This window comes from Anguilla anguilla, chromosome 10 (genome assembly GCF_013347855.1).
Source record: "Anguilla anguilla isolate fAngAng1 chromosome 10, fAngAng1.pri, whole genome shotgun sequence".
Lineage (NCBI taxonomy): Eukaryota > Metazoa > Chordata > Actinopteri > Anguilliformes > Anguillidae > Anguilla > Anguilla anguilla.
In genome coordinates, this window is record NC_049210.1 from 11,661,801 (window position 1) to 11,731,563 (window position 69,763).

A 69,763-nucleotide genomic window follows, 5' to 3' on the forward strand; every position below is an offset into this window, starting at 1 on the left:
GTTTGCTAAGCATTCCTTTGATCCCGAGAGACGGGGTCTTTCGATTTGAGTGACCTGGCAATATAGAGGTCTGTCATTGGCTGGGTCCCGGTTCCCACAAGCTGCCACTGGCCGGTGGACATGTACGAGTGGGCTGCTGTGAGCAATCGTGATGACATAACGGAGCACAGACATTTCCCATTTCACAGTGGCCATTTGCCTTCCACTCTGCCCCCTCACATTGTCTCCTCCAGAAAAAACAGACTGCCATATCTCCCGAAATGTTGATAATGCTGAAAGAATGACCAGAGAATTATTTGTTCAGCTATTATGAAATGATTTCACCAGCAAAGGCTCTGTTCAGACGCTATCTCACTGGCACTGGGTACATGAGTGGGAAAGCAGAACAGTCCCTCCCACCACTTGTCACAGTAATGACTGAGCAAACTCATTCTCTTGTCTTATCAATCATCCCCACATCATTACTCACAATTGCATTGTGGATTATAATTCCTAAAATCTGTTACAATTCACCGCTCTTTTTATGCCTTTTAATCTGAAATGCATTTCTGCCTCGGTGTCTGCCTGTTAAACTTGTCACCCAATTATACAAGCACCTACTTTGATCCACTTTCTAATCCACTACGCATTCATCTGTAATCTTTACCTCTCTGCTTTGAAGGCATGGAAACCTTGTTACCTTAAACATGCATGCACCTCTGTGTGGTTACTTTGGAGAGGTGAGGTGCAGGTAAAAACCCATCAAGAATAAATACCCAGGGATCAGATCATCTGATGCTGTTCAGACAGATTTAGAGGAGGCCTCAGACACACCATTATGCAAGCAGTGCTGGTGGCCACGCCCCCAAAGTTCTATGGAGAGGCCGTGGGGAGGATTTAAATATACCACAGGGGGGAACTGTGTCACTGCGGTAACCATGTCTACCACGTCCCTTGGCATTCCACAGAGAAGCAGCTGCACACTACAGTGAACAAATCCTGTCACCTCAGTAGAAGGGCCACTATCCAGGATGACTATCCCTGTATCATGCTATCTGTGCCCTGGCCACTAAATAAAGACTTGTGCTATGCAGCCCACACAGTCGGTTTCCTTTCATGCCCTTTTTAAAAGGCCCTTCTTTCCTTTTTTTTTTATTTTCCTCCCCATTTAGAACAACCAATAACATCTGTGGTCTCAGCCACATCACAGCTACGTCCTCTATCAATTCGAGACAGCGCAGACTGGTGATATTGAATATAACTGAGTCATTCTCTGAGGTCGGAGAGCTCTACCAGTATAATGGGTACAGGCAGAAGTAAATGATCATTGGTGCTAATCGTAATATAACGAGTATGTTTCTCAGGCACAGAAGCAGCAAATTTATGACAGAGCAGATTGGCACAGGAGGGGATCTGAGATGGCAGTTTGTAGCTCCCGCCGACAGCGCGGGGGAAGTATACTGCACGTAGAGACGAGCATGATTTCCCAGTGACTCCGCCCGACCCCCAGCTTCATGACAACCTGCTACCTGCTCTCTGAACAGCTGCTTCCTCGGGTCCGACGTATATTAAACGAACAACACCGCCCTGGTTTAATTACGATAGCAGACTGTCTTCAGTGATCACAAAGACAGGAGGTTATGGCTTGGTCAGCCGTGAGATGGCCATCTGGACACAAACCTGGCTGCGGCAGACTGTTTTATGCATAAGGAGCATATGCCACCCCATCCGTTCCCCATAGCTGTAAAGAACTGGAAATTTCCTCCGACATACCTTTTTGCAGAGTGGCAGAAAGACCTACTGTGGTCTGGAAACTCAATTACACAGCTGCACCTGTGGCTTTGCATAGCGTGTGGTATGCTCGCGAAGCAGAACTTGCCATGGTCAATCACAGCGAACACAAACTTCAGAAAGTAATGAGAACAATACAGAAAAATGGCTGGGATTTGTACACGTTCACTGTCAATGCAGTTTTACAGCTCGATGAAGACAGAAAACAGCTGAAATGACAATCCATTTCCCTCAGTTGGGTTCCCTGAGGTAGGCAAATAAAGCTCTGTTCATTATCACAGGGCATGCATAGCCACAGAAACGATGTGAAAATTTCTGCTTGCAAATCCAGGCTGTGCAAAATGCAATGTGTTCCTTTATGTCTGATTCGGCTTCTGTTATCTAAATGGAGGAGAAAATATAGATGTTCTTTACTTGGAATAAGACATAAACATTAAACTGTAAATGTACCGTACGCAACAGCAATTGTATAATTGGAAGAACCTGCCCTATATGTTATGGCTGTGTCTAAAGCATTAATGTCTAAAACATAAATCCACAAATATATACATGTATTTATTTTATGCAGACTTTTATAAATATAAATATCTAGTGTTGACAACGCAAAACAAAACCATTAACATGCCGCGTCACCCATGATGTGGTCATAAAGGGTGGGTTACATAAGAAGAATGCCATATACGTGACTGCACAGGCTTCATCTACATCAGGATCACCTGTGTCATACCTGCATAAAAATCTGAAACATTTCCAAGCCAACGGATGATTCCATCCCCAGAGATCAAGCTGAAGCCATTGCCTGTCTGAACAACCTGGGACAGGCATCTCAAATTTCCCACATGAAGGATGGACCATTTGGGTCCAATTTTGGGGATGAACCTTGGACTGTCACAGGCTCCTGTCACACTGTCCCATTTCAGGCAGGCCAAGCCAGTACATTGCAAATATCATACGAACACGAGGATCTGAAGATTCAGAAATGCTATCTCACTGGCACTGGGTACATGAGTGGGAAAGCAGAACAGTCCCTCCCACCACTTGTCACAATAATGACTGAGCAAACTCATTCTCTCGTCTTATCAATCATCCCCACATCGTTACTCACAATAGCATTGTGGATTATAATTCCTAAAATCTGTCACAATTCACCGCTCTTTTCATGCATTTCTGCCTCAGCATCTGCCTGTTAACCTTGTCACCTCGTTATACTAGCACCTATATTGCCCCACTTTCTAATCCACTATCCATTATCTAATTCATCTGTAATCTTTGCTTCTCTGCTTTCAAGGCATGGAAGGCTTGTTACCTTAAACATGCGCGCACCTCACTGTGGTTGCTGTGGGTTGAGGTGTAGGTAAAATCCCATCAGGAATGTGTGCCCAGGGACCAGATCATCTGATGCTGTTCAGACAGATTTAGAGGAGGCCTCAGACATACCATTATGCAGGCAATGCTCGTGGTCATGCCCCCAAATTTCAATGGAGAGGCCGTGGGGAGCATGACTTCCACAACATATTCAGGCTGACTAAGCTGAGAGTAGCACCACCTGATGGTTAGAATGCAGTAACTGCAAAGGATCAACCCGGAAGATTGGATCTACGGGCTACAGAAAATAATTGCTCAATAGCTTGTATAGAAGAGGGCAAAGGGGGGAGCTGCACCCCTAGAGTTACTGAGTGACTGCGGCGTGTGTCACAGGCTGGAAATGCTGTTCCAGATAAAGGAGGAATCTGCACGCAGATCCAGGCGATAAGGAAGCCAATTAAAGGACACTCAGAGGGGCACTGCAGACTGATAACAAATAGCCGAGCCAGGCACCAAAATAGCAAGTCCAACACAATCTTTTAACCACAGAGAAAAGAAAATAAAGAAACCGGCCAAAAGAAACCCACAATAAACATTGTATATTTTAGAGTTCAGCGCTCCTTCTCCGTGGCTGTAAATTGCCTCAAGGCTCCATCTGTGAGGAAAAAAGAAGAACTAAGAAGTGAAATTGAGGAGAATAATTCATTTGATTGACAAAGACTTCCCACAAGAGTAGCTCAAGCTGTGTTTTTGATAGGTTGCAGCACTGTGTATGCCAGGAAGTGCACTTAAGAGCAGGATAAAACATTCAGGTCCACGCTCTCCAGTGCTTTATCACTATGAGGGGCATGCAATGTGAGAAAGGTTTGGAACTTGTCTAAGCACCCCCACTAAGCCCTTCTAACTGAACTGAAGCCAAAGCCAGTCACACAGAAGACATCTGTCAACACCCAACGCAACACCAAAACATTGTTGGCAGGCATCCCCTTGTATATTTTGTTTTTCATGAGAAGTTCTTGCAGGTCCGGTCATAGGAGCAGATAGCAGAGAGAAAGAAACTAAAATAGAATGTTCCAATCAGTATCAGCCGAAATCTTTTATGCCGCTTAAAATCTATGCTTGTGAAATAGACTGGAGAGCCTGTCTGTACATGGCTTTGTCAACAATGTTTCATAAGAGCACTCATTAACAACACTACCAAACCTTCATAACCCTGAGGTGTGGGGCCCTTTTACAAATTTTTAATTACTGAGCATGTCATGCAACCACAACATGAATTGTCCCCAAAGGTTCAAGAGGCCTGCTATTCAGTGTAATGCTATCATTACATGTGAGAAAAGACTAAATCTATATTATTGGCTTCATCACTGAAAAGGACATGGTTCAACTACAAATTAGGAGAAAATTCAAATTAAGTGCTGTTGTATTAATAAACGTTGCATACGCATGATATATGAGCAGAAGAGGACTCAAGTGGCTCATTATAATAAGTTTGCCAATCTTTTTACTGAAAGATGGATAGCCATGTATAATGGCTCCAAATGTCTTTTCCATGAGAGATTTTGGCAAACCCTAATGTCCAAGAAATCTGGGCAAGACCAGCGATGTCTGAATAGGTCCTCATCACCTCCACAGAGTGCAGTCACCCAATCTTCAAGCCATTTCTACTCAAATACAGACTTAAATCAAACCATCAGACCATGATTTAGCATAAAGAGAGAATTCCACTCTACAATATAAAATGTAAAAACCAATTTTCATCCATTTCCCAACATTTTCAGGAAGATTGTATGAAACATTATTTAGATTGCAACATTCGGAATACCAAAAGAACTTGGGAAATTCTCTGAGGTAGCAATTCTCTAATAATGCTAATATGGCTTTCTTGGTTGCCTTGTCCAGGGGTACAGAGTTGAGACTGTACCGAGTTACACTGCACTGAGAGTTATATAGTGCTCGGTGCATACTGATTTTCACATCAGTTCTCTGCTGATTTTAAGGTCACACTGGCTCCGTGCTCAGAGTGGGCGTTTTGACCGCATCACCTCATTGGAACAAAGTGGCTCCAAACAAAAGTGTGGGATAATCAAATAATCTCAATTCAATCTGTGGTTTCTCTTACTCTAGGTGGGTGTGCAGAGCCTCCAGGACATATAATGAGAGACTGATTAAAATTGGGTCCGACATTACCCCCCTCCACCCCAAAATCCACATCCTCCCTCCCCAACCAATTCCCCCCATCTCAGATACTCCATCCGTTGGCGGATAGTTTTCAGTGTCCTGTCCAGCCGAGCATGGAAAAAGAAGATGGCCGGCAGACAAATATTTGTTTTTACTTTGCGTTCAGTGCCTCCCCCCCAGATTCCCAATACTCCAATAAAGCCCTCATTATAAAAGCAGGCTACCGGAGACCACTTGCGTGCACAGAAACTACGGACGCGCAGGTATCCTGATGTCAGCCAGCCCGTGGGGCCTGGACAGCCTGTGGGTTGTGGGTGTAGGCCTCGGATAGTACGCTAGATGACAGATGAACATTAATGAACTACCTTCGCCTCCTTGGTGAGGATGTCTGGCCAGACTGGGAAGAAGGAGACTCAGTTTATGGCTGAAAACAGCACAGAACCTCCTCCCAATTTTTCTTATTCTGGTTAATGGCTATTTTTCCAAGGAAGGGTTTGTGATTTAGCTCTAGACATATTTAGTTTCAGACTGACAGGACAGAGAACAGCAGAGCCAATGAAAGGTGAACTAGTGTGGCTGACTCGGGAAAGTGTTGAACTCACTCTCATGTTTCGGGGAACAAGGCTTCAGCGGCACCGACATTCTGGCCTTTTTGCAGCTTTCAATAGAGGTAATCGGCCAAACGTGCTGCCAGTCCTGTGCCACCACGCAAGGCAGCACAGAACCAAATTGCTCCCATTAAAAACATGCGACACAAACAAAAACAACCTCGCTGAATCAGGGAGGGGAGAACTTGGCACAAATGCCACGCCACAAGAACGGGAAATTACAAATGACTTCGGTACATCACTCAATATGCCAAATTTTCGTTTTAGAGTTAGCAGAACAAACAAAGCCCCCTTTGTCCACTCTCTCACATTATACATGGTCTCATATGGGCAAGTTGGAGGCACACTGGGGCAGACTTATGACTTTTACCCTGAAGGCAATTGCCCTCATATCTCAATGAACAACTTCCCCTTGGCTCCAAAACACACATTCAGTTGCGCTGTGCCATTTGGTGTCATTAAGTTATATAAAGGGACTGGTTTCCTCCTGGCCTCTGTGGTAATCTTTCATCTACTATGATAATACTGTAGCAATGGAAAATGGAGATGGTGTGAATGGTGACTCAAATAACAATACCTTATCAGAGTCATAGCCAAAGGCAGCAGAATACTCAGACTATAATACTTCTGGTAGTTGATTTATAAAACCAGCATAGCCAATAAAGCTGTTAGATATTTTTACAATTCCTAAAACAATAGTAGTTTAAAGCCTTCATATGCACTACATAGCCATTTCCAGTGGTAAATAAAAAATAAATATATGCCAACTGGATATTTTGAATGCTGTGGTCTACTGACATGTAGAATGTGGACAGTGCCATGGCACGCATAACTCTACCCCGATTGGCAGAGCTGCTGTTCTTATAAATATGCTACACATTGCTCATTAGTGCATTATGTAGGTTTAATGCTTTGCTGAGTGTTACTGATAGTTTTGAAGGGGGTCAGATGGAAAGTGAGTTAAGTTACAGAGCGGCACAGCACTGTCTGGTTTCATGCTGAAACAGTGTCGATCAGTTCCCCTTCTTCCACTCGGCCCTGAAACCAGCTGTGCATTAGCATCCCCGCTGCTGTCATAAACGTGACCCTGTGGGACAAAATACGCTGTTACACGGCCCTTATCATCAGGTGTATTATTACAACCTGAGCCTCATCTCAGACTGCAGACAAAACAAATCAAGAGACGCGCTGTATCAAATTTGTATAATTAGTCATTACCGTGAAACAGGAGATGGGCACAGAGAGCGGGGGCGCAAGCTTCGCCCCTCAAAATGACTGCTGAGCTCACACTGCAGACAATTCTGTGGTTCTGAGGATTAGGCCTGGGTTATGGTTAAGACAGCAGCAACTGCAGCAGCAGTATTCTAGTTCCCATAACTACATGGTGGATGCCCACATGTCTGTTGTGGGTTTTCTCATGAGGAAGGATACATCAGCAATAATTTCAGACAGTAAATTATACCCATCTGGCTTTGTCATTAGCCCTTTGCTGATAAGCCAGCAATTACCTAATAGTTGCCACTTTAGCAATAAAGGGCACAGCGGTACATTATTATATTAGTGCTTATCTTCTGTAGGTGCACCTCACCAAGCATGAATGCTGGGTAATCCTATCTCCCAGCACGAGCCTGAATCAGTGTCCCTGGGTGGTAGAGGTCCGCAGATGACATCACGTTTGTACCATGCTATGAGCCACAAGCGCCACTGACTTATGATTCCCCCTTCTGATTGGACCGCTCACACTTGAGCGTCATTGATGAGAAAAAGAGGTGAGGGATCATGCAATCTATGAAGCCAGCCACAATGAAATGTGAAACTGGCAATACTTAGTGAACGCATTAACTCAGAGGTGTAGATGACCTTGGATTACTCCACTTCTAGCTCCTCTTGTTATGTTACAAATTATTGGAGCTAACGGGGAATTGGTTACATGACTGACAGGTTGACCCATGCTGACTAGCCTATTAGATTATCACACTGCAAGACAGGTGTTGCATTATAGTATTTCCTACTAATGACAAAAACAGGAGGAGGCATGTACCACATTGTACTGCATTATTCTGTTATCTGATTAATGGACAGGTATGTCAACACAATGCTGTTGCTATATATTAATGAGCATCTGATTCTCTGGTCCACTGTGTTTGGTAGGCTGTAGGCTGTAGTTATTTATAAAGTCAGAGGAACAGGTCCGTGCTTGCAGTCTGCCTACATATACCATCAGAAATTTCAACAATTTGCCAGGGCCAAGGGTAACAGGCCACAGAGATTATATCACGATCGTCTGTCTCTCTGTTTCTCTCTCCCACTCTTTCTCTTGCTCTCTCTCTCACACTCACACACACACCCACATACACACACACACGCTCTTTTCTTTCTCTCTCTCTGCTCTATTTTTTCCCTTTCTGGCAAACGTCTCCTCCCAACCCATCCTTTTCCTTTTCAGCCTAGCAGTCTCCCCAGTTCCAATCAAGCATTAACTAGCAGGACGAGATTCCTCTGTACCTGCAGGTACACTGCACGCAACCAAATGCTTTGAGCTGAGCAGCCCGGTGCTCATCCTTATCTGCTGGATGTGCAACGCACAGACTGAACCGTACGAATGCAGATTCACTCAAGTGCAGTCAAAATTTTCAAATGTAACTGCCGAACACCCTCGACCACCTTGATTCAATCAAATGCATGATTTCCCACCGATTTCCCCAATAAAGTGTTCTTTCTCCTCTCCTCCATTTGGTCCACATTACAGAGTAATTACAGGGAATGGTCTTTTTTGAAAAAAAATGTTACAAATATTTTACACTACAATGGCCGTGTAATCCCTTGTTTTAAATAACATTTTTCTGAAACCAGTAATGCAACAAAATGAGCAAAACAATAAAACTTATCTTTAAATGGCCCGACGTGTTATTCTCAGTCCACTGTTCTCAGTGCCCAGCTCTGTTTCTCTGTGTGCTCTGTGTAAATCTACAAACTTCAGTTCTTCAGCTGTGGTTGTATGGGACCACAAATGGCCATAGCTCCAAGGCCATAGGATATTCATAGGGAGAAAAATTAGCAAAGACGTCCTCAGTCTCAGTGCACTATAAACATGAATCTTTCCTTTGTTTGCACCACTGAATTTAGGAATTCTGGAAGCAAGGGGTGGAGGTGTGGGGAGGCGGTTTACCATTAAGTAGATACTCAGACTTTACTACTCAAGAACAAAGGGATTTCATGTGGCTTCCAGGTGCCTGTGTTGCCTAAATTTTACTCTCTGTGAAAGCTTTTGTTCAAGTGCAGCTTTCCTATCAGTTGCTCATTTCAGACGGCAAACAGACTTTCAAAATTCTCTGAAAGAAAATTTGTATTCTCACAATGGCATGTGATAAGATAAGATGTGAAAAAACCAAAGGAGCCATGTTCTATTCTTCTTCTGTTACCACATACTATGTGGCAGGTCAAGGCAGAAATGAGGAAACACTTCATATCCTTTCCCTCTTCCAAGTTCTTTTCCTCTTTCCTTCATATCCTGAGTTCTCCTGTTTCTCCTCCCGCCCTGAAACATGGAGCCTTAGCACAGCTGAGGCTCGTTACAGCCTTTGAGGCTCAGTGCCAATGCAGACCATGAGCGCAGTCTGAGCAGGGGCAGTCACACTACTGCAAGCAGGGGAAGCTGGGAACGTACACAAAATGTACACAAAATGTACAGGAGCACAGCCTGCATTCCAGACCCGTCAGGGCCACGTCCGCAGCTCCTCGTGTGCGCTGAAGCTTCAGGAACGGGGGACGCTAGAGAGCCTCAGAGGTCATCACCTCCGCTCTCAAGGGCAGCTTACGATGTAAGCCCCTGAACACGGAAAGCTGGGATGCCTTCGCGATTGATATCCTAAATATAAAGTCGCCACACTGTCAACATCAGGGTCCAACTGGAGACTTGACACTATCGCGCAAGTTAAAGGAGCGACAGGCATTCTGGACGAGCTGCAGTCTCGGCATGCTGAGGCAGTAGATGAGGCTTGCAGAGGCGTGTGGCTTAAACGTTTGAGGCACCAAATGTCAGAATGCTTGATGCTTGGCACGGATCCCATTAAGCCCTGTGTTTCCGCATTATCCATACATTAGGATAGGTCCTGAATTGCTTTCCCAGGGCACAAAATAATTGTTTTTTGGAATAATACAATCATTCAAATAAATTAACCATGGTTCATTTCCCGTGTTCCATTCTGCAAAAAAATGAGATTTTTAGAGGAACGGCTGAAAATACAAATTAATAAAAGGCCTATTAAACTGGCCTGTGGAACTTATTGATGGCCTCACTTAAAGTTGGCAAAAATAAACAGTATCTTGCTGGACATATAAGGTATCAGATAAACTAATGCATGCAAAATAGCAATAGCAAATACATTGTTGACAAAACAGAAAATTTAAGAAAGAAGAAAACTTTCAGGGCATGTGTATTCACATTAAATTACATTACATTACAGGCATTTAGCAGACGCTCTTATCCAGAGCGATGTACAACAAGTGCATTGGTTCATGATGTAGAGGTGCAAAAGAAACACTAGAGTGAAGTAAGGATCGTAGTGCCAGAAGTGACCACATCGATCAGGACTCCAACCCTGTAGAGTAAGCTGTTCAGCAAGCAAGAATCCTACCAAGTACAAACTAGCACTGGAATCACATCTAATCACACCTAGTCAGACAAAAACAATCCTGCCAGATACACTAACATAATCATATTATCCTAACTAGGTACAGTGAGCTAAACTATAGGCTAGGGAGGGGTGGGGAGAGGTGCAGCCTGAAGAGATGAGTCTTCAGTCTGCGTTTGAAGGTGGTGAGATTCTCTGCTGTTCTGACCGCCACGGGGAGGTCATTCCACCAGCGAGGGGCCAGGACAGACAGCAGACGGGAGCGGGAAGTACAGACGCGAAGAGGGGGGCAATCCCCAAGGTTCTACACAGGGGCATTTTTACTTAATTTGCCACCTCTTATGCTTTAAATAACTTCTATGAACAGGGGGGTCCTTGCTGTGGAGCAGAGAGTAGATGCTAACTTGGGTTGTTTTGAGGGGGGTTCACAATGCAATTAGACTGAGACTAATGTTTTGATGGACCTGCGATAGGGCTGGGGCAGGGAAAGGGAAAGCTGAGTAAATACCAACCATAAAAGGGCATTTCTACTGCGTCTGAAAACAAATCAGGGAAGTAAGTAAAGTAAGGGTTGGCAAAGGGAAGCTTAGTGGCAGCGGGAAGACCAACATTACGATGAAACAAAAAAAAATACAAGAAAGAGACTCCACTTCTAAAGCGCCTCCCGACTCCCTGAATTACGTAAAATGTCCCTCCACCATGCGCCTCCTGACCCTTCTCCGTCAGATCTACCCTGGTTCATGCCAAAGAACATAAATTGACGTTGCCACCCATCTACGAGAAAAGCCAACCTGGAAACTATCTGATGCGATGGCTCACGAGTGCGTTTGAGGAATTGCCTGATTGCAATCATAACTCTAATTCGGCAAACAGCCTTAAAAAAATGAGATCGAGGAGGTGACCCGATGAGATCTCACAGCAGCAGCAACAGACTGTGTTTTGGGTTAAAAGGTCCCAAACGTGCCTCCTCGGCCAAGATCGCACCGAGGCGTCTGGGGGCGTTGATACACTGTGAAGGCTAGTGTTGTAACATACACCCAGCTAATCACCCTCGCACAGTGCAGCAGCTCAGCTCAGCGCGAGATAAGGGTGCACCAGAGGCCCTCTGCATAGCTAAGGCTCCCCTGATGCAGGATACCGCTCCATTCATTGCTATTTCAAACTTTCAGATCCCCCACGAGCTAGCTCCGCCACAGCAGGGAACGGAAGGAAATGCTGTTATTATAGCGCTTGTTAAATTATTATACAGCAGTTACACTTATGTGAACTGCCTTCTGAAGAATTTTATAATAGTAAGCACTGTCTTTAGAGATCTTACCATCTGAGTTCTGAGACTACATACAGGGCACACACATTCACGCATATACAGACACAAAATCATACACACACACACACACACATACATATCCATTTGCATGCACAGATAGACAGACAGACACACAGGCACATACCTATTTGGATTCACACATGCTCACAGACAGACAGTCAGACACACACACACACACATACATATCCGGAGTGGGACGGAGTGTAGGACACAATGGGTAAGGAACTGGGCTTGTAACCGAAAGGTTGCAGGTTCGATTCCCGGGTAGGACACTTCCATTGTACCCTTGAGTAAGGTACTTAACCGAAATTGCTTCAGTATATATCCAGCTGTATAAATGGATACAATGTAAAATGCTATGTAAAAGTTGTGTAAGTCGCTCTGGATAAGAGCGTCTTCTAAATGCCTGTAATGTAATATCCATTTGCATGCACAGACAGACACACAGGCACATACCCATTTGGATTCACACACGCTGACAGACAGACAGACAGTCAGACACACACACACACACACACACACGGCTCAGAGCTCGTTTTGTGAAGAAAAACAAATGGGGAAATTGCTGCACCTTATGACACAGCGATTACCTATCCCTGGAGAGGAATGAGGCCCAGCTGCAGACAGATGGTTCAGGAAGGCGCTGCTCTGCAGATGGAGCGGGAGATAGGAGCAGGTGGGCGGAGGAGGCTACCTGAGGACAACAGCGGCAGGGGAAATATGACGGAAACTGGGAGAAAGACTTGTTGACTATAGAACTCCGGGCAGCCAGAGGCTTAGGAGTCTTAGAGTCACCCTAATGCGCCCAGACCACATGCTGCCACCGGTGAAAACCCTCCACATTCAAACAGCGGTCGTCTGGGGAGCCCGACAACCTCTTCAGCACGAGTTCCCACTGTGGGGTTTGTAACCTGAACTTAACTGGGGCATGCAGATTATTTATAGCATTTAGTTAAAATTACCTTTATAAATAAGCACATTAAAAACAATCTTAGCCCTTAATTGCCGGGCCATTTAATGAGGTAGTAGTAGTAGTGGTGGTGGTGGGGTTTGGGGCGTGGGGGGTAACAGGCCTAAACACAGTGAGCGCTGAGGTAAACTGTGACAAGCTGCCCTGCCTCAGGATCTCCTGTGAGCACACCGTGACACTGCGCCCCTTTACCGAGCGCATAATGAGTGCGGACCCAGCCAAGTCTGTGGAAACATTTAGCCGCTGCACTTTCGGACAGGCCACGTGGGACCCCGGCACTGTCAAAGGGGTCTCTGTGATTCAGCGGGGCTGGATAAAGACACTGTTTGTTGATTTTACCGGTGCACTTCTTTTCAGAAAACAAATTATACTCGAGGCTTAGCGCATACTAATGGACTCGCGGGACAGGGAGGTCAGCGACTCCTCAGCGCAGCGGGCGAAAGGGGGAGGCAGGCGGGCGGTGACGGGGATGGCGTAATGACACCCCGTTGGCAGGGGAGACAGAGGTGTCAGGCGAGCCAGTAGCGATGAGCCCTCCGGGGGCTGGAACAAGAGTGGCTCTCTGCGGGGGGAAACGGGGTCGAGCCTCCAGGGAGCCGCTAGGTAACGTCTGTACGACGTCGGGTCCCCGGGAAGGGCGGCGCTGGAGCTTGGTGTTTTGGTCTTGTCAAAGTGTAATTTATGCTAAGGTTTGCCCAGTACAAGAGTAGGAGGAAGTGGGTTTGAACAGGAATGGAGGGGGGTGGGGCAGAGGGGCACTATGCAGTCACCAGACTTGATGCAATGGTCAACATATGGATGCTAAATGGGGAGGGGGGGGACTGATGCACAAACATTGCAGTTTTATCTGAGTGTACTGCACATTTTAAACTCTTAATTTGTGTGCTAGGCAGTGATTCACTGTGCTGGTTCCCAGGAGGTTTTAAAGTGCATTATATACTTAAGCGAAACCAATGCAGTCACTTTGACTTGCAGCAGGCTTTTTTTCTTGCTGACCAGGAACTAAGCTTAATCTGAATGTTTTATTAATTCTATTTCTTTCAAAATCCTTGGAATATTTAAAATAAATTCCTTGTGGTCTCTTTATATTTTCCTCAGACTGAAGCCAGCACACCCACCTCTGTGCTGTCAACCCCTACTGTGGCTCCTGTGCTGTTATTAATCCCAATTGTTTTCATTACAAATCCAGGAGTGGACCATCCTCCTGGGCCCTGAAAGAGACTATTTGTCTCAGACCAAAAATCCATATTGCATAGTTCAGTTCAAATTCAGTCCAGTGTTCTATCAAGGAAGATAAATTATTAAATCTGAAATCAGAGACCCCTTCCTAGAAAGAAAATGGTGTAGATTTTCACATTATTTCATATTTTAGATTTAAAGCTCCTGATAGCATTTGTCACTTCAGTGAAGATTCATGCAGCATATTCACTCTCTCAGCTTCCACACCAATGGGCAAGTTTTTTCAAGTTGTTTGATTGTATGTTTGATTTTTAGCACCAATCTAGTCATCATCAAACTGATATCTGACTCCCTAGAACATAATCAAACAGATTGTTTGGGTTTCTGTCTCATAGCCTGGTAACTTCTACCATCTTGTGGTAATCTCATGGACAAACTCTTTGACCTACTCGTAAATGTGACTGGTTTTGGCAATGCAGAAATTCAAACTAATATACACAGCTAAGTTCTGAATTGGGGAGCCATATAAGAAATCATCAGAGGCAGCAAATTGGCATGTCACAGAGAGACATGGGCATATGGGCCACTTAATTGTTTCGTCTTCACATTCCCCAGAAAACACTGTTTTGTGTCAACTGTGTTTATATGGTCCTTGGTGGACCATGGTGGACTGCTTCTCAGAGCAACACATACCATCGTTACATAACAATCCACCAGCATCATTTAGATCATTATTGTGCCTCCATTCATTTTTCTCCACCCCATTTGATTGCCTCGCCTTGCTTTCTCTGAATGCGCACATCTACGTCACAATCCTCGTGGACTGCAGAGAGGCTCTGTTCCCGAGCTCTGCCAGCACATTCAGGCTTGTCAGCTCTGTATTGCATTTTCCTGCTCCTTTGATGTGAAGTTATCACGACATTGCTCTCACCTTGACTCAGTGCCCTGCAATATTTCAGTTAGCTCACAAGTCCTGATAAGCAATTATTCCCTTGTGATGGATGCACACAAACGTTTTAAAAAGTTTAAAAGTGTTCTGAAAGAAAAGGCTGTCAACTGAATCAGAAAGAGAACACAGAGATGGATGGACCTGTCAGTATTGTGACCCCTCAAGACTCTCCTCTTCCCTACCCCCTTTCCCCTCACTCTCTCTCTCTCGCTCTCTTTCTGTCCCTGTCTCTCTCTGTCTCACTCTCACATGCACACTACCACACACGCACACGCACACGCGCACACGCACACACGCACACACGCACACCTTGCAGGCACCAGCCCAGCAGGGCTCCAGTCTCCTGCCCTTGCATTTATGCCGTGACACATTCACTAAACAGTAAGCATAGGGAACGTCACCCACTCTTACTGCACAGTGACCCCTGACCAAAGTCTTAGCCTATGATTCAATGGTATCCTATGCACTGACTTCACATAGCAAAACTCCGACTGACTATAATGTCAGTCTTGTGCCAGACTTGGAAGAAGGAGTTAAGGCAAAAGCACTTGCTGTCAGCGGTTGATTTACAATAAACTAACAGACTGGTCGAGGTGGCCTCTTAAGACTACAGCAGCTGCATGCACAGTGGCTTCTGTGGTAAATTTGAGATAAATATTTATCATGGATGAAAGCAGTGCACAAACACGGGTCACGCACTATGAGGGACGATCAAAGAAGTCGAAGTACATCACAGGTTGATTCGGCTCTTGTTTCTCAAATAAACCCCCGGTGACTGCATGGGGGTTGGAAACAACCTCGAGCAGCGCTTGAAATACTTCGAAACCAGTAGTGCATCATTCTCAGGTTTCAGCCCTGAGCCTGGCAGAATATCTCTGGGTTACTATCGATGCTATGGGCAGGGCACTGCTAATGTCTCTCATTGTGATCGCTCTCAGTTACATCCTAAGAGCTGCTGGCCCTGTACGCCACCCCTGCAGGCTAATGCAATCACTCCCGACCAAATACAATATTAATCACACGCCCTCATATATATAAAAATATAAATCACGGTTATAATGCCAGAGAGTAGAATTGCAGATGGTGAGTGGCTCATTTGAAGACAGAATTCATGAGAATTTCTCAGCTCATTTCCTCTTTGGCCGGATAAACAGACACATACACATGTGCACAGGTGAATTTCTTTCTCACACATGTTCTGCCCTGCCAGAAGAATAAAAACTAGACCACAGTACCTTCCTTAAAAGAAAGACCCATTGTATGAGTTATTCCCCATTACCCTCATACTGGGTGTAGTAAGCTCACACAGGGTGGGCAAAAAGAAAGTCTAAAGTACACATCTGCTTGACATGCTGAAAGAAGCCATGATGTTTCAAGCAGCCAAAATAATCTGAAAGCATTTTGTGGCCATCAGAGTAAAAAAAAGCTGTACGCAGCCAAATGTCTCTATATTTCACAGTGGACCTCTCTCACAGCTGTGCTTTCACGGGCTGAGAGGTAATCCTGGGACGGCCCGGGGATCTTGGTGGACCCAGCACCGTCTCCATGGAACCTAGCATGTGGTTCCATTCACAGGCGTCATGAGCAGAATCTTCCAGCATCCTGAGAGTTGTGAAACACCACACAGTCCCTCTGTCTCAGGGACTACATCATGGTTTCAATAAGCTGGAGGGGCTGTGTTTTGCCTTAGCCCTTTCAGTGAACATACAACTCAAGCCAACAGGTATCAACCTCTCCCAATATCGTTGTAGTGGCACACAGACAGAGATGAAGTCAGTTGTCCCTGAATGTTTAAAAACAAGCAGAGACAAGTATAATGAGGCAGAGTACATGGGAAGAAAAGCATGAATATCTAGCCAATGGCATGAAAAAGTCCAGACTACTTAGTGGATTGCTCTTGAGCAAGGCGTAAACTTTTGACTAATTAACGACGATGTGGTCACATTGACTTCCAGTACAGGGCAGCCATCATTTGAAGCGTCCTTTCTGAAGAGGGGTGGGAAACTAGCTCTGTTTTGTACTTGCAGTTTCCTCTTTCCCTCTGTCCTCTTGATTAGGCCTTCCAGCTAATGGAGAATTTCCTGTGTTAAGAAAAAATTCGTTAAAACAAACTGTGACAGAGCACTGGTAAACTACAGATAAGTGCAAAGTCATGGTAAGTAAAGAGATGCCGCAGAAGGTAGGCAAAAAAGTGTGTATGCCACAAAGAACATAAGTTGGGCAGAGTGTAACTCGGGTGTAGACCAAAACAATATAAAATGTATATTTTCCTTGGTGTCCTGGAAACCGTTGCAGTTTTTAGATGCAATTTTCTTTGCATCTAAAATTTCTTTGCATCAATTTTCTTTTGCACCCTTTGATACAATTTTTCTGCCAAAGTGCCTCATCTTAACTTTGACAGGTGAATAAAGTGCATTCATAGAAGTCAAGTGGATACAATGAAAACAACTGTCAATATATCCCACCGACAGATCCCAGTCTTCCTGTGTGCCAGGCAGCAGTACAAATCTTCATTTGATCCTGCTGTTTGTCTAACTCAACTTGAGTAGTTGTTTTGATTCCACCTTAGCGCTGTCTACGTAATTCAAGTACAGTCAACTGAAGTCCCCCGTTCAGGACAGGACCTGCAGTTCAGGACACTTGGACCCCTTCACAAACATCTGCAGACTGCATGGTGTTTTGGGAGGGGGGGCGGATATTTATGTTTTCTCGGTGCATATTTATTTTAATTTGCCTGCTTGTACAACATAAAAATATTACTCTCAGACATTCTTTGCTCTGCCCCAAAACACAGAAGACAATTCTGACAGGGAGAGGGCTCATTAGGGAAGGTAAATTGCATACTTAAAGTAGCACCAGGGGACAGGCAGACTCTAATACATGGAACGATTCCACTTTTTTCATACCACTCTGTAAATCCCTGTTTAACAACAAGCAACAAATCCCGATTTCCCGTGCCAGGGTGTTAAACCACATTTCTGGTCCCGTTTGATTTCTCTTGTGCCAAGGTGCACACTCGTTTGCCGCCCAGGAACCGGAATGTCCATTGTATGAGGGAAACGACCTGCTAATTATATCTGAACGTTCCAATGGTTTCCATGGCTATCAGAGAAACATTCCCAAGGAAAGCTGGCAGAATTTGTATGATAAACAGGCTCTTTAATGCTCCCTGGCCACCCAGCTCCCCAGCTGCCATAATTCACTGCACTGCGGATTGAATCAAACACCTCCTGAAGGGCTCAGGACTTCATAAACCATTTCCTGCTTTGAAGAATGTATTCCCTTTTAAAGTCCCCAGGGCTCCTCTTTAAAACCTTGCCTAGCAGTCCTGAGAAAAATTCATGCTAATAATATGGAAGGGGTCACCATAAAGATTAATCTTTATGAGGTATGAACTCTGTGGTGTCTGAAAAGCTCATTATTGTCGGCCTGACGTGCATCCAAAGATGCCCTGATATCCACCATACTGAGAAATACATGATTCTTTGCCCTGATCAGATAAACTTGATAAAATACTCTTGTTCTCCTCTTTCATTCAGAATGTATAAATGTAAGCAAAATCCACTTAAGTCAACTAAGGTGGTTTTATAACAAGGGATATTAAAGGAAAGAGCATTGCTAGACATACCAGCATTCTTATATTGGGATTTTTCTACTTTTGGATCTTCCAAATTAAGCTTCCTTGGTGTTCATTTTAAAGACAAAAAAATGACCTTGTCAGCACAAAAAGGCCCAAGGCTACCCGTGTAAAAATTGCTTGCTCATCTAATATTAAATTAGATTATGTTTCTTTCTGCTTTTAATGTTAATAAGCATGCAGACAAAAAAACCAAGCAAATTAAGGCTTGACACCCATCCTCATTGTGTTGGGTGTAACCCAAGTACCCATTACATTCTTTTACAGTTTATGACCAGTGGTCAAACGGAGCTCAGTAAGGGTTGCCTTACCGTGCTGGACATGTTGTAAATGATGAGGAAACCAGTCATTGACTACATGAGCACTGACTGGAGGACCATTTCAGCTGTGTCCAGGGTATAAACAGGGAGAGCTAGTCAGGTCTTTCCAGTGGAGGTAGCATCCATCCAGCAGCCTCCATCACCACCATCAAGCTCCCTCCTTAAGGCCAAAAAGCCTCCCCTTATTTGGCCCTGTCTCCATCAACACCCCTGGTCCGTGCCAGTCACCCTGCCCGCTGGAGCAGGACCAGCTAATGCTTATGACATCTTCACAATAAGACAAATGACCAGACTGCCAGGCTTCCAATTCCACAGCAGCTCTGTTCTCTGCTTATCCCTACACACTGCCACAGTGCGGTCATCTCTTCTTTCAAGTCCTCATGATGCTCTTCCAGAGTTCCTGCATCCCAAACATCATCCTGACCTCTCCCACTACAGCCCATTTCCTTGCTGTGGCTCGCTGGAGAGCTTTGGCTGAATTACAAAATACAGTAAAGGCAGCAAGGTGGGGGTGTGGTGAGTGGGGGCGTAGGGAGAGCAGTTCTATCAAAATGAATCATATTGACAGAAAGTAAATTGTACTTCTATATTGCACAATGAAATGAAAATCACACACTAATGGAAGGTTCAACCAGCAGAGAACATTTATTGCCCAGGTAACGGATAACTTTGATTGCACAGAAACTGAGAAGAGGGGGAGAGGGGGAGAACCGTTATCTAGGGCGCAACCACAATGCAACGCACCAAGGCAGCCAAACCGCACGCCCCTTTGGACGGGCGCAGAGATGGGAGACTGGAGGTGTGAGGGAACGGGCTCTGACAGCTGGGTGAATGGGCTGGAACTCCCCCAGTCAGAGGGGGGAAAATAGTACTATAACAAGGACTGCAGGTCCTTGCCAAAATGTAAGGACGTACGCTAACCCCCGAGCAGCTAAGCCACAGCGGAAATCGGCTAATACAAGCTGCCAGACCAGTAAGCCTCCATGACAAATGTAGACTGGACAAACCCAGTTTCTTTCTTAGGGTAACATAAGCACACATACATAAATGAGTGTACACGATAGACTGTATAAAAGTACCAGGCGATGAGTGGAAAATACACACACATGCATGCATACACACACACACACACACACACACACACACACACACACAAACCATTATGGGAAATAATTACAAGATAAACACGCACAACAGGAAAAAATAAATAGCCATGACGGATTAAAGGCTGAACTTAATATAATAATTCCGTAGCCCAGTTTGCACTGAAAGCTCATGCATGCCATCTGGAAAAGATCAGCCACTTGTTACAGCTAAAAGGTATGAGTTCTCCTGAGGACATACAGTAATATTACGCAGCATCCCCCGGACACAGTGCAAGCATGTCAAGGGCCAGTTCCCACACACCATTACAATATGAAAGAATACGTGATACGAGAGTGATTGGGGGGAAAAAAGCCATAATCACTAAATCAACAACCCAAATCTGTCAGCTTGCTTGTTTCAGTGGAGCAATTCATTCGGTCGAATAGTCATGTGTACAGACAGACAGAAATCATCACCAGCCATCACAAAAATGTGCGAGGTGTACCACTGGCCTCACAGCAGCAGTCCCACACTTCCATTCCATACCGATTTGCTCATTCGCTTGGCATCCACATGAAAAACATTAACACGAGTTACAATAGCCATGTAGAAAGAGGCCCGGGGAATGCTAGTACAGAATGTACTTATGGGGCCGAGATTTTCCCGTATGCATAGCATAAGTCATTCTTAAGAACGGATGCCATTCAGCAGATCTGGCATTTGATATTTGCCGTTTTAATCCGGTGAACCCTGAATAACACAGCAGGTCATAACAACAAAATATGTAATAACAATATATTCTTGTTTAAGTAAAAGATTTACTTTTATGACTAAATATACTGTACTGATACTTGAGGTACTGGTACATGTGGGTATGATAATTATCTCCAATTCTCTCAGGAAACGATCTAAAAAATTGTAGAACAGAAGGTTTATTTAACCAATTTATGTATTATATGACATCCTAAGCAAGTGTTACTCGGCGCGTTGATGATGATGATGATTGCATTATTATAGTGCCTTTTCCCTCTGGATCTCAAACAGTCTTATGGTAAAGGTGGGAAACAACTCAATCACCACCAATGTGTAGCACCCACTTGGGTGATACACAGCACCCTGTTCAGACCAGAGAGCTTCGCACACCAGCTGAGGTGGATTAATTAATTAGACCAGGGGGTGATAAAATGGCCAGATTTATAGAGCCAGATTAGAAAATCCAGCAGAAACACACGCAGTTTGTGCAGCGATATGCCCCACAATGTGAAACTGAATCCTGAATGTGAGTGTGCCAGTGCCACCTGGGTCTGTAATTAATTCAAGCAGCACCTCAAGGGGGTCTTCAGTTGGCTGGGAGTCTTCCAGCTCACTGAAAACTAGGAAGCAACTCCTAGGCAGACATGATTGTGGACAAAGAGTAGGAAAGAGATTCTAAAATTTTAGAATAGAAACTGTTAAAATGAAAATGAAGTTTTAGAACATAGTCTCATTATTTCCCTTTATTTCCAGATGTTAACAATCAGTTATCTATAAGCAGCATTCATACATTTGTACCTATACTGATCATTGAACAGTATATGAGCTCTAGTTATTAGCAATTAGAGTTGCCAGGTGACGAGAGGAAAATACACACACATGCACACACACACACACAATTCTCTCTGAGGTTACTGAGGAGTAATCTGATTTATTAAAGCTGTTATCGCCATGGTATGTGAACAGTGAGGCGGCCTAAAAAGGGGAATTTAAAGACACAGGTGCGCACTGGGTTTCAAATCATTCTGGGAAACTATTACTTGAGGGGCTGATACTGAGTAAGGTGACGGACAGACGAGGGGGCGGGGAGGGGCGGACCACTCCGCGACAAACTCAAGCATGCCACTCACTGAATCCCTCAGCCTCCCCGGCACGCCAAGAATTTACTTGATTGTTCTTCCTCATTGTGCAGGGCTGGCGTGAGTTGTGGGCGAGATAAGCATCAATTATTTTTAGCGCTCGTGTGCCCGGGCAGGGGGGAAGCAACCGATTTCCACTTCGGCAGGGGGTGTCTCATGTGCCCGTACTTGTTAGAAAGAGCAACAGAAAAATCAGTTCTGCGCTTCCTCAACATGCACATTCCCCTCAGGCAGAGAGTATTACAGATAAAGAGCGGCCATTTTCTCAAACAGGCAGAGGGAAAAATAATCACGTTTCTCAGGATGTACAGTGAAATGCAAATGCATTGGGAAGTGACATAATTTTTGTTGTTGTTTTGGCTCTGTACTCCAGCACATTGAATATGAAATAAAAGAGTGAATATAAGGTTAAAGTGCAAACTGTCAGCTTTAATTAGAGGGTATTTACATCTGTTTCAGGCAATCCATGTATGACCATTTTTTTTACATACCTCCCCATTTTAGGTGATAAAAGTAATTGGCAGTAAATAACAGCGCGTCTTGGCATCATTAGTTCATGTAAAGAAAGATTGTTTTATTTAATTGTGAAGAGAATCCACTTTTCAGAACACTGTCTAGAATGTTGGCATTGATGTGTGAAAGACATAAAAAGGCAACTACGCCAGCATAACTGCAAAGGGTGCACCACAAGACGCAAAGCACTTGTAAGCCTCAGGTTAGAGTTTGCTAAAGGTACATTAAAGAAACTGTAGAGTTCTGGAATGAAGTCTTATGGGCAGATGGGATGGGTATCAACCTATACCAAAGAGGAAAATGTGGAGAAAGAAAGGAACTATAGAGGTCTACGGATCGCAAACATCAGGCAATCATCAATCGCAAAGGATCTGCAACCAAGTTCTAAATACGACGGCTTTATTTCAGATCATGTTCATTTGTCCAATTAGTTTTTCTCCGCTAAAATGGAGGAGTGTGTATAAAAAGGACCGCAATTCCTACACAGACCACCCAATATGGATGTAAATACAGTTTGCACTTTAACCTCATATTCATTGTTTTATTTCAAAGCCAATGTGCTGGAGTAGAGAGCCAAAACAAACACAAAAAAAATCTCTGTCTCACTGTACCAACACTTTTTGCATTTCATTGTAGCTAAAATGCTAAAGATCGTGGCGGCTGCAACCAGTTAATGGGCCTTCTATTTCACGACATGTCATGATATCCATTAATACAGATTTGTAACTGCTTTCCAACAACCCCTCACCCCTCACCCCCAGCCCACCTCCCTGCCTCCAACCCCATCACATCACTGAGAGACATCTTAAATAGGAAGTGAGAATTTATGATGAGTAATAGCACAAGGCCAACTACAAATCCTTTTTCCCTGCAGCAGTGCCTGAAATACAAGATGTACTAACTAATAAATGTCAGCAAGAAATTAGAAATAGTCTTTATCCCTTTTTGGACACCAACATCATACATAACAAAATTATACCACTGTACATCCTCGCGTGTGCCTGCTGGGTGTGCACCGACAGCTGCCATGCATTCTGAAGCATACAGCATATTGTTTGTGAAACTGTTACACAAGTTCCTGAGAGCAGAATGGAGATGGCTATCTGCTCGGCCGGCATTTAAGAAGCCGTTCACGTTCCTTCGGAGAAGATCAGGTGACAGAAACACTCTCGTGGGTTAACATACACCAAACCTGCTTTTTTTTTTTAAGCAAAAGTAAAAGCAGAAACTACAACAAGTTTTCAAAGCCTGATTGTGTAACAATTCAGGGTGTTTTTCCCTCCTCGCACACACACTGAGTCTGGCAGTTTTGTTGCATACTGACAATAAAATACTCATTTATAGCCTTCCTTTTAGCATTCGGATCATGGCGGTTTGCGGTCCACAAGCCCTGAGCCCTCCCACAGAGCCCTGAAAGGCCCCGGCGCGGTGATGCGCTGGCAGACCGTGAGCCAGGATGAGCCGACCGTGAGCCGCGAGGTCCCTGTCCCTCTCCGCCTCTTTAATGGCACACTTCACAGCCCCGCCCCTTAAAGCCAGTACTGCCTGAGTCGGACCAGTACGCTGGGCTCCAGCCCTGAGCCTGAGAGAGAGAGAGAGAGAGACTATGAGAGAGAGAACAAGTGAGAGAGACTGAGAGAGAGAGCGACTAAGTGAAAGAGAGAGAGAGACTAAGTGAGTGAGAGAGCGAGAAAATGAGAATTAGAGAGAGCAAGTCAGAGAGAAAGAGCGCGAGTGAGAGAGCAAGAGAGAGAGAGGGGGAGGGAGGGGAGGAGGGAGGAGACGTTACAGAGTGCGAACTCATGGCTCTAACAGCTCTGCCACAGCTCCGCTCTCTGCAATAGTGCCACTGCTGTCACACAGCACAGGGGAAAAGGGGAGCCCGTCCAATGCAGACACTCTCCACGACAGGACCGCTTCACCAGGAAGAGCGTTTCCACCCTAATCAAAGATGGAGTGATTTTCAAATCCATTCAAATTCATTCGCCGAGTGATTTTTCCTTTCTTATCCATGGACATACAAGTGACGAACAATAACCAAACAGGATCTAAAGCACTTGTTTTTTGCACGTGGGACCGTACTATGCCTTGACAGTACAAACATGTCACTTTTACAGACATCAGAAGAAAGTTTTGCTTTCTCTTTTTTTGAAAACATAATGGTAAGCCAAAAAGGCCATTTGTATGGTAATACTAACTTATTCAGAAATGTGTGAAAAGTGCACGTGCAATATGTCAGTATCTTATTTAACCTGGTTTCTTTGAACTGAGGGTGAATGTGTGAAAGATCAGAATGTTCAGCCAAATTCTATTAATTTTTATATTTATTTCCCTGCATTAATTTTGGGGATATGAGCAATCACTTAGGGACGCAACTGAAATTAATCTTCAATACAGTAAACAATATAAGCTGCAGCTGAAAGCCCTTCCTTGGCAAAAATGGACAATTACTCGCTTAACAGCAGCACCATCAATGGCACGCTAGACACTGATGCTCAGATTGAAATTTTGGGCTTGTTAGTGCTTACGGTCTTGATCATCATCCTGATCGTGGTGGGCAACCTGCTGGTCATTATAGCCATTGCACGAACTTCCCAGCTCCAGACCATAACCAACATCTTCATAATGTCCCTGGCATGCGCTGATCTCATCATGGGGGTTTTAGTGGTGCCCCTGGGGGCAACCATCGTGGTTACGGGAGACTGGCAGCTGAACAGAAGGTCCTGCGAGCTCTGGACCTCGGTGGACGTGATGTGCGTGACGGCCAGCATCGAGACGCTGTGCGTGATCGCGGTCGACCGCTACATCGCCATCACCCGACCCCTCAGGTACAAGGTGCTGCTCAACAAGTGCCGCGCCCGGGTGATCGTGTGCATGGTGTGGGCCGTGTCGGCGCTCACCTCCTTCGTGCCCATCATGAACCAGAACTGGCGGGCGGAGGACCCGCAGGCCGTCGCGTGCTACGACACGGACACCTGCTGCGACTTCATCACCAACCCCCCCTTCGCCATCATCTCCAGCGTGGTGTCCTTCTACATCCCCCTCCTCGTCATGATCTTCGTCTACGCCCGCGTCTTCCTCATCGCCACGCGGCAGATGCGGCTCATAGACAAGAACCGGCTGCGCTTCCAGGGCGAGGGCGCGGCCCCCCAGCCCCAGCCGCCTCACCACGGCAACAACAACGTGCCGCCTTCGGCCGGCTCGGGGGGCGGCACGGGCTCCTACCGCAGGAAGAACTCCAAGCGCCGTCCCTCGCGGCTGACGGTGGTCAAGGAGCACAAAGCCCTCAAAACGCTGGGCTTCATCATGGGAGCCTTCACCATCTGCTGGCTGCCCTTCTTCGTGGCCAACATCATCAACGTCTTTGACAGGAACATGCCCGAGAGGAGGATATTCCGCCTCCTCAACTGGCTGGGCTACTTCAACTCCGGCCTCAACCCGCTCATATACTGCCGCAGCCCCGAGTTCCGCGTGGCTTTCAAGAGCCTCCTGGGCTGCCCGTGGCTGCCCACCCCGCGCATGAACACCCTCTACAAGGAGCTGCGCACTCTTTGCCCTTGCTTCAGAGGCTCGTCCGAGCCGGGGGCGGCGGGCTCCTTCCACAAGCCGTCCCCGGCCCAGAAGGACGAGAGCCTGGCCAGCAGTCAGAGCAGCTGCAGGAGCGAGGAGCCGTCTCCAGCACCCCCGCACTCCAACGGCAGCATGCAGCTCAGCGACTTCTCCGAGCCCGACACAGAACTGTAAGTCTCGTCTCATCTTCAGTCCTCGGCATCAGCCTCCTTTTGTCGCTAAATTGCATTGATTTGTGGTTTTTGTCTGCCGCTCCCTTAGAAAAATAGCATATGAATCATTTATGCAACTCACGAGGGCCTTCATTCAAAGTATGATTACCTTGATAAAGCTTTTGACAATGAGAAGTGCTTTTCTACAAAACTGCAGCTGAGGTTCTCATTCTATCGAACAATGGCGATTGGTTCCACTTAGCTCCAAGTGATTCAGAAATGCATGCTGTTATAATCAGCTTTTATGCTTGGTTAAGAATTCGACAGGATTAGAGAGAAGGCAGCGGTGGGAAAGGTTCACGTGGCTTTAGTTTGTGGACGATCAATGCAATGTGGTCTCTGCAGAGAAAGTGCAATAGATCTGTGTGTAGCTCTCAGCTCTTCTGGCAGCTCATGATTGAACACTGTGCAAACATTGTACAGTGAAGCACTTTAAGCAACAGGGAAGGAAAAACAACAGATGTGTCAAAGAACATTTCAATTCCTCTCCCATGTCAAGATGCCCTGAAATTATATCAACATGACATCGGTGCTCTCATATGTGAGGTCCAAACAGTGTAGTTTCAGTTTGGGTCTTCCTTTATCTTTAGTGCCTTACAGCTACAAGACCTCATTGCTCATACTTCTGGCATTTTCGCCCGTGAATGCCGTAGTAAATGTTTTTGTAATGTCTAGAACATTGAGTTCGAGTTTTCTTTTCATACAATCCAAATTGCAAGTCATTATTGCTAATGAATCTACAATTTTACTAAATACAGTAAATCAGCACCATGTAGACAGTGCATACAGGAATGTACTGTTCTCTAAATGCCACTAAATTAAACCAGCTGTATCAAAAAATACTACATACAATAAAATGATACCCAACATTCAATAATAAATTAGGGACAAATATCACTACAAAAGGTAAAGATTTGTATGGGCTGTAAACAGAATCAAATACAAAAATTTATGAAATTACGTATCATTCTAAAGAGAGCTTTATAAATGCTTTTCTTGCAACTTGATTCAGAAAAAAAGGCCTGTGGGTATGTTAAATGTCATTACATTCTTGGAGATTTGTAATAACCACACATGGGCAAAGTCATTCATCTAAAGCAGATAATTTAAGCATTTAATTCCTTCCTACCCATGGGATAGAAAATTAACAAGTGAATGAAATTTCATTTAAAATGCATGCATCATACATGTACATGTCAAAAATAAATATAAACTAATGCATTTTATCAAACCATGAAAGTGAATGTACAGAACATTAAATGTCAGGTGTTTTGTAATGACTATTGACTAATGGTAAAGATTATTATTGAAAGGTTACTACAAATTGACATACCAATGCCTTTGTGGGTTTTTGACAAGGTTCTGATGTATATACTTCTGGTACAAAAATGACTACAATTGAGCCATTAACAAAAAGTGTTTTTCAGCTGCAAAATATTCCATTACTGGGAAATGTATATATATTTTTCTCTTAAAATTGGATACATTGTGCAAAATTATGAGGATATTCGTCATTATACAAACAAGTCAGACAATTAGGGAACGTCGTGTGTGTTAGCCTGGTGAGAACTGCATGGGCTGAGATATGATTTTGTGAAATTGCTTAAAACGCTTAAAAGCGAAAATCTATATTATAAACATTTCCACAATTTACATGGGACTGCAGCATTTTCTGAACACAATAACACGGATCTGTTTAAATACACTTATCATTTAATTATCAGTTTTTGTCAAACATTAGCTAGAGTGAGTGTAACATTAGAAAATAATGATGAAACATTCTCAGAAGATATTCATCTTTTCAACTTCGTAAATCCATTCATCTGAAGTGAACCATTTGCAGTGAGTAATCATGTTAAGTGCAATGTGCCCATAATTTATTAATATTTTGAGATTATAGTCGTGATGTTTGATACCAAGTGTCAACACAACATAAATTATTCCAAAGCCCCTGCTAATATTACAACAATAAAACGTGGCTCATAAATAATTGTTTTAACTTAATTCACTCAAACGCGTCTCGAAATACAGGGAAGCTAATTCTCCTCTGAAATTTGATTGATAATGTTAACTAGAAACTACAGCAAAATTCAGATCCTCGATAAGACCGCCAAATCTCTCATAGCAACACATTACAGATATTCAACAACGATCTACCAAGAGTTTTTTTGAATCCATTTTTGTAACACGTCCACGAACGCGAGGACAAAAAAATCCTGAATTAATCTCAATTCCTCAGAACAACATGAGCTCGTGTCCCATATTTGGGGCTGAGAAATTCACTGGAAGCGGGAGCTATGCACCGTTTGCGTCTCGGTGAGGGCCCCTTCGTTCGACAGTTCTCGGCAACTGATAAACTTTATCACTCTGGCACCACACGTCTGCCTAACCGGAAAGGCTGTTTACGAGCAAAAGCGTGTGGCAGTGGCAAAGTACAACTGAGAACTGGACGAAGAGAGCGGACACAGGGGAGGAGGCGGATGTTTTTGGACTGGCGAGGCGCAGTCACCACTGACGCATAGTTGCCGGAACATATTACCGCACGAGGTGCATCTTGAATACGTTCTTGGCTGATGTTTTGGTCGGCAGACTTTCGTGAAGTTTGTTTTTTTTCATAGAATACCTGGTCGGGGGTATCTTAGCTCGCCTCAACAAATGAGATCCAATTAATTCTATTCGTCGAAACTATTAATTCGCCAAGTCGTTTTTTTATTTCGGCATAATGCCACTCACTCCCATGCAAAAAGCACAAAAAACGGAACGAAGCATCGAATCACTCAGCTTTCCCCGCTACTGCAGACAGTATAAGCACTGTTCCAAGTGTTTTTATTTTCATTTTACCACCTCATCCCTCAAACAACTCAAGTACCGTAGCGTGAACACCAGTGACAGCCCTAGCCTATATAAGGCGTCTTTTTTCTGTTCGGGAAAGCATTTTCGTTTTACTGAATTTCATGGAATTACATTCTTCTTGCTCTTTACTTTGAATTCAAATGTCGTTGAAGGCTCGAAAATTAGTCAAAGAATATTTTAACCACGAAGTTTCTTCTGTTAATTATGGACCAGTAACCTTCACAATATTTTAAACTGATAGGCCTACATGTTTTTTTGAAAAATTTTATTAGTATTTATTACCAAGCACTGAGCACTGATCCTTCTAGAATGTTTGATGAGGTGGAGAAACATAAAACTGAATCTGAAACCATTTCTCCTTTTAGAATCCCTCCAGATCCATCAGGCTTTTGGTTTTTGCTTGTGGACTCTCCTCTTCAGCGCACCCCACAGGTTTTCTGTGGAGTTCAAGTGAGAGGACTGGGGTGGTCATTGCAAAAGTTTGATTCTGTGGTTAGGTGTAGTCACCATTCTTTTTTTTTTTTCTTTTTTTTGCGGATTTGTTAGAATGCATTTGGATCATTGTCCTGCTGAAAGATCTGCCCAAAACTCAGTTTTAGCCACCTAGCAGAAATAGCCAGGGTTTGGTCTAAATTCTCCTGGCATTCGTTGGAGGCCATGATGCCATGTATCCTAAGAAGATTTCCAGGATCTTTGGAAATAAAACGGCTCCATAAAATCATATATCCTCCACTCTTCACAGTCCGGATTAGGTTTTTTCTGCATTTCTTTTTTTTCCACACCAACCCTCCTCTGGAGTTTGTGGCCAAAACATAAGACTGCTGATCAAAGCATAGACGGCAGTTTCAATCAAAGTTCCAGTGACATTTAGCAAAGTGGTGCTTACATTTGTAGTTTAATGACAATAGAGGCTTTGTTCTGACAGTCCTTCCAAATAGTATATTGGTATGGAGGCAGTATCTAGTTGTTATTTTGGACACTTGGGGACCTCAAGGTGCACCCAGCTTCTGCAATTTTGTATCAAAGGAGAGATTTTGTCCTATTAATTTACAGCCATTGCCTGATATATTGCCTGAAGGTCAACAACCTTTGTCTCTTTTAATCTGTGTGCTATCTGACCTATGTGATTTTGGCATGTGTGCCACCTCAAATTTAGACCATAGCGAAACATGAAGTACTGAATAACCATTTAAGAGTTTCTAGATGACTCAGATGAAATTATTAAAAAGTCAAATAACAAATGGGAATATACTTCTATTAGGTTTTATTCATAAGAATTTCAAGGGGCACCAATAATTATGATACATGTTTTTTGATAAAAAGTATTTCTTGACAAAGAAATTAGTATTAATATTTTTTACCTCAATTAAAGGTTTCTCTAGAGTGCAGAATCAAACTGGTGAACAACAATGACATGAACGAACCTGTTTCACAAAAATAAATAAATCAATAAATATCTGCAAGACATGCTTGGCCATTTCTGTTGTTCCTACTGTATCTGTCCATGTATAGCGACAGAGGCAGAATGCACAACATGTCTAACATGCAGTGTTTGAAAGCCAAGATTATATCCACATACTTGCTCTCACTTAGGCTTTTTTGCAGGTATTTCTAGACCCAGGTACTACACAAACTGCCATGCGTATTTCACAGCCTTACTGCTATTTTGTGCAGTGGAGTCAGTTTATATGCAGTTTTGTTTGTTTTGCTCTCAATTTGCCACACTTGACTGCAGTACTTCAAATGAAGAACAGATCAAAAGTTTCTTATTACAGGTTCAGCTCATGATCTAATAGAAAGCTCTGGAGGAAAAGAAAGGATGTGGGTGCATCCCAGAGTCTTGTGTGTGATTAGAAGTGTCTTACCTCACCACCTGACCTAAGCTGGTGACAAGCCACAGTGGCTGATTACGTCACCATCCAATACAGCAATGGGTCACATACTCAGACTTAATGAGAGGCAGGGGTACTGGCAACCAAGGGGAAAGAGGAGTGCTGGAAAGATCCCGAGAGGAGAAGGAGAGGGAAAAGTAGTGGGAGCAAAAGTGATCTAGTCCATTATCCCTGCAGAACAGGATGCGATAAGGAGCTCCCTTGTTCAGGAAGGCATTCACCCACAGGCCACTTCCATAATGGTTTTATGTTTATAGAGTGGGATTTCTCGCTCCGCATGGGCAGGGACAGGTTTCCTCCTAGCTAATACCACCACAACCGTAAACAGAACACATACAGTGCTTCATTTGTGTGTCAGCATGTTGGTATGCCCATTTGCCAATGCACAGCGGGGTGCCAGAATGTTAACTTTCATATTTTCTTACAATATCCAGTTTACTGCCGATGTAACAAATTCACCCTTAGCATAAAAGATGTTTTGTTTAATTTGTTCTCGTGAAAACATTTCATAACAAGAGCGTGTTCTGCGGTTAATTTGCCCAGGGGGATCGTATATCATGCTCATAGCACAGCATTGGAAATGTCAGTGAGATCATTCTTACGGGTTTTATTTAACCGTTTTTAAATTAGGCTCCTTTGACAGCCTGTCTCCCGAGTTCACTGAATGCTTGTGACAAAGTGCGCGCCCCTGGTTAACCTCTGATGCAGCGCTTGAATGAGGCGTCTGCTCAGTGGCCAATCAGCAGGGCGGGGGACACTGAGACGGAGGCAGATCCTGAGATGGGGGCGGGTCATGTGGCCCCGCCTCTTAGATTACCCTAACGACCCCCCAGTCCGTGCTTACGAAACAGCTGGTCAGGAAGATCAAAAGGCATCACTCACTGCGGCTGTCCACCTCTCTCTCTCTCTGTCTATCCCTCTCCGTCTGTCTGTCTGCGTTTGCACAGGGGGTGGAACACAGACTGCAGACAGAGGAGAGGGAAAGGAAGGAAGTGAGGCGGAGGGGAGGCAAGTGGTGGGGGGGAAGGAGAAATTAATGCGGACATTTAATAATTAGTCATGTTAAAACCATGCCGAAACGAAAAGGAAAAACACAGCCCGTGCTGTAACTGTGCGCGGGGCTGAAAGAGAAACCAGCGGCCTGGGAAAAAAGCATAAATCACAGGATCAAAGGCGAACACCAGGGGAACGCTCCAGTTGAAAAATGAGGGCTTTTCACTGGTTAGACAGAGTGAAGGCCGAGCCCCCTCAGTCAAACAGGGTGCACGGGGTCTACCAGCCAGTCAGTGGGTTTGTTTTGGAGCGCGCTCCATTCTCAGGTGGGATGGCAGCCTGTTTTCCTCGACATATTTTTTTATATTTTTTTTTTTTTTTTTGAGAGGCATGTTAAGCAGCCGGGAAATAAAAAAAAACACAGTCCTCCAAATGGGGTACGGTCTGTGTGCACTGCACATATGTGCCAGCCTCTAGAACTTCCAAGAAAAGCTGAAAAAGGTGTGCAGAGCGTGAAAAGGGTTTTTTGGGTAATTAAAAAAAAAAAAAACGCTCAGCTTTCCATCTCATTTCATTTTGACTGGACAGGAAAGTTTGTTGGCAGGCTCAGTGCAAGGATACAGAGACCAGGCTTCTGTATAAACAGTGTTTCTGCTGCTCCACCAGAGTGCATTTAAAAAAAAAAAAAAGGAAAAGAAATTTGTGGTCATGCTAGGGGTACCCACATCAACATGCAAAGGGCCTAGATGATCCTGTCACGTACGCACACCCCCGTTTTATTTGTGAATTCTTTTAGACTTTTCACAATTCACAGTGCATCACCCTTCCTGGGCCTTTCTTGGAGCAGCTGGATGGAAATTATTTGAAAACATCAACAAAATTCTATCTTACATTTGCAATAGAAGAAAGAGACTGGGGCTAAGAAGCATAATGCTAAGAAAAAGCAATGAAACCAAATCCAAATTGCTAATGGAGAAGCTTTACATGGGCATCTTGGAGGAGTTCCATTTAACTTTGCCGCTTTGTTATGGTTACATTAGAAAAAGAAAACAGCCTGAATAGACAGATACACTGTGACTGGAAAACATTGCAGGGTACAGTGACTTCTCATGTTGTTGAGCAGGATATACCTAATGAATGGCATGGAATTTAAACCACTTCTAATGTTTAACATGATTAGAATGTAGTAACTGTCAGACATGCAGTTGCAACAGATTACTTTGGGGTTTAGCTGACATAAATCCAAAAACTAGTTAGTATTTCATAGCCCCAGTGGTATATATTGCCCTGTAAAACCATTTCACAGTTATGATGCATCATTATTAACAATGCCATAGCATGTTGTGCTTTGCGTAGCTCTGCTGCATATGTATATCATCCATTTAAATACCTGGATTCTTACTGAAGTAATTCAGGGATTTGAGCCCAGAGCTTTCTGATAATGAACCCACAAATACAATACCATTGTGTTGCCATAATGAGGCTTCCAAGCCCAAGGGATTTAAATGATCTCATAACCCCACAAAACACATAATAAAAAGCAGACAGTTGAGTGTGCGAGTGAAGAATTATTTACAGCGATTTACAGGCGCAGTTGGATCATACAGTCAGGACAGGAATCAGAACACTTTCGTTTATAGAGATAGAGTTTTTCTAAGGTCCCAGTATGGTGGTATTGCAGGACCAAGGTCTTGACATTAATTTTGAAATCCATTCATGGTTTCTTAATCAACTTATGGCTTAACCCTCTCGGAAACAATCCATCTCTTCATCTCTGTGGGTGCAAGTCATACTTACAAATTTAACTTATTTTACAAATGCTCTTGGTCACCTAAATGCAATTCCAGGCATTCTAGCTTATCTACAAGGTAGATGAATGTCACTAATGTTCACAGTGCATTTCTGTTTAAAGTAAACATTTACAAAATAGCACTTCACCAAAAGGTGCTTATGTTGCCTAGGAAACCCAGCTTGCATTCTTGAATTCTGATCTCTATATCAGTATTCAAACTGATATATCAGGGGTAGGAAAAGGGAATGTCACGCACTTTAACATCAGAGCATGTCAAAATTTCGCACAAACAGGCTCAAATGCCTCCTTGTTCATCGTTAAAAAATGAATTGTGTAACTTTGTAAATATATCATCAATTTAAATGTACAGAACCCGAACAAATCCTCATCAAATGTGTTTTTCTTTCATTAATTCCAGGAGTCCATTTCTTCTTTTTAATTCCCCAGTAAAGGGACATTTCTCTCAAGTCAAAAGTTATAAAAATTATTATGGATACCTCCCTCTGGGGTTGTAAAAGAGACAAATTTGTAACAAGTAAATTAGCCCTGGAGAAAAAATTGTGTGGCAATCCAAGCTGTTACAATCTGATCTGCTTTTCCACAGCCAACTCAAATAAGCAAATCAGTTTTAAAGTCTTCACACAAAGCACTGCAATTTCGCTTGAAGCCTAAATGAAGATACAGTTGCTTAAACCTCGCAAACAGCATGACCGCATTTCAGAAAAGACGTTGTGGGTCTCTCGGGGTCTGTTTTGGTCGGTGACCTCATGCAGACTTGATGGGTGGCTCCGCTTGAGTCCTAGTTAAGCGTGGACATTCCTGCAAAATGCGAGCAAGAACCTGTACGGGGTCACAGTGGGCTGTTTGTTTCAGTACAGGTCAGAAGCACGCCAATGACAGCAAGCAGCCACTCTGAATGTAAAATGCATGTCAGGAGTGGCATTATCAAAATGGGGGGGGGGGGGGGGGGGCAGGGGGGAAGGAAGGACCCAGCAGAGTCTCTCTGCATCTTTTCCTGGGATCCCGTTTGGTTCACTGGAGTCTCATGTGGACTGACCCACTCGGACCAGTACCAGACCAGTGCTCTGCCTTGGGCCAGAGGTTATTTTTTAACTCCAAACCTGGAGTGAACAGATACCGCAAGACCCCAGTCCAAGTCGAGGGAAAGGGCACACTCCCAAGGAAGTGGGTTCCTGGGGTAAAGGCTGAGCACCATGGGAGAAGAGGAGGCGGGCACTCATATCTCAGAGCACACAGGCATGCATGCAGTACATTTCTGCATTATCTCTGAAGGATTAACTCCTCAATGTTCAATAAACCAACAGTGTACAGTATATGATGGCATTATGAAACGGTGTTAATGTTTAACACCATTTCAGTGACTTTGTGGGTGACTACTGCCTTGTTGCTCAACTGTGGTGCAGTAGAGTCATATCAGAGGATCAGTGCAAAATGGGACCAAGAATTTCCTGCAGGGAGCAACTGAGGTAGAGGCCCAGAGATTAACTAGTGTCCTTTACAGGGGACCCACTGTAGGCTGCTATCACTCTCCCGAAATCGGAAAAAGGCCCGATTCTGCGAGCCGTCCGGACAAATACCCAGTTTCCAGAAACATGAACTCCCAGCTGAGTGGCTGTCAGCAGTTACCACAGCTGGCACAAATCCCTTTATCCAATATCCAGGAACCATAATAGCTGCTTTATTAATCCCACATTTGTTGTTCAGTTGCTCTGAAAGTCCATGGATTTTGGGCCAGTGATGTGCCAGTTTGATTTACAGGATGCAGGACTTGGAGTGTCTCTACCCTTTTGCCTGGAGTGGCCCAGTATCTGGAGTAAAACAGGTCCATCCAGTGTTAGTCGTTAAAAAACAAAAAAGCATTAATCACCGTTTAGCTATTCTGACTGTTTTCCAGAATGATGTCAGCCTTCAGATAGCTGAAAGCCCATTTCGTTTTTCATTCAAATCTGCTTGTTCTCTTATTTCTTCATTTTGATTTGGAAAATAAACACCAGAAAGAAGCTTGGGTCCCAGGCACAGCACATAAGAAAAAATACACTTGGTCCTAACAGTCGATCTATCACACTGCTAAGGGACAACGTGCAAAGAGATTTAGTGAGGTAAAGAAGGGCATGCGTCAAAACTCATAAAAATGCTGAGGCCCCCAGTAATGGGAACATGATGTGTTTGAATGGAGGGTAGTAGAATGAATTGAAGAGACTATTTCAGATTACAATACACATACTTCCTGAATAAATCAAATTAAAAATACACATTAGTGTTTTCTCCCCTTGTGAATTGGTGTTGCCGTTTCAGCATACGCTTATTTGGTATCGCAAGTATTCCAGCAAGAAATAGCTCTTGGAAAGCACCAACTACAGTGAGAACTGTGGTGGAATTATGTCTGTCCACAGTCAACGCTAATATAGCAGGTGACTCAGAACACTAGCCTTGAATTGGCCATGTAACCACAGATACACACATTCAATAAAACAACCACTGTACTCTAATTACAGCACTAATAGCTGCGCATGGATGAAATGATCTACCATAAACCTTTTTTTTTTTCAATAGAAAACATTTCAAGGGAAAAAGTATATACATCCTGATGCGCATTCCGGTCAGATTTCATTGATGAAAAGAAATATATAATTTATGTTTGTCCGAGCAAATTATGGAGAGTGATAAGAATTACGTTGAAGAACAAAACTGCATGCTTTTCTTTACTGCACATTCTACTAGAGTTTCTTATTTATTTATTTTTGCAGGGCTTTTAATATCCTTCTTGTTTAGGTCACCAAAGATTCCCAGAAGTCAGAAATACATAATCTTTATGGGAAACTGTCTATCCCAGGGAACAAAATAGTCCCATTATTGAAATCCCATTGGTCACAGGGACTCTCAGACTAAGCTTTTCCTTATGTGGTTCATTACATCATCCATGAATGTAGTCCTGGTAAATGTAAATGTATGTAAGGGTCTCCATTTTCTTTTGCACTGCAATTCTACTCTCTTAGAAGTGTGTACAACCTAATTATTTCCCCACTGAGCATCAAATACTCATAACACATTACAAATTCTATAAAACAGCCCTTGTACACACACAGCCATTGCATAACTCACAGGACTTCCAGAGAGACGTACTCTGCAACTAACTCCTATTTGTACGACAAAAACGAAACAGGAAATTGACATGCTGACAGATGAATGTACAAAACCTTTCTATTTTCTCTTGTATAAATCACAGTAGTCTACTGCCATTTTTCACTCCAGAAGACAATGGTAATGTTTTTCTTGTGGCACATTAAGTGACAAGTATTGTATTTTTAAAAATATGGTCTTGATCCTACAAAATCAGAAGGCAATACAATGAAGCACAATCAATGTAAACTACGTGATAAATCTACATGGTCAGAAAAATGTGAGATTATATGGTAGCATTAAGTAAAGTCATTTAGTTTAAAGCACTATTCATTGGGGAGCTTTTAGGAGTGACTGTGGCATATACAATATTTCTAGCCATTAGTGTTCCACCTCCATTTCTAAATGACATTTTAAAAGAGCTACTGTATCCTTTTCAAAATGTCTACAATGACACAAGTGGAACTTTCTATAATAATGCTGGTATATGGAATGTTAAAATAAGTGATTTAGAACACCATTTCTTGCATTATGGCAGACTATATGGTGATGACGGTCTAAAAAGTCTAACAGATGAGTATCATCACACAAGCAATAATGCACAGGAAATCTTTTCCACAAGATTCTCAGGAGCCAAAGACATTCAACATTCTAGCAGAATCAGATAATTTTACAGGGAAGTTCTCAGAGGTTCATGAAATTAGTACCAGTCTCATCCATATGCATGAGATTTTTAAAAATCTTACCAATCATTTCAGATCAAAGCCCACCAAATAAGTCTGCATCAATACATTTCAGATAGTGAAAGAGCAAGATAAAATGAAATTATTCAAACCAGATGCATTACATGAATATTCATAGCTACTAAGTAAAAATGCTTAACTTAAAAGAACTAACATCTTTGTATGAAAAATGAGTGAAATAGAAAATCACTAGCCAGTGACTGCCACGCACAACTAAAAATTAACACCAACGACATCAAATTTTCACATCTTTTCATACTTACATATTTAATGAATATTTGTACGTAGAAAGTTCACATTATTAAGGCAATGTTCTGTTTATTAGCAAGCTCACTTAAAATTCCTGCTTCTATGCAGTGGTCTCGATCAATCACTAATTTCTGGAGGAGTAGGGCAACCTTTCAACCCATGGCAGTTAAGCCAGTCACTTGTTATTAATGGAAAAATATGGATGTCTGGAAGATATTCAGATTAAAATGCTTTAGTTAGTACAGTATGTGGTATCACCAAAGGCAACGGTATATCCAATAAAATATACTGAATTTCATTTTAAGCTGAAATAAACAGACAGTGCTGTTTAAGTAATTCCAAATTAATGCTGTTAAAACAAAAAAGCTCGGGATTTGATGGATTTGTCCACAAACTATTTTTAACTGGACAGATGGATCATTCCGAGGAATTATGTTTTGAAATATTAGTCATCCAGCTATACTGGTTTAACGGTCAGTGTAACAGGTGGCCTGACTTCAGAAATGGGGTAATTTGTGTCGATATGGAAAATGGCCTGGGTGGTGGTCGAACTGATATATGAACTAGCAAGTAAATCAGAGCTAAAATTCAGAAACGTGTAAAGGGTAACAACTAATTATACCCCCGTGTATGCCTGAAGTTGATAGCTTGCAGATCTGAAAAGCTGATATAATTAATGGCTATGTCCATGGCATCATGCAATCTAATCTCTTGGTCTTTTTTTCTGTGCTGTTACACAAAAACACAAGACTCTTTTTAAAGAAAAAGTTCTTAGTTTAGAGAAATCATATCTGTTCCAGGTGATTTTGAAGCCCAAACGAAGACTTTGATTAAACCACTTCGGAGCAATCCATCACTCGGATCAGACTGTTCCTTGGCTGTGACGTTCCTGTGGACTGGGTGCCTAAATAAACCGTTAGCATGAAACTAGCTAAGGACAGCCCCCCATCACTAACCACAAATACTGCTTTCCCCTTTTAACAAGCTCTCCGAAAAGAAAATACACACTATTCAAATAAATCCGCCCACGGTTTGTACAGTCCGCACTGAATTCCACCATCCCTGATTGGTTGACAGCTCTCCCCTTAGAATCCTGCTTTCTCAGCTGTTTGACTTACTGCGGAGTTGGGGCAGTGCGGGTTCTGCTGACCACAGGGGAGTGGGCTGGGGTGGAGGGCTGGCAGTCAGTCTCAGGGGTAGCGTCACACTACGCTTCACTCTAATCCCTGCAATAGATCAAAATAAAACTCGCTGTTTGTCCATGTTAAGAGAAGCAATCCCAGGGCTTTATTTAAATATCCCGTTTATCCCAGAATCTGGATGTAGAACAACACCTACACACAGAGAAGGTTCTTTAAAGCACTACAGGAAAAAAGGAGGGGGAATTAATGTAGCTGTTAACCCGGACACATATGGAAATCTATTGCACTGCATCTGCAGATTTGATCTGGACGTAGTTCATCCACACCATTACATTTGGCCTCCAACGCTGACAGCAGCTAGCTGTCACGCAGCTGCAGGTGGTACAGCTGCTTGCCAGCTGTCTCGCGAGCGCAATGTCTTTGAGTTTAAACGCTCTTGCACAGATCTGAATTTGGAGCATCTTCATGGTACAAAAGTTACAATTCTTTTTCAAAGATCACGCGCACATTGTCAGAATGGCCCCTTCAGCAGAGCTTCCTGGCAAAGGAATAAATGGAAAGTTGTGGGACAGTTACATAGCAGGAGAGGTGCGACACACTGACAGGATTCTGCCTTTAATCAAGCCAGTCCAAAGGCCTGCAAAAGGCTCATATTATGCGGTCTTCATTTTCTTTTTTGGATCTGCGAAATGTCCTCAGAAATACCCATTAGCTGTTCAGATGAGCTAGCCAGCAGGCTTCTTTGTGCATTTTTCTTTCTGTTTTTTCCCTTTTCCCCCCAGATAGCAAATAAACGGTCTGTATTGTTTATATTTTCCTGTGGAGACATGTACAGTAGTCGATGGTATCAGCATCTCAGGCATTTTGCGAAGAGAGAAGAGGTCGGGGAGGGCGCATGAGAAAAGGAAGAAAGCTCCTCATTTACAGCAATCAACTTTCGCCCAGTCTACAAGAGTTGCACTACTCTTGTGTTCCAATACATAAAAAATAAACCTGAGATGGCATTTGAAAGCGATTACCTGCTTCCTCAATTCTGTTGCCCAGCATAATTTAAAGTTTGAAAAGCCACAACGAGCAGAGCGTGAGATTTCTATTTTTATATAACTCAATGCATGCTAGATGGGCTTTCGTGGAAAATGAGGCCTACAATGTTTATAACCAGTTTAGTTTCAACACTTTGCTCTTGTGCATCATACAGCTACAGAATGTTAACTTAAATGTATTTAAGTTGAAAAAGCAATGAAGGCAAAGTGCTAAAGGGATACATGCATGATTCCCTCTCATCACTTCGGTCCTGTAAGATTTCCAGAGTTTTCAAAGTAAGCTAAACACGCAAAGTGACCAATCAAAGCTGAACCCAAGATGACCTGAAACCAGTGAGCAGAAAACAGGAAAATGCCTAATGAAACTTGCACTTCCATGACTGCAATCCGCAGGGGGAACCCAGGGTTGATTCCCCTTTCTGTGAAATCTGCGCTCAGTAGAATGGAAACACCCACGTGAACTTTTTAACATCCTTCCGCCATGTCTCTGTCATCTTTCACTAAAAGCCATCGGCACACTTGATGGCACACTTCCTGTAAGCTGAGCGCACTTACCGGACCAATGACAATATTTCAGTTGGCAATCAGCTAACTGCCCATATTTGTAGAGGTTCCACCTTAAATTCAGTACCACAGGGTCGGGCGAACCGAGAGGGAGGGGAGGAGACATGAGGGCGCAGTATGTTGACTGACCACTGGCTGAAACAGGTTCAGGGCTGGCCCTCCATGTTGTGAATTCCATTCTATTTTTTTTCACTAAAACCTCTTTTTCAGCAGCCGTACATCAGCCTTTCCACCATGGCATATCTTTACTGTGATCTCAGCTGCATAAAAAAAACTAATGTCTGAATAGACGCTTCACATTGAAGCATGAAATAAAAACACACACACACACACACACACAAAAACCAGAACCATCAAACTTTCTTTCCTTGTCAGGGCAGACATGCCCAACCCCTGTTGGAACTGTTGAGCAATTCAAAATTTTAAAGCTTAACAAGGCTTATGTATGCCTGTCCAGATGCATAGTTAAATTAAAATATCAACCACAAAATATAAGGAATATGTTTCTTCATACTCAATAGTTCAATAGGTATCAAATAGATTATAAACATTTTTCCACACATTTGACCTGTTCCATCTAAAATTACATATTTTGTAAACACATTTTATATGTATGCAATTATCTAATTATGGTATGGTATTAAATTATGGTAAATAACTGCTATTTTATGATATGTTTTACAATATTTTAAAATGTATTAAGATGCTCCTCATATTTTTCCATTTAAAAAAGTTGTGACACATTTATTTTCCATAACTGAATCTCACCCTCACCACAAGCGTAATCCTCGGCTCATGGTTAGTACGCAATCGTAGCCAAAAGCACTGACATCATCTTTGCGTTTCAGTTTCACTCTGCAGGAAAGTGACAGATGAGAGGCCTTTCAGCCGGAATCTTGACATTCTGAAAGAGAGACTTCACCACAACCGCCTGGCCGCTTGAGCGAGTCAATGTTCCATCGGTACAAATGGCCCAGCTCAGATTTACGAGAAAGAGGAAGGCCTGGGATTGGCCGAAAGGGGAAGAGACACCCGAATGGATGCTGCTGGCGGGCACGCCCCAGTGAAAAGCCGACGTACCTGGTGTTCGGGGGAATCTGGGGGAAAGGAGAACTCAGCTGGGAGAGGGGAGACACCTCATGCCCCTGCAGCAGACCTATTCCCTGGCCACTGGAAAGCAGGCCCCAGCCCGTTCTGCAGACCACAGACACCCATCCCCTGTAGGAAGGATTTGAGCATGCCTTGGGCTTTGCAAAAGGAGCTGACTCACAGTGGTCAAACCTTGCCTGGGGGCATGCTATGCTTTTCAGCCTGGCTACGCTCCTACACTCAAGACCCTGTAAGCCTCAGTGTTCATTCCCACTGAACTGAAACATGTAGGGTGGAGTTCAGCACAATCATACCTTACTTCAGTAGCACTTAAGATGTGTAACAGTGATACAATGTGGACTGTTAAGCACAATGTATGTATGTTACTTTGTGTACAAAAAAAGTAGCATTTGAAATATATGATTGTACTTTCTAAATTATTATTTTTTTTCCTTCCTATTTTATCTGTGAATGTGCAAATGTTTAACGGCATTATGAATGCAGGAATCTTGCTATTATATTTATCAAGCTTTCTGTCCAACCATAATTCTCTCTCAAGTATTGTGTCCTGTACGAGAGAAAAATGCAATGAACTTTACCTTTCCCATGGTGAAATATCCTAACCCTGGAAGGGCACAGTCTTGAAAGCAGTCATTCCATCTGAATGCTAAAACAATAAATCCTAATTCTGACTCAAAAAATTAACCCATATCTTCACAGATACACCAAATTCTTCACAGTTCTGGTTAAATACACAAGGGAAAGCCTTCTAGATGATGGCCTTCAAGGACCAGGATTACACATTACTGGAATTGTCAATGTTGAAAACAACACACCTCCACTAATTTACATTTTGAACTTGAACTGATTTCTAATTAGTCTGTAGTTAAAGAGAATCCTGGCCGTTGGTATTATAGGCACTTAATTTGTCTCTGAACACAAATTAAGCATGTGAGAAGATCCCAGAAGACAAACTCCCAATTTACTCCTTGGAACCATAGAAAAATAATTTGAGAAAACAATCTCATTGTGGATCATGTTCAACATCACATATTCGAGGAGCCTGAAGCATTTTGTTTATGATTGTCATTGATAATACAAGATAACATAAAAACAGACAAGATGCCAAACCACTGTAATTTTGAAAGAAAAATTCTTTCAGTACTAAAACGCACAAGCTGGTATGTAAGTACAGGAAATGTTCTTTTTTCCCCCAGAATGCAGCCTGATAAACACATTGTATTAACATTTCTGAAATACTGAAGACAGAGTGGGAAAGATTTAATGAAGTGTGCACTGTATGCATTTTCCATTTCCGATAATAGTAACTTACAAACAAGACCTAGAATAGATATAATGCTGGGGCATGAGGTGGTTTGGTCTCATGGAATAATTGCTTTAGGGTGGTCCATGTTCCCTTTCTTTTGTAGATGTTTATGACGAAGATAATGCCATACTGCTTATACACCCTGACTCACCCCTAAATACATTCTTGAGGCAAATGTTCAGGTACTTTCACACAGAAATAAACGTTAATAACAAAACTATACACAAATCCTTTCAACCAAGCTTAAAGCGGAAAAAACAGCTAAAATACAAAGAAATACAGTATTTGGTTCTAATATATTTACCGATTGAAGGTTGTAAAAGTATGGGAGTGCAGTGAATCAGTAATACAGCTATGATAACAAGCTATAGATTAGGAACCGAAATACTCTCCACTGTACGCAATTCCACCCTGAGCTGGGAGAGCCAAGATGGAATGCACTGCACCGAGACAGTGATGCCCTTCCTTTCTGGAAAGCTTTCTTCTTCCTCTGTATGGTCTTGTTAAAAATATCTCGTACTCCTAACTAAAGTTACAGTGATCGTCATTGCAGTTGTTGATGTTGTTTATCGTGTATCAAGAATAGATGTACTATTTTTTTTTTTCTTGGCTGGTCAGTTAAGAGGGTGATACAGTAATTGCACATCTATGCTGGTTCCCAAAACAGCCAAACCTGCACAAATATATGAACATAAATGAGAGGTGTTGGCATATAGTGAAATATATAGTAATATATAGCAATACATATAGTAATATAGTGTATATGAACAGTCCACCTGTTCTCACAAACATCAGATTGACACCACTTTGTTCACTGCAGCACAGCCTATTACATTGGCATGGTTTCCATCACTGTTTTTATGTTTTTCCCCCAGATTATTTGGGTGCCTACTTTATTTTTTCCTACAGACACATCCTGATAGAGTCCATTTTCTGCCAACCTTCAAGCTCACTAAAACAGAGAGTGAGGATGGAGGAACAGATGTGTCATTTCGCAACCCTGGGTACAAATAAATAACACTAACACTCTACATTGGCTGGGAGGAGTAAGACAGTCGTGGCGAAAATGTCTGTCTTACTCAGGAAACCACTCCCAACAATGAAACCGGATTGTGAGAGACCAAGTGTAGAAGTAACCAATCAGCTTAACACTTGGAACTGCACATCAAGTCAGTAAAAAACACAAGCATGGTACAACAGCCCCAAGACTAATATGGGCACCAAAAATCCCCTCGTTCACAACCAAACCTAGCAATTCGGAGATTTAAAAAAAAAAAAAAAAGGGATAAATTGGAAATAAATTGGACTTGTGAGCCTGACGGCCGGGTATGTATATAGTGTGGGAGGAGAGCGGGACGGGGGATTGTTAAAAATGTGTTCCTTCAGGGAGGTGAATCCAATTTCGAGTGTTCCCATGGTAGCATCATAAGAGGTTGAGAATGAAACAACCCCAGCAGGGAGAGGGACATCTGTGCAAGAAATCAGAGATCACCGCCTCCTCACAGGATCTTTTGTTGCCAGTGCAGTGACAGCACACAGTACAAAAGTCAGCTGCGGAAAACCGCACCGCTGAGAGACAGCCGCATAAACTAACATGCACAAACCCCCACTTCCCATTTCGCTCTGTGGGGGCCGCACCACAGCCCTGCCCAACGCCGACCCGGGTCCACGGCCAACCGTGAGAAAAAACAATTCCATTGTGGTTAGGCAGCACCAGAGAGAAATGCATATACAGCTGTCGGATGCATTTTTTCTTGTAAATAGGCAGAAGCGAAGGTAGACTATTACAATTGCTCAGGATAATATGATGGAAAAAAATGCTCAAAAATGTCAAATAAATATTTGAGAACCCTGTGTTGCTGTCAACGCTTTTCATTGGGCAAATAATGCAGAAGAAATACAATGAACTGTAAGTGTGGTCCGCTGCTTTTGTGTGTGTGTGAGTGTGTATGTCTGTTTGTTTGTGGGTGTGTGAGATGGACATACTCAGTCAGAGAGAATGCAGGACAGTGCCACACTGTGTCGGAGCGTGTGTGAGGATTTAGAAACGTCTGTGCAGCACAAACACTCTTATCTGCACTGCTCCTGTGGATGGAAACAATTAGCCTGGCTCCTACTCTGGGGGAGTCGAGCTCGATGCCTATCAGGTCATTCCTGTTTCTTTTTTACTTTAGAGTGGGGTGGGGGAGTGGGGGGCGGCTCGGAAAAGCCAGGGCAATCGTACCCTCCCATCTACTGGCGAGATTAACCTCCCACAGCTCTAAATGTTTGTGCGACAGGCCGTCAGAGATGATCAAAGTCAGGGAAGGCACTGCGGGTGACACAAAGCTCTTCTGCTGTTTGTGTTCAAAGCTGGCAATGACCTATGGGTGGCCATTAAGTGACCACACAAATAAGGGGGGGGAGGTGATGTTCTTCTCCCCCATGATGACACGCACTACACTGTAACTGTCGTTTGTTCCCTATGTTCCAAGAGCACCTACTATATATATATACACATCACATACTCTTGTTTACACAGAGCACCCAGTATATTTTTCTTCTACACTTACACTGTACTTCAGCCTGAAAGATTCCTTTTTAATGTTATGCGAGTGACACCAGCCCACCTTGATGTTCTTGTGACACAAAACGAGAGTCAAACCCGACGCGCTGCCAATGGAAATCATCCGCATGACTGACACGCGTGCCCTCGTCACCTCTGGGCGAATGCTACGCAGCAGGCTGGGCGAGCCGTCTATCTGATGAAGCGGGGAGCACAAAAAGGCTCACCTTTCCGGAAACGCGAGCGGGGACGAGAGGTGGCGCGTTATCCAAGGCGGATCAGCTAGCCTCTCAGATCGGCGTCGCCGGCAGAAGGGACACCTCCCTGTTGGAACATTTGGAGCGCGCTGTAACAATAGGCGAAGCTGCTAAGAGCGAGATCCGTGACTTTCTGTCAGCAGGTACACGGGGAGATAAGCGCACCAGAAGTGTAAGGAGAAGGGCGCGCAGAAACATTTCGGCAAGGCACTTTGGGCACTCGGGGCACCCTGCAGATATGATAGAGACAACATCTCACAATTTCCCCACCAAAATAACCTGAGCACTCACTGCACTCAACATGACAGTCTGGTGGCCCTGTAGTGTACAGGCCGATGTTCAAACAGAACCTTTCAGAGTGTTAGTAACTCGCAGAAGATAGTTTGCAATCGCTATACCTTCGTAGCCGTTCATGCAATTACAGAACAATCGTTTCGTTCTATTTAGATAATTAGAATAACTGTTAGACAGACTCTACCACATTAAATCATTTGATTATTCTGGATTTGTGTGACGTACTTACATTTACACATATATTAAATACGTTTAGATATAGGCTATAACATGATGCTGGCTCAATTTAGTCTCCCTGGTTCGTGTCCATATCTAGTTGCCTTCCTCATGCGGACATCCTGTGCTCGGGAATCATAAGCCTAATAATTCTTTTCAATATATCTTTGTGTCTGTGTCTATTTAGTTGATTCTCTTGTCCAGGGCTACTTAAATAGCTCACATCGTTCATATATATATACGCCCTATATATAACAGGATATACTGAAGAAATTTTTTATGAGCAAATTGCTAAAAAATTTTTTTTTAAAAACAAGGTACATCAGTGTTTTAATCCCACAGCCTTTCTTAACCATTATGGAGGCACTCGCTAAATGGTACTCATAAATATCAGAATTCCCAAAATAAGGTCTGACCTGCAGCACAAAAACTGAGACACAGCATTTGTGCCAAGGTGTTTCGCACAAATCTATTGATTTCACTGTGGTTTAAACACAATGTCAAACATGTGAAATTGGAAAAAGGACTCTAATATTCCCCTTCTCCACACATCAAAGGGTCCCGTAGGGAGGAGGAGCAGCTCAATGATACGGAGATGGGGAAGTGTGACATCTGAAAAGCAGGACAAACCAGAGCGCACAAACACTCTTAGAATGTACATAATAGGGAAACTAGTCACAGCTGTGTGACAAACTGAGCTTGAATCAATAAGGAAGTGTGGCTGGGAATCATCCCATTATACATCTGTTAAAAATACAGCTCACAGGAGAAGAATCTAGTGAATTCACCAACAAACAATTTACCATTACAGTACTTTTTTCCACAACATGAATTATCTTTTGATATATTTATTGGTACAGCTTGTGATACACTTTATACTGATAGATTTTAAAATATTACATTATGATATAAAAATACACAACAATGATAAAGTCATATTTTACATTATATGCTATTTTGCGGCAAGTTTACTTTCAGGTTAAGTATATAAAAATAATACAGCCCATGGGTTTCAATCCCAGGTCCTTCATCACTACATCAAACTATCCAGGGAGGAGAAGGGCAGGGCAGAGAGTGGTGAGTAGACAGAGGGGAAGGAGCCACAGAAATAGAGCTCAACTCAGAATAAGCCTCTAAACTTAGCCTGTTTCGGGATGAAGAATGTTCCTTATCAAAAGGTGCAAAACACTGAACTTCGCTTTGAGATAAGGAGCAATAACCCTCCAGCCCTGAGACAGCCTTCAATGAGACCCTTTATGATGGTGCCTGGGTGGCTAAGCTGCTCGGAGAGCCAGCCCAAACACCAGGTGACCTGTTAACCATCACATGATCCACTCCGCCTATAAGAACACGCATCGCTATGTGTTCACCAGTGTCTTTCACAAAGAGAGGTGCACACTGCATAGTAACCTGTGATGCACAAACATGTGATTTCCTCCGACTGAAGTGCCCTAGCAGAACTAAAAATGTGTATAAACAAAAAGGTGTAACAACTTTTACTTTTATACTGCGTGAAAAGGTTACACCAGTTCTTAGTTAAGTATCTATGTTTTTTTTTTTTAAAGAATTCTGTTTTGAGCACAGTGGTTCTTCCTTTTGTACACTCAAAGGTGGGACCTCTCTCCTAAAAAATATGTGTACAGAAATACATCCAGGAACACATGCAATAGCATGTGCCTCTCACACTGTCATACAGACTGAAAGTCACACATGTAGTGTATGCACTTAGTGCATCAGAGCACTTAGCCATGCACAGCATGCCTAGTGTGCAATGATTTACACACATGCACACACCTTCCCCACCATTATCTATGTGACCAGGCCTGACTTACGTTTGATACTTAATGTATGACCTCGTCGGGTCAGTGATGATACAGAGGAACACCAGGTCAGCAGGAAAGTATGGCCAATGAATCTACCCTGTTCAGGGGACCTTTCTGACCTCAGTCTAGTCATTACCTATTTTGCTCATTTCATAAATCCAACAGTACTCTCTGCAAGGGTAAATATTGATCCTCCAGGCTTACAGCTACCTAATCTTTGACACAAAGAAACCAAGTACTCCAGTGATATAAAATGTATAGACCTTGATTTAAAGTTTTATATGAAAGGTGAAGAAAGGCTGCATCATGACCTAGAGCATCTGCTCTGGGCCAAATATGTGACAATTCTTATAAAATTAAATAATACAATACATAAAATAGGTGCAGTCCGAAAGTACTGGTCAAATCAAAAAAAGAAAAGAAAAAAAAAAAAAAACTTTCAAAGAAAAAAAAGTTCTATTATATAAACGCCTGCCTTCTAAACGTAAAATTCAGCAAATACGCCCAAAATCCAGAAATACATCTTGCATTCAGAAGTATTGTCACGGCAATGATTTTAAAGCAGTACACTGCCATCTTGTGGGGCAATAAGCGCTTTACTTTTTGTTTCGGTAACAGGAATTGATGCATCCCTGCGTCTCCTCACCTGAAATAAATTAACTCACCAGCAAGCAAACTGGTATTACTAATTGAGACCCCTATAATTATTGAATGGACCCAAAAAAAGCTTTTATGGACATCTTTTCATATGTAAGTGTAGTTTACATAAAATTCTGAGACGACGACTCACGTGGGTGATTTAGTTATTTCAATAACAACGCAAACAGTTAATGGGCGCACGGGTCTACTATTGCTACCTTTAAAATCAAATATTGGTTGTTGACTATTTGTACCAGGCTAAAAGGACAACTTCCTCGTAATATAGACTAATAATTCCGACATAGTTAAAATGTATGTATGATAGCCTATGTGCAAAACCTAGTCTTAAACGTTCACATTAGGTTAGGCTACTTTATCGACTTGCACAAGGTAGGCGATGCATTGTCACTTACAGCCTTGACGAAATTGTATGTTGGGCTACAATGGGGAACCGGTTCCGCATAAGCTCCGTCGCATAGTCTTCTGTCTTCTGAGTTGAATAGACCGAGCCCTTTCCCCGAGACTCTACACACGCACCAAACGACGGACATCTCGCATTAACCACTTTCCTAAAAGTGGTTTGGAGGGTGCTTAATTGGGGGAATTATGGGAAATCCACTACCGGGCCAACAAACATTTTCAGCTTGTCCAGAAGCCCGAAACAATTTATTATTGACTTGTAGTAAATCATCTAGTTAAGGAGAAAATACCGTCCACACAGATATAGTTATTTGTACGTTCAGAGTCTATATTTAAGTTCTTAAATCATAACATGGGAAACTGTTGTTTGTCGGAGAATGTTTTTTATTTATTTTTATGATTCAATTTCTCTGGATTGCTATCCTGCTGAAATCTTTAACTCTGGCATTTTATCAAATAATGTAGCCACCCCTGGTTTGTGTCATTTCTTCCTTCATAAGGATTACTGGTGCAGTCTCTTCTGTGCTTCATCTGAAAAAAGCTTGGATGCTGGTATCTGGCTGTTTGGAGGTTGAAGACTAAGACTGTGATGTATTCCTTCAATGATTCTATCGCATCCTCTGGGACTGACACTGTTTGTGTGCTCTGGGGTGAGAGATCATTCACACGGAAGCTTGATGGTTATCCCATTCATTTTCTTCAGAAGTTGTACATGGATGAGGACTTAAGTTCCTGTGCATGCCACGCACGCTGTTAAACAATTCCTGTTTTCGGAACACTGGAACGTGTATATCCGGCTATAAGGAAATGATTCTTAAAAGTAAAAATAAATCATTAAGCTGGTTAATTGGCCTTTTTAACTATTCCTCATCAAGGTCTCTAACAAGAGAAAACAAAACTTGTAAATATGTTGATGTCTTCAAGAAAACAGATTAATCCTAATTAGTGCACAGAATTTCTGCCTGACCACAACAGGAGGTCAAGAGCACCATGTTGATGAATCCAATTAGGAGTATGAGAAAGTTCTCTACCTCTTACAATATATGTACTGCAGGGTTTTGGTTGACAAGTAAAATTTGTGTGTGTGTTTGTATTAAGCATGCTGAATTTTATCTGCCTTTAAGTGTCATCTTCAGAAATTAGAGTGGATAATGATCCAGGTGTTTGGCATGCCAGTTTATATCTGAATGATACATTCCAATGGTGGATGGGCTGTTAAAAATGTTTTTCATTGCACTGAATTTACTTAAGTTTTATTGAAATTAAATAATTTTGGTCCCATGCTGTGTCTCATGCAAGTGCTCCCCTTCCCCACAATACCCCCTGGTCAGGCTGTGAAGTGAGCAGCATGAAGAGGACTGCAGTGTTTGAGGTGGAGGATGACCTCCTCGAGCACCAGTTCTTTATCCGCACAGTGAGTCTGCTATATACTTCCACTGCACTCCCTCTCTATGACACATGCTGCATTATCCCCCCACGGTTTTATCAATTAATTATATTCCATTTTTTTAAATGGTCCTGTTCAGATATTGAAGTGGCCCTACTGTGCTGTAAAAAGTGGGTCATTTTCCATGATATTATCAGTGTACAGCATAAATGTGATCTCAGGTAAAATCTAGGCCAAAAATCTATATGCATAAAATGTATATATTCTTATTTAAATTCACTGCAACCATTTTATAGTGGTTTATTTCCATATTCCTTTGAAGCCAATTCTGCCGCCTTCACTTGAAGTGCACTTCTGTGAGTGTTGCCAGTCTTCTTCTGATTGCCCAGATTTGCCTAAGTGCGGAGGCTAATGAGGAAATGCATGTGGTGGAGGTGCAGGATAAGATGCTGGGTCGAAGCCACCCGGTGCCCATCGCCACCCTCCGCCCCCATTGCCTGCCGATGGTCAGTCTTGCCAGGCATGTGTAAATTTGTGATCGTGAAACACAGTTCCAGGATGTCCACCAGAGCTCAGTTTGTTTCCAATTGTGTTTGTTCCAGGTAAGTTTCAGTGGTTTCGAGTTGATGCCACCAGTCACCTTTAACCTTCGCTCTGGCCAAGGCCCTGTCTTCATCTGTGGACAGCACGTGACTTGTGAGTATGTGAGCACTGCAATATGGCTACTGAGAACACACATGCACTGTGCTTAAGTTTAGATATTCAGAGAGCAAAAAAAGGTGAAAGGGCATGGCAAGCTAAAACATGAGATTCATCTGGAAATGTAATAAGCTGCTTTTAAAGAGAACTAGTGATGACTTAAAATGTTTTTGTGTATGGAATCCTATTGAGTTCATTTTCTATACATTTCAAGTGGAAATGGATGAAGAGGAGGAAGACATTGTGTTTTCAAAGACATCCACCCCCTACGCAGGTGAACAGAAAAATGTGAATCTGTCCAACATTAATGTTAAACCTTCACAAGACGCTCTCATGGAAACTGCTTATTTTGGTGATCACAACAGTGTATATAGCTTGTCTTTCTATTTCAGGGGGACGGCGGTGACTTTGTCTCAGTCTTTCTCTAATAAATTTTTGTGCATCATTTGATGGTGTATTACTTCATTGGGGGGTGAGGAATCACATTTTGAGTCTGTTAGTTTTGATGTACAGTGCCGTGAAAGTATTTGCCCCCTTCTTGATTTCCTGTATTATTGCATATTTGTCACACTGATTGAATTCAGATCTATAAACCAAAAAGAATCTGAGTATACAGAAAACACATTTTTTAAATTCCATTTATTTAAGGAAAAAAGTTATCAAACACATATAATACCCACATGAAAAAGTAATTTTCCCCTTGAACCTAATAATTGGTTGTACCACCTTTAGGCAGCAATAACTGCAACCAAACAGTACAATTTTATCAATTTTTCACATCGCTGTGGAGGAATTTTAGCCCACTCTTTAGAGTACTGCTTCACTTCAGACAAATTGGTAGGTTTTTGAGCATGAAGTCTTAATTTCAGGTCCTGCCACAGGGTTCAAGTCAGGACATAGGCCACTCCAAAACTTGAATTTAGGTTCTTTCCAGGCATTCAGATGTGGACTTATGTGCTTTGGATCATTGTCTTGCTGCATAACCCAATTACGCTTCAGCTCATGGACAGATGACAAGACATTCTCCTTAAGAATTTTCAGGTACAGAGCCAAATTCATGGTTCCTTCAATAATGACAAGTTGTCCAGGTCTTGAAGGCAGCAAAGAATCCCCACACCATCACAGTACGGCCACCATGTTTCATTGTTGGTATGATGTTCTAAGGGGGCAATTACCTTTTCACAAGGGTGATATGGGTGTTTAATAGCTTTTTCATTAAACAAATGAACTAACCGTGTTTTGTATAATGTTTTTAAAAACGTTTTAAATGTGTTTTGTTTCCCTTTGTCTAATTTTACATTTTGTCTAAAGATCTGAAACCATGCAGTGTGAGAAATATGCAATAATAGAGGAAACTATAGGAAGGGTGCAAATACTTTTTCATGAAACTTTAGGTAAATGACAAGTTTAAATAATTCCAATTATCCTTACAGATTACAGTAGCCTAGTTTGACTGTTGCAGCGACACTGCTGCATCCGGGTGAACTCCTATCAATTCTTTATATCTTATAGCAATTCAGCAAATCATAAAAGCAATTGATTTTGGAAGCCTTTAGAGGGATATTCCAGAGTTCGTCAATTCCGGTTTTACCCAAGACAGGTGGAGCAGTATATTTGCGGGCAATAATCTTTGCAAACGTAGCCGCGCAACGTTAAGACTGTGCTGTAACTTGGCAACAGGCAGTAAACAGAACGACTGTTTGCTAAAGTCTACCAGCTCTAAACCCGTCAGGGATAAAGAAGATACCTGGTTCATCTGTTTTTGATGGCGAAAACGATATTGATATAAAATAGACAATGTCGGAAACGATGTCTACGCTTTCCGTTTTTGTTGACACTCCAGCAACTCCGTCGCATCCCGAAGCGAAATTGCTGGCAGCCTTCAAAAAAGACACTCATCTCAAAAAGGTGTACCTTGCTGGAAGGGGTGAGTGTTGGAAATATTTGGATACCATTTGCGAATAAAGAGATCACGTAGCCGCCCTGATCTGTGCCATTTTTTCCACATGCAGATTCACTGATTGTGACAGTATTCGAATCTATTGCATTTGCTAGCCTTTTGACCTAATTACTTCTAAACTGAGATCAGTAGCCAATCTTGATAGCCTATATCAGTCTATGCTATAACACTTTTATGAAATAAAGGCGATCATGGATCTACATTTTAACTGTTTATCCTAGTGATTTACTAGCTGCGTTCTAAAAATATCCAAACAACCCCGTCTCTCCGCTCTTGTCATTCTCCCGCATATGTGAAGTAGCCTGATTATTTTTCCAGTTTACAGCACGTTTTCCCACCAGTTAGTCTCCCTATTGCAATTAAATACTCTTACCCATCCCCAATTTTAAAGTAGTTTGGCGTTTTACTAAAATGGCCAGTATCCACAATATAAACAGTTATTTTCCACGTTATTTTAACGGCCTTCTCACACATGATCCTTCTCTTAAGATTCTTTGACCCACCCTCATCTAAAGGAAAAAAACAATCCACAAATTATTTGTCTAGACAACTTGAAGTATGAACATATGTTAGGCTACAAAATGATCTAAGTCTTTCATCTTGCTATAAAGGCTTTGTAATTCATACTGAATAAGAGCCTCTGTGAAATTAACCTTATTTTCTTTTGTTCTGGCATATTTATGAAAATACTAAAAAGCTGTGCTTTTCCCTCTTATTGATGTTTTTGCCACCCCAGAGAAATTCTTCAAATCCTGGCATCCTGCAGCTCCCCTCTGTTAAATCTACTGCATATTAATCACATTTGCATTTTTTCAGGTGGAGTGCTTTTAAATATAAGCATAATGTGTTTTGCTAGGAATGCATTCAGTATACATTTTCATAAGGGGAACATGTTTTTTTCATTAAATGTACATTTTTATTACTGTTCATTCAGTGTTTTGTTGTTTGGTGTTATTGAATTTTCCTTCCTGCCTCGCACTGAAAAGAATATCTGCAACCCAATACAATGGCATTAAGAAAAGCAGAAACTAGCCAATATGGTTCATTTATATTCCTTTTTCAAAACAAATACTATTCTCTCCCTTAATCTAGAAAATAACATTTGCAATACAACACAATAGTACTTATAAGAAAAGCAGAAACCAGGCTATATAGTTTCATTTATATTCCTTTAAAAAATAAATACTACTCTCTCCCTAAATTTAGAGTATCTAAATGAAGATGGCAAGGCCTTTGTGCTCCCTCTAATAAGGAAGATAAAGCAACAGATCACCAGTGATCCTACTCTCAGCTCAGAGTACCCACCCTGCCTAGGCCTCCCAGAATTCACCAGAAGAGCAACAGAGCTTGCTCTTGGCAATGACTGCTGTGCAATTGTGGAAAACAGGGTAATTATATTTGTTGTTGTTTAATTAATCCACACCTCAAATAAACAGACCACACATCTGGGCCTCGGAGATTACTTAGATACCGCGTAAGAGGTAATTATTTCCCCGCTCCGTGAAACCTCATCAGCGTCACATCACACGGTAAAAGCCAGCTGAGCACACTGATAATGCACCCTGGTTGATGTAATGTACACAGTTCGGATATCTTGTGTCTTGCGAATACAAAAGAATCACTTGGTTTACACAGACAGTGGGGGGCTATCAATATAGAATGTTTTTGAGGCTGGCAGGAAATTGGAGCCGATAGCCACCAATGATGATTATTGTTGTTGTTGTGGCTGTCTCCTGTAGGTGCTGGGGGTCCAGACAGTAGGCTGCACTGGGGCAGTACGCCTGGGGGCCGAGTTGTTGAAGCGCTGGTACAGCCTGAGTGCAGAATGGCGGGGCCCTGTCTACCTCTCTTCGCCCTGTGATGGTAGGTCGGAGGGGGCCACTAACACAGGATTTGGATGACAAAGTCAAGGATAATTATTCTGCCCGGGGACCACATGAAACATCGCCTTCAAATACTGAAATGTAGAAACAGTGGAACACAAAGAAACAACCTCTGTGACCCTCAAGGCTTTTGTGACTGAAGTTCTATGTATGAGTCCGGAGGCAAGCCAAAAGAATATAGAATGAAGGCCTCATTGTCTCCGATAGAACTCAGACTCTGATAGTGCCGGCTGTGGCAGGTAGCTTTATACAGCAACGTGCAATTGGCGTCACCCAGGGTATTGGAGGGTTCAGCCAGTTAGAGGTTTGCATTTAATCGCTATTTAGTGACCCCTACCGGTCGATCGCATGCCTGTGGGCCACATATGAAGGATCCTGCTCCACTCTATGCAAGCTTAGCTGTAGTCTGCGGTGTGAGTAGTAGACTGGTGACACATGTATCAGAGGAGATCCATGGTTGTCTACGCTCTCCCGAATCGGCACTGGGGTTCGCACATGAACACGGCCATTCCAAATTAGGGTGGGAACTAATTCAGCCCCACATTGAGCACTAAAACAAAAAATCTTTTGAGATGATCATTTTTGATGATCATCTCAACCTGGAACAAAACTGGCTTCTTTTCTCACAACATCCAAGCAAGCATCTCTGCTCTCTGCCCCTTCTGAATGTAGAACACCTGGCTGGGGTCTTTGAGGCCGTGGGGATCCTGGACGTTCGGGAGTACAGGTACTGGGACGCGGAGCTGAGGGGCGTGTCTGCGGAACACATGCTGGAGGATCTGGAGGCGGCCCCGGAACTGTCCGTGATCGTGCTCTCGGCCCCGGGCCACTGCCCCACGGGGGCCGACCTCTCCCAGAAGGACTGGAAACTGGTGGCTGAAGTCATGGTGGTACGGCAGCTTGCCCTGCGGTCCCTGTAGGTCCATGTTACTCACCTACAGGCATATCAGTAGAGCCTCTTTAGTTAACCCTTTCTTTGTTTTCTTTCATCAAGAAAATTTCCTCAACAAATGGCTTAATTAGTGATGGACTGTGTGTGCAGCTATAATGCAGCTGCAGTGTGGAGTATTGAACAGGAAGCTGGGCTAAAGATTGCAGGTTTGATTTCCAAGTAGGATAAGTGCCATTTTGCCCTTGAGCCACGTACTTAACCTGAATTGTTTCAGTAAAAATATCCACCTGTATAAATGGATACTGTTGGAAAAAAAAATCTGAAAGTTGTGGAAGTTGGTCTGGATAAGAGTCTTTTGCTTCCCTCTTCCGTAGAGGCGCAGGCACCTCCCTTTCTTCCTGATGCCCACACAGGGCCTGTGCCTGGGGGACCCTGGCCAGGACAGCTGGCCGCTGCGTCACTGCGCCTCCGTGGGCATGGAGCTAATCTGCACCCAGGCTTTCTCTCACAACTTTGGCCTCTATGGTGAGACGACCCCTCGTCCCACTTCGCTCCTCCCCACCCCAGGCGCTTTGGCTCACCTCTTGCTATCGATCACATTAACATGCAGACTATGGCTTATCCGAATCCCTTCCTTAGTGCATGCTTTTGTAACTTAAGAACTGCTTTGGTTTACTGATCCGGCAGTTTGTGTCACAAGGCTGGTGAGAGTTGAACCTCAGAAACTCTTGTGTCTCGCTCGTTCCTGCACTCATCACTGTGACTCATGCTGTGTCTGTCTGCATAACACCCAGGAGAGCGAGTTGGACACCTCTTGCTTGTCCTGAGGCAAAACTCCACACTATTAGCTGTTCAGTCGCAAGCAGAGAGACTGGTGAGAACACTGTGGTCCCGTCCACCTGTGGGAGGGGCCCGAGTGGTTGCCACAGTGCTCAGTAACCCCGCCCATCTTGTTGAATGGTTAGTAATAACATGCTGCTGGTGTTGGAAGTCGCCTGTTACTGTAGTGCTTCTCCCTCTCTAGTGAAACAAAGTAATGGCTGAAATGTGCAATGCAGGCACGAGGGTGTGAGGACTGCTGTGGAGCGGTGCATGCTGGTTAGGGAGCGACTACGAGAGAAGCTGAGGATTCTGGGAACTCCAGGCTGTTGGGACCACTTGACACAGCAAGGCGGAGTGTACTGCTGCACAGGCCTTAACGGTGAGCTTCTCTGTCCTTTGACCTTTCCTATGCTTCAGCTCCTACGTCCTGTTGCTGGATCTACATGCAGCACGTGTCTGTTTTTTCTGGTACTCAACTCTTGACAGTACGAAGCTACCCGAGTTAACCTTAGTAATATGAATACACTTTAAGGCCATATGTTAATATGAAGCATAATGTGTGACATTTTGCTACATATTATTCCATGTTAAGATGCACAAGTTAGATTTTAAAGATATTCCGCAGTGTAATGGGAACCATATCATTATATAACCTTCTTGCCACTTTGAGATCCATGTGGTTTTATAGCTGTTTGTGCACTGATTTTAAATTTGCCATCACTAATGGGCATGTGTTGTGAGTAACGTAACAAGTAATATAATATGTATCCTTTTATTTTGGGTAATATTAATGTGCGCATTACAGTATTAGCTAGTGTATGATGGATAAAATCCCTTTAGTCCATCGCTTGAATAGATCTGCAGTGCATACAGTCTGAGATGGTTAAGAAGAATGTAAAAATGAAACCACATTCTCTTTGGTAAAGACTTCTTGGAAAAAGTATGCATTCCCGTGACATCTTGACAAGCAAATGAGTACTTAGCACTGACTTTACATACCGCCGTTTTTGGAAAAAAAAGAAAAATCCTCAAAGGAGATTTGAGACTGGATTTTAATTTTAAGTAAAGGATTTTAGGGATTTGAGTAATTTTGTACTCATTCATATGGACCTTATTTTTCTGTCACATTCCTCTTAGCTTTCTTTAATGGCTCTTAGTTGTATCCAGCATTGAAGTAGAAAACAACTGCATTTTAATACACATTACTGTTCACATGGGCTAGTATTACCAGAGAGCATGTGGCAAGGTCATAAATACCTCATCACATCAGTAATGTAAATGAATGGTTTGTAGTGCTAATTTTAACCAGAATCCCTCATTAATTCATTGTTTGTGTTGTTGTTGTTTTTTTAACCACAAATATTGATGTTATTGATGTCATTGTCTTTTTAAAATTAATTTTATAAATATGCATTTCTGATAGAATTACTCATCTGTATATTACATCAACACAATAAAACACCTAGGGAAACAGTAGGGAAGCAAGGTGTAAAATGACATAATGGCAGAACATTTAAACACTGAGGTTGCGAGACTGCTTCCAAAAATGGTCAAAAGACCGAAACGAAAAACAAAATGCAAAAAAAAAAAAAAACAGTCAACAAACAAAAGTAACCAGGATGAGAAATAAAGCACTTTTTTATAACCTTTGTATCATCTAAATCATGTTTGGCAAAACATTTGTGTTATTTATAGCCTGGTTACCAGCTGTCTCGCATCCATTCACCTCCCTTACAGAGAAAAGTGAACAGCACCATCCAATTCCCTGTGCTGGTTTTCATTATGAGTGCTGGACAAGCTGAGGCCCGATTAGAATAAGCAAAGACTGTGGCTGTCAGCAAGCTGTGAACTCTTCAATTTCTTATCTCCATGTTTTTCCCTGTCCCTTAGAGAAGAAACGTAAAATGTGTGGGAGTGTTAATGGGTATACCTTTACTCAATGGAAAAATAGTACACATGTATAATGCAGTGATACATCAATGTTTCCTAGCATTGTGAGTTACGACACAAAATAAAACAGTTAATGGGGTCATTATAATAAGAAAGAGCTTATTGAAGGAGAAGTGGATAGAGAAGTAGATACCAAAAGCTGCCATAAATATGGAACATCTCAACATCTTGAGTTCACGTTCTCATTTACCAGTTGTTTCTATTTTTCTCCTCACAATTCTTCCCTGGAAAGGAGAGAAAGAGATTTTCCCCAGAAAACTAGAAAAAATGCTCTGGAAGGTGTCTGGCTTCTTCTTTTGTTGCTTATTTTTAATCTGGGGGCATCAACAGGCTAGCCTACATATGCTAAATTTGCTAAAAACAGACATTTTGATTTAGACTGGATAAAGTATTATCAAATGATAAGCTCACTGAAAAACAGTAGGTTTTCTAGCTCATAAATGATTGGTTTCCCCTGCATGTGCTCTCTTAATTATTACATTACTTGACATCCTCTGGGGATATTAGTCTAATCTGAATAGTACTTACAAGAGCCCAATTTAGTACCAATTTTAATACAGAACATAGCTGCATGACTTGTGTACAGTCTACCCCACTATACCCATGTCACACCACTCCTCATCTTACTTCCCTGACTACCTACCTGCATCATAATGAAAACCCTGGTACTGTCATACAGGCGAGTCAGCTGAACGGCTCCACTATACCTCCAGTCAATCTTCAAACCCTGCACCCTAATCAGATCTCTGTTCCACAATCTCAAGGCTGCCAGCATTGTTGTTGCGCTCTATTGGTAGAACGAACTTCCTGCGCTGGTCAAGAAAACAGAATAGTCAGCCATCTTCCAGTACAGACTGAAAACCCACCTCTCAGGCTCCATTTTGGTTCCCCTCCCTCCATTTTTATGAATTCGGGTTGTCGTAATGTATATGGTTTTAGGTAATGGCACTTTGGCTTTGTTTTCATTCTTAGGACTTATTATTACTGGATGTATTCTGTATGTACTCCGGATTTGTATTTTGGTTCTTGGTTAGTATAGCTAACTTACGTTAGTCATTTAGTGATGTTGCATAGATATGTACTTGTTGACTGGGGACGATGTTAGCCGGATCTCACACTATTCTTCATAAAAATTTAAGTGAAAGCATTTCTGCATTGTAGGTCGGTATGAATGAGTGCATCTCCTAAATGAATGTAATGTAGTGTAATGTAATCTTTAGTGTGTTACTTTCTTTTCCTTAGCCCAGCAGGTGGAGTACCTTTCCAAGAGGAGACATATCTACCTGCTCCCCAACGGGTGTCTGAATGTGAGCTGCATCAACAACCTCAACCTGGACTACGTGGCAGAGTCCATAAACCTGGCCTTGACCTCTCTTCCTTGACGTCATGAACCAGATCATTCACTTCTGCTAACAAACCAGCTACTTGTGAAGTAATGTGACGTGAACAACACCTTTTGCACCCAGGCATGTCCTTAATTAGAGTCAATTCAAAAGGTGGATGCACCCATTGGAAGATCAGTGTTTATAAGGAAATGATGCGTCTCATCCAGTAAACCGTTGGAACGATTACACTCTTACAAGAAGACATGAGTCACAGACATGAAAAAATGATCTCCTCCTTTTTTTAGTGACTGTTATTGTGAATAGATAAGGTGAGGAGAGAGCCTTGAGAGAACAATCATGCTGGGCATGTTTGAAAGAAAGAGAGAAAAATAAATAAAACCTCTGTGTGGCCCTAGTTCCTGACACTACCAAAATAAGAGACTTTCCAGCAGAGCACTAGCTGCATTGTCAGTCCAAGCAGGCTTTAAAGCACCTCAGGCTACAAATACGTAAAGCAAATGCCTGGATTTCAAATGGCAATTCAAAGATATTTCCCGGTGTTTTATAATTATTTATTAAATAATGTGGTATACATTTGTGTTTATTCCATATGGAACAAATCCACCCAGACTATATTTGGTAAATCCTCCTAACCAATGGTTAGTATTCTGCTTCAAGAGGAATCTTGGGATGCAAAAACAATACTGTTATTTATCAAGGCTGAAATATATTCAGCTCACCTACTGCTTGTCAAGAGAGGTAATATAAGCTATCCGAGCAGAATTAGTCTTGTTGATGCCTTTCATCAATCAGAAGCCATTAAGCAGACACCATCACACAGAGCAATTTACAGTGTACAATATGAACTGCAATAGAAGTGCAATGGCGGGGGGGGGACCTAGTTTCACATTTTAGTATAACTAATCATATCAAAATAGAAGCTGTTATAAAATGTGGATGGTCTCCTCAATCTGGCATCAAATTCAGATCATGACAGTGACTGCGGTCAGCAGCCCTGCCGGGTGACAGATAGTTGGCTCGAGCATCACCTAGGGACGGCAGGGGTGCAGGTGGCCTCATCTCGAAATGCAGCATCTCGTCACTTGCCAACAACCCCTGCTGGTCGGTCAGGTGCCTGGAAGTCCAGCCATTAAGTGTCTTCCTCCAGCTCACATCTGTGCAAGCCTGACATGATAAGTGCAGTGTGTAATAAGAACTAGCAGCTGACATCACATGCTTCAGAGAAGACCCATTCTCATCTGCGCTCTCCTGCGTCAATAGCAAAGTTTGCAGCAGTGAGCAATGATAAATATGATCGGGAATTCAAAATTGGGGAGAGAAGGAGTAAAACGATAAGAAATGATATTAAATGGTATCTTCTTAAAGCCACGGAAGGAAATAAAACATTGAGAATTGCTTATATTGGCAGACATTCCATTTCTACAGCATTTCTCAGTGTTGAAATACATACACTACATGACCAAAAGTATGTGGACACCTGACATCCAACATCTCATCCAAAATTATGGGCATTAATATGGAATTTGTTCACCTTTCGCTGCTATAACAACCTCCACTCTTCTGGGAAGATTTTATACTAGATGTTGAAGCTTTGCTGCAGGGATTTACTTCCAGTCAGTCAGAAGAGCATTAATGAGTTTGGACACTGATTTGGCAATTAGGCCTGGCTGGCAGCAGGCATTCCAACTGATCCAAAAAGTGTTGGATGGAGTTGAGGTCAGGGCTCTGTGCAGGCTAGTCAAGTTCTCCCACACCGTTCTGGACAAAAACATATATATTGTCATGCTGAAACAGGGAACTGTTGGGGAGGCACAGAACTGTCATGAGAAACAGCCCCAAACGAAGGGATGTCCAGATACATTTGGTCATATAGCGTAAGCAGTGGCCAAAAAAACACACCCATCTGAAGTTACTTTATAGGCCATTTTTCACCATATGCTGCCAGTACAGCTTTTATTTGCTGTGGCATAAAATTCACCAAAATCAGAAATTCTGCAGGATGAATGCAACACTGATCTCACACAAGAAAGCCCATCAGCGCATGCCTTGTTAATGGAGGTGGGTGTCTCAGATGCAGTTCCAAAATGTCCATAAATGCTCGATCAGTTTCAGATCTGGCGACTGAAATCGACGGCATATGGATAACATCATTGTCATGCTAATGCTCATTGCACCACACATGTTCTGTGGATAGGGGCACTGTTATGCTGGAGGCAAGAAAGAATTTCTGTAGCATGGAATGAAGGTGATCACTTATAGTCTTTTAAGTAGTTATTACCATTGACCTGTGGTATCCTTCCCTATAGATTTGGTTCTTACTGAAACTACCTGCTCACATCCTAAATTGTAATTTTCTGTCAATTTAATTAGAGTTGCTCACCTGTCTAACTTATCACCTGTCAAATGTATCACTGAAGCTCCTGCCAAACATTCCCCTACAATCTTCTTCCTTCTAGCCATACTAGTCATAATTATAGGCAACCAGGCTTGACCAGCATATCCATATCCATAATTTTGCATATGACCCTGAGTCTGCTGGGATGTTAGTTGCTTAATTAACTCAGGAATCACACTTGTGTAGAAGCTCCTGCTTTCAATATGCTTTGTGTCCCTCATTCACCAAACTGTTCCCAACTTTTTGGCTATGACCTTCAATTACAAAATAATGCACATATTATAAAGCATAGATACTTAGATAATTTAGATAAAGTTTTGTTAAATAACCAAATAAATATATTGTACATTTACCCCCGTGAGAGGAGAAATTTAACTGTAAGATAATCGCAAATGGGAATGATTTATTCCTAAGGCAATGCATTTCCTCAGTGCTCTGTAGAAGCCAATGTGCAATCTGTCCATGTGGCGGTGCTGTTTCTTTCAAATAAATCCACAGTAATGTAGTGCCATTGTATTGTCTCTTCTGCTTGTGTGGTTTCTGTGGGTAAACAGGTTTCTCAAAGTGAATGTGAATGTGTTCCGTTGCTTTGCATACATTAATGGAAAGCTGTCAGTGCATTCACAAATTATGCTACATTTAGACATGTCAAGACATGAAATGCCTAGACCCAATACAATAATGGGCAGAGGTCACAAAGAAGTTTATATATTCATATAAGATTATCAACAATAACATTGTTTTTTTTTTTCAGAAACTGATTAGCTTGAGAATGCCTTTTCATAATGCAAGGTTTCACTGTAATTCACGCTACTTTATTCCTTTTTTGCTTTAAAAATAAGACAAAAGTCGCATAAAAATATTTTTATCGCATTATTTTAACATTAAAAATATTTCCCAAACTTTTGAGGATATTTATTTAGATTTCACAGTTATGTATATTTAATATGCATGGAGTGCAAACTGCAATCTTTTCACAGATAAGTTCTGGTGGTGCATCTCTCTAATAAGGCGAGAAATTTGCTTCCAATGGCTCAGCGGATATAGTGGCAGCACACTGCTGGCTATGGAGAGAGATTAGCTTAAAGCCCTTGAAGTGCCAGGATAACAATTTTCTCCAAGTCTTTTTCTTTTTGCTTCAGCGATTGTCAGAGCCCCTGGGTTCATTATAACATCCAATCGCAATACTCCATCCATCCACCTACCGAAGCTTCTTGTGGAAATGAAGTCGCCTGGAATAAAATTACCATAGAAAATTTCCTTTTAAAATAAACCAACCAGAAATCATTTTCACGTTCTATAAATTCATTTATGAAGCTGCCATGGCATTTGGAATAACCCCTACTTTAACAAAGCTTGTAAAAAAGCTAATCCTCGTCTTTTACAATCCTACTACTTACATAAGCTCAATATAACATTATGAGCCAATTTTAATGATCTTAGCAGGATCACTAAACCTTGAGGTAAAATTACAAGGCCATTGAAGTTCCAGTCTAATAAATTTAATGGGGTCTAATATAAACATCGACACTTCTTTGCAACTGAGACTACCAATTGTGGCATTTATCGATGAATAATGATTCTGGAGCAGCCGCCTGAGACAGTGTGGTACCATAAGCAAATCAATGCGCACGCACATCCAGGGTATAACTGGCATAACTCAGTGGCTGTCCTGCCTGTCAGACAGGAACAGGACAGAAAGAAGAAAACTTGGAGTTGTTGTTCTCCTCAGTACATTTCTGCCCCGTTTCCCTATTGTTTCCAATTGTCTTCCTTCTTATTATGGATAAATATCATATAATTTAATCAATTTGGCATGCAAACAAGGGAATTCATTGAAACAAATAGAACACGCAAGCAACAAACAACAAAAAAAGCGCAATTTGTTGTACACTTAAACTAATTAAATGAGGCGGAATTAATGGGCAGAATGATAATGAATACAAGAGCAGCTCATGTTGGACCTTGAACACCCCCCTATGATGGTTAATAAACAATAAATAATAAATAATTAACAGGCTGTGTTTGACATCAGAGGCCTTTAGTTGAAGCAATCTGACTTCATCTTTTGGAAAATAAAGTCCTCTTTGGAATTACAAGGTGGCCGTGTAAAGTCACAAAGCAAACAGGCTTCTGACACATGCACACACTCAATCCAGCAGAGACAGACCTTTGTTTAGCAGCCTAGCCCAGCTCCTTGTTCTGGGCTATGCTACAGAGCGAGGAAGGTCGCTTAGCCTAGTCCCATGAATGCATGATCACAGTTAGCCACAGCAGGGTTAGACCATCAACTGAAATTGGGTTGGCGCTCCAGCAGGGGGGGCTCTCTGTCCTGGCTGCCTTAGCCATTATAGGCTACACACTCCTGGCTGAGGATTGCATAGTAACTGGATGGGGCTCCTATACAAGTGTTCATCCTAGTTTCTGGGACAGAGATTACATATTACTCTATGCAATGATGAGCTCTACAGTGCCTAACCTTCTCCGTCTCCTTTTTTCTTGGGGCTCCTGCCCTACCCTCGCTCTGAGTACATGGACCGATCCAGCCCTGTCCCTCTCCCTGTGGTCACAGACTGCTGCAGCCCTGTCCCTTTCCCTGTGGTCATAGACCGATCCAGCCCTGTCCCTCTCCCTGTGGTCACAGACTGCTGCAGCCCTGTCCCTTTCCCTGTGGTCATAGACCGATCCAGCCCTGTCCCTCTCCCTGTTCATGTCCACACCCTGATGCAGCCTGGAGCTCAAGATGCATCACCCTGCCCCTCTAAACTGCACATTGTCCTTCCATTTATTTGAATTTTGCACTTTTCCAGCTACTTTATTACCTCAACTGGAACCTGCTCAACCAATTGTATTTGTATGTGATAGATCCCTTATTACATTTCGGTCACATGTATTTTACCCCTACTTTACACCAAGTCAGTGCAGGATGAGCTCCTCCTCTATAGTCAGCTTCCTCCCAAGATGTCTTCTCATCGAAGAGATTTTTATCACCACCGTTTGACATTTTCTCTCCCCTCTGGGGTGTTTTTACCTCACATGCTAGCTATTTTGGGGTCTGGTTTTTGCTGGGTTTTTTTACCCTTTCTGCCACTCTGTGAAGTATCTTTGCTTACAGTTTCTGCAAAAAGCACTATACAAATAAAATTGATTTGATTGGATTTAATTTCACACACACGCGTGTGTGCGCGCATGCACGCACACACAGACACACACACACAAAGTGATAAGCACATTATCCTAAATCTCACATACTATTAAACATATATTTTACAAATAGCAAACATTTTTATTTTTCTATTCATATTCCAAAATGTAAAAGTTAATGGTTGACCTCAGTTGGTTACATACAGTGCAGTACATAAATACTTGGACAGTGACAGTTTTTGTTGTTTTCTATCTGTACTCCAGCCCATTGGGTTTGGACAATGACTATGCTGTTGAAGTGCAGATTGTCAGCTTTAATTTGTGGGTATTTAAATCCATATCAGGTGAGCCACAAAATGGCAGCCAGGAATTGCAGACCTTTTTATACATAGTCATTCCATTTGCTTGCACACTCAGTTTAATTTGGCTTAACAAAACATGTTCAGCCAAATTAAACTATTTCCAAAATTCTCTCTACCATCCAATCCAACGCTTGTGTATAAGCTCTAAAAACACACAAAGTGTTTTGTTCCTGTAATGTTTGTGGTTTATAAGTTTCAAGGCATTTGCACGGAAAAAACATCCATCCATTTGCACAGAATAGGATATCCAGCCATGTGCAGAGAATAAGATATCCAGCAATTTGCACAGAATAAGATATCCATCCATTTGCACAGAATAGGATATCCAGCCATTTGCACAGAATAAGATATCTAACCATGTGCACAGAATAGGATATCCAGCCATTTGCACAGAATAGGATATCCAGCCATTTGCCTAGAATAAAATGTATCAGTGGTAACATGATGAAAGATTTAAAATGCACATTCATTGCTCTCTGACAGTGAACTGAAGTGTCATCAATGCATCCTTGCAAACTATCCCTGTAAATCAACATGCTTCGGAAAGTGCATTAATCTTTCTTGTCCATCTAGTAGCCAGTCTTTGGAAGTTAATATTTCGTGAATAGAACCTAGTTGTCAAATACAACTTTATTAAATTTTTCTTCTCGGATCCCCCCTAGTGATCCCTACATCCCCTTCCCATGTGCTGAGGAGTCAGGTTTAAACCCATAAGCCAGCGTCCTGGGATTTATCATTTTTTCATTATGTTTCAAGAGAAAAGTCTTCAGGCATGGTCCACCAGGTCAGGTAAGTGATTTGCCATGTACAAAAGCACCTTACTAGATTGGCCATACAAACTAGTCCATAGGTATCAAGTTTTCAGCAGAAAAAACAATGGTTTCAGGTTGCGAGTGGACAACCAGGACTCGATTTCACTCGGACAGAAGTGCACTTGGAGCGCCCATCATAAGCAGCTGTGTGTCAAGCGCGTATGGGACGAGAGCTGAACATGACGAGCGTCTCCAGGGGCAGCATTACACGGCAATTTCTTCACTTTGAACATTCTGCATATTGTGAATGTCCCCACGCAGTAGAGGGGGAACATTTCTGACGAGCACCATGCCTATTCATTACAAGCCTATTGAGAGCTGCTTTCAAAAAAAAAAAAAAAAAAAAAAAAAAAAAAAAAAGCACAGACAAATTCAAAATAGTCTAGAAAAAAAATGCCTATTTCAGCAGAGTTTTTGTCTTTTGATGAAAAAAAAGAAGAAGTGGGAAATGCAAGGGAAACATTATGAATAGACCATTAAATTAGAAAGTGAACAAGATGTTTTCTGGTTTAGGAACAACACCACGTCGGTCGAGATTACTTTTCGCTTTTTTTCTTGGCCGGTTTTTCTGTCGCTGAAATGCACGCAGGGCAGCCAGAGCCGTGTGTCTGCTTGTAATCCGGTCTTTTTTGGAGCCCCTGCGTTCGATCCGGTCACCCTCCCAGAGACACACCGGCATTACCCTTCCCCCTAACGTGCCTCACAATTGTATCTGACATTTACTCCCTAATTTACTCCCCAATCGAAATTCAGCGGTGGAGACAGGCGGGAGCGTGGGCAGACGAAACCGCGCGCGGAACAGGAGAGGCCAGTCGCGCGCTCCGGGCCGGAGGAAATGGCGGGCTGCGCGTTCACACGCGCGCCCGAGCCGAAATGAGATTACGCCCGAATGTGATTAATCACCTCGGAAGGACCTGCCCCTCGTTATGAATTTCCCACACTTTACGGAGTGCAAGTCCACCTGAAGCCACGCTAACGTTAGCATTTTCATTGCCACAGACGCGATAATCTAATCTGAAAGCAATTCAACCGTTGGAACACAAAAAATGTGGTACTGTGTATGTGGTCTTAACTCACTTTTTCCTCTGAACACATCCCTCTGTGTGTGTGTATATATATGTATATATATATATATATATATATATATATATATATATATATATATACGTATTATGCATCACTCCCTGACCCTGCTACTTTGTACTGCCAAGACCTTAAGATAACATGGAGTCATTGTAGCTGCTCAATGAAGGCAATATATCACCCCTTGCTATGAAAGGGCTTCAAAAAACAAGCAGCTAAAAGATTTGCGATTTGCTTAAAGGAATCAATGAGAGAAGATAAACAACCAGGAGGCATATCTCGTCCTCTGGGTAAACCTCATAGAGCTTCTTCCCAGCACCGCAGTAACACATCTACAGCCATTAATATCTCCTAATGCATATCAAAGCCAAATACCAGCCAGGAACACAGAAGCTGAAGCCTGTATTCACACTCTTATCATAGTAGGGTTGGGTGCGCAGACTGAATTTGCCCTATAGTTACAATCAGACCACCTTTACCTTTACATCAGGGAGCTAATAAAGCAAATTCCCCACTTTGAGCTAATCTGTCAAAGCTCACAGTGCAGTCAACAGCTGATCACAGGGCCTCAATGTTCCCACAGTGGTGACCGATACTCTAATGAACCTTCTCTGGTGTACGTGCCCGAGACCGAAACAGGGTTATCATTCACTGCCCGGTCTGGTGTAGAGGACACAGTCAGCACACAACCACATACGGCTATCCAAACACAGACGCACGCACGCGTGCATCACTCACAAATTTTAAACGCCGCTTCAAAACATGCACGTACAAACGCCCACACATACACACACATACACAAGGACAGACACAGACTCCTGGTAATGCAGACAGGAGCATACATGGGAACCCATAAAAGGGAGAACAGACAAATCACTGAACACACAGCTGCATGTCTGCCCCAGTGATTCGCTGGGTAGTGAGACACTAAGCCTCAACAAGAAAACAGCTTTACCACAACAGGCCCTTCAGACTTCACAGAAATGTTATGCGATTCACATTTAAATACTTTAAACTAAACTTGAAATTATGCAGCGTTACAGAAGCTCAAAGATGTAAATCCTTTGGCAATGGGGGCTGTTTGGAGCTACAAAATGTCTGCAACTTAAAAAGAGTAGTCAAATTACACTCATTTTAATTTTAATAATTTATTGGAATGACTAATTGCATTAATCTAGCCTTATTTTTTTAAACAAGCTCGCAATTTGCAGCTTAATAAAAAGTTAACAGCCAATAATCAAACATGCTGTAAGGAAATCTCATTACAACATTATTTAATTTGTTTATTTGATGTCTGCTTTCTAAAAGGAACAGCATGATAATAAACTGCCTTTGCAACTGACAGGTTGTATAGGCTGGCAACTGCCTGCAAGACACTTCTTACCTTCTCACATTCTCTAAAATGAAAGCTTTATTTTAGTCATAAAGAATGCAGTCTACACTGTGTGAGTCCATTACAAAGAAACTGAACGTTATTGATAAAGCATAACGCTGGATACACAGGCCAAACTGAGCCTTAACAGCAAGCTAAGGATGGTTTCCGCTGCGTCATAAAAGACGCAGAGTCAATTATGGGGTTCAGCCGTTTGTGGGCGTATTTCTAACAGTCTGTGCTAGAAACTTGAACTGGTTTTGGCACTGTTCTTTAATAAAAACATCAGTCAATGTCAAGAGAAATGTGTTAAAATGTGTATTTTATTGTATGCACATTGTATTATTAGCATTATTTTCCTTTTCCTTATGCCACTGTTTCGGAAAAGAGCATAAAGTGTTCTAATGGAAAGTGTGACTGAATGGCTCACATTTAATGCTCACTTTGTTTGCATCTATGAATTGAAAGGGCTCAACTGCTT

At 42.5% G+C, this 69,763-nt stretch overlaps 2 protein-coding genes and 1 long non-coding RNA gene across 7 annotated transcripts; 2 read left to right on the top strand and 1 right to left on the bottom strand.

The window, feature by feature from the left end:
• Positions 1–23,137: 23,137 nt before the first annotated feature.
• LOC118206237 lies at positions 23,138–49,389 on the bottom strand. Of its 2 annotated transcripts, none has more exons than XR_004761166.1 (3): positions 49,169–49,389; positions 38,935–39,042; positions 23,138–23,953 (listed from the first exon to the last, which is right to left on the bottom strand). It is a non-coding gene; the product is annotated as an uncharacterized LOC118206237 (long non-coding RNA). The 2 variants fall into 2 exon arrangements; XR_004761165.1 differs by lacking the exon at positions 23,138–23,953 and adding an exon at positions 35,366–35,512 and having other exon boundaries at positions 49,169–49,378.
• On the top strand, positions 24,139–44,835 carry adrb3a (adrenoceptor beta 3a). Of its 2 annotated transcripts, none has more exons than XM_035378630.1 (2): positions 24,139–26,111; positions 29,372–30,473. In XM_035378630.1, exons 1-2 carry the CDS (start codon positions 24,811–24,813, stop codon positions 29,550–29,552), a joined length of 1,482 nt encoding a protein of 493 aa, XP_035234521.1. In that variant the 5' UTR covers positions 24,139–24,810; the 3' UTR covers positions 29,553–30,473. The 2 variants fall into 2 exon arrangements, with proteins under 2 accessions (XP_035234521.1, XP_035234522.1); XM_035378631.1 differs by lacking the exon at positions 29,372–30,473 and adding an exon at positions 41,414–44,835 and having other exon boundaries at positions 24,142–26,111.
• got1l1 (glutamic-oxaloacetic transaminase 1 like 1) lies at positions 48,866–60,502 on the top strand. Of its 3 annotated transcripts, XM_035378627.1 has the most exons (13): positions 48,866–48,906; positions 49,676–49,825; positions 50,507–50,589; positions 50,952–51,068; positions 51,165–51,258; positions 51,476–51,535; positions 54,428–54,609; positions 54,961–55,084; positions 55,777–55,994; positions 56,371–56,521; positions 56,791–56,956; positions 57,055–57,197; positions 60,011–60,502. In XM_035378627.1, exons 2-13 carry the CDS (start codon positions 49,765–49,767, stop codon positions 60,148–60,150), a joined length of 1,539 nt encoding a protein of 512 aa, XP_035234518.1. In that variant the 5' UTR covers positions 48,866–48,906; positions 49,676–49,764; the 3' UTR covers positions 60,151–60,502. The 3 variants fall into 3 exon arrangements, with proteins under 3 accessions (XP_035234518.1, XP_035234519.1, XP_035234520.1); XM_035378628.1 differs by lacking the exons at positions 48,866–48,906; positions 49,676–49,825; positions 50,507–50,589; ... (1 more) ...; positions 51,165–51,258; positions 51,476–51,535 and adding an exon at positions 52,891–53,188 and having other exon boundaries at positions 59,989–60,502; XM_035378629.1 differs by lacking the exons at positions 48,866–48,906; positions 49,676–49,825; positions 50,507–50,589; ... (1 more) ...; positions 51,165–51,258; positions 51,476–51,535 and adding an exon at positions 52,893–53,188.
• The last annotated feature ends 9,261 nt before the right edge of the window (positions 60,503–69,763 follow it).

What these genes read in the sequence shown, in the direction of transcription:
- adrb3a (XM_035378630.1), top strand. Translation starts at nt 24,811, where the DNA reads ATGGACAATTACTCGCTTAACAGCAGCACCATCAATGGCACGCTAGAC. An exon ending in TCCGAGCCCGACACAGAACT is followed by an intron (nt 26,112 to 29,371) that starts GTAAGTCTCGTC and finishes TTCTCCTTTTAG; the next exon opens with AATCCCTCCAGATCCATCAG.
- got1l1 (XM_035378627.1), top strand. Translation starts at nt 49,765, where the DNA reads ATGTATTCCTTCAATGATTCTATCGCATCCTCTGGGACTGACACTGTT. An exon ending in CTGTGGACAGCACGTGACTT is followed by an intron (nt 51,259 to 51,475) that starts GTGAGTATGTGA and finishes ATACATTTCAAG; the next exon opens with TGGAAATGGATGAAGAGGAG. An exon ending in TGGTGGCTGAAGTCATGGTG is followed by an intron (nt 55,995 to 56,370) that starts GTACGGCAGCTT and finishes CCTCTTCCGTAG; the next exon opens with AGGCGCAGGCACCTCCCTTT.